We start from the raw sequence: 56,457 nt of genomic DNA, 5'->3' as shown, positions 1-56,457 counted from the left end.
CTAAAGTTTCAACGTCTCCGTATATGTTCAATGTTTTACGTGCGCTTTATGCGCTATATAAGTGTTAAGAATAAAGTGACGTCTTCGCCACAGAAGGATTCTGTGTCTCCTCCTTCGCGCAGCACCGATCATCACAGTACTACTCTGACCTTACAGGGAAGACCTCATTTACGAATAAACACTAAATGCTGTGGTTTTCATTCAAACATGATTTTTTATTTGCCTTTAAAACAGAACCAGAGAGACAGAGAGAGACAGAGAGAATCAGCCAAGACAAGATGGTCTTTATTTTTGTCTTATTTTGTCGTGGAGATGCCAAAGAACAAGAGTGCAAGAATAACACATCTTGAACATCCCAAAATGAAGATTTCATATTTATTCAGAATATGTAGAACTTGTGTAAGTCCATGTAGATAGATAGATAGATAGATAGATAGATAGATAGATAGATAGATAGATAGATAGATAGATAGATAGATAGATAGATAGATAGATAGATCGATCTTTATTGATCCCTTTGGGAGGTTTCCCTCAGGGAAATTAAGATTCCAGCAGCATCATGACAGTAATAGAAGATAGAGATTAAAGAGATTAAGCTAGTACTAATAATAATAAATACTAAAAAACAATAGGATATAAAGAGCCAAATATTGCACATAATTATTGCACTGATTAAAATGTTATTGCACTGGGGTGAATTTCCCAAAATGTTCTTAGCGCTAAGTACTTTGTAACCTTGTACGTAACCTACGAGGTTAATAACCTGAAATAAAATAATCAACCAATCAGAATATTTCACACCGCTGTTTCTAGGTAAAAGAGAGAAAGGCCCTCCCCCAGGAACTTCTGTTTATCTGTCGCATACCCTTGACTTTTACATTGAGAGCTTTTATTATAGATTGGCAGTTTTATCAACCAATCATATTATCGAATTAGAATCGTGGGGGCGTGCTCCAATGGTCTCTCATTTTAATTTGAAACAAATCCAAAATGTTGCCAATCTGTAGCTGTTGTGTTTTTCTTTGAAACCAGCTCGCTAGACGCACAACTAACACTCAATCGTCATTGTGGCTTTTTCCCCTCTGTATGATCATCATACTGCCCAATCCTAGTAGGTGCAATGTTTAGCTTAGATTAGCTTAAAATAAATATATATTATATCTGTTCATTGCAAATGCACTTTTGAAATAATAATGTTGAAGTAGGCAAATTGCCCTGATTTGCACTGGTGGTAGTTGTTGTTTTTTTATTCTGGGACTCAGAAGTTTAAATTTCTGCCCAAATTGAATTTTTCACCATCAATATTTTTTACTCAGTAACGTGAGGGCGTTCAAATGTAGTGAAGTAAAACTACTTAGGTCAAAATTTACTCAAGTAAAAGTAAAAATTACATATTTTAAAAACTCAGAAAATTACAAATTACTCATAAAAGTACTCAATTACAGTAATGTGAGTCAATGTAATTAGTTACTTTCAGTGGTGTAGTCCTAATAAAATAAGTGGGGGGGTCGCACCTGGACTATAGGCCGAGCAGGGGGGGGTGTCTGGTATGTGCTCTGTTGGAATATGTCTAACTAAAAGTGAAAAAGTGACACCTCAGTAGTTGTGCATGATATTGTGTGTGTCCTTTAATTTCTTACTTTTCCCACACATCCTCTTTCCAAAAAAGAGCCCAAGACAATGTCAGGGATTAAAAAAAAGCAGATGTAAAGATTCTTGAACCTCAACCCGAAACACAACAGTAAATCCTGAAGTCCTAGAACCCTGAAATATGGTAGAACAAAGGGGGGCTGTTAACTACAGTGGCTTTCTCATTGAATAGTTATAGAAATTGCCACAATGGATCTGCAATTACGTCCTTTGATGCAACAACCCGTGTTTGCGTGTCAGTGGCAGACCGATGATTCTGCAGCCACAGTTTGGCATACTTTGTCGGATTCCATAATTTCAACAGAGGACCATGCAGCTTAATGAACAGCAGTGACGACACGTTTGAGATGAGCAGTTTACTGCGTGTGTCACTACTAATTATGTTCATGTGGCTAAAGCCACACTCACATTCAGCTGTGCTGCATGGAATGATGTGTGTGCAATTCACCAATGGCTGCAAGTCAGATGGAATTCTGCGTCCACCAGCATCAACATAGTCCCAGAATGCATTCACAAAGAAGACATGTGGCCCTGGCATCTTAAACCTGGTACACATCTTTGTAACTTCATCTTCACCAAAACCAGTAGGTATCTCTGAAGGCCATGTTGTTTCATCCAGCACACCAAACTGTTGGATTAAATCTTCATACTGTTGCTGACATGCATTAGCTTCAGATCTCCTGTCTGTTCGACTACTGATGTTTGATGATTGTGTTGTAAACAGCCTGCATGTTGTTCATCAGACTTTTGTAAAACTGCTTTTCGGGTATGGTGATCAATTTATCATTTTTCACAAGAGGTATACCATGAAACACAAGTTCTGCAGCAGCATTCTTAGCCTCTTGAGTCTTGCTTCCACTTTTCTCTGTCATTGTATCCAGAACTCGAATGCTGCGACAAATCAGTTTGTCAGCATAAGCTATTGACATGCCACGTTCCTGCAGCAGAAGTGATGAACTGGATAACTCATATAATGCATCGTACATAAGTCCAAGGTCTACAAGAAATTGTGGTGAGCGAATCCTTTTCAGTATGCCAAGAAAGGATGATATCTCTGTTGATGACCTGCTGTTGTCACAGGAAACCTTCTCAAAATGTGTACACAATGACTGATTTCCACACAGCTGATACAGTGCGATAAGAACTGGCAACCCATCACACATCAAATATTCGTCCAATTTTCCTCAGTTGTTGACCCAATTCCTCAGCACAGCTGTCTAGTTCATGCTGGTTCTTGGGTGAATGGCTATAGAGTGAATACAGTTTGTCAAAAAATGCCTGGAAATGGTTCACTGCTGAAACTTCCTTGATAGCTGCTGACACTGCTAGCTCTATGCGATGATTTAAGCAATGCCAAATTATGATTTTGGGATATTTTTCAAGAAGCAAAGCAGCAACTCCAGAATTTCTACCAAGCATCACGCTGGCCCCATCACTTGCACATGCAATTAGATTATTATCGCAATATATATATTATAGCAATTATAATTGCTGTCAAAACCATAAAAGGCAAGGCATTTGAGAAGAGACTCAAATATTGTTGCAACAGACTGGTCTGCTAGTTCAATGAGGTCCAGAAACATGTAGTGAGGTTCCCCATTTTGCAAAACCTGACATTTCAGATACACAATAAGTGCAGATTGATTACCAAGAGTAGTTGATTCATCATTCAGGATGGATATCTTGTCTTCCACCTTCTGTATTTGATTGCAAGCAGATTTGCGCAACAAAAGGGGGGACTAAATTCGTATGGTCGTCCGACGCAGACCGGGCGTTCGAAGGGTTGAAGCGCTGCTTGTGCGACACCCCGGTCCTGGTGTTCCCCGACTTCTCGTTGCCGTTTATTGTAGATTCGGACGCGAGTGACCACGGGATAGGCGGCGTGCTGTCCCAGCTTCACGACGGCACAGAAAAAGTAGTAGCCTACTTTAGCAGGCGGCTCTCCAAGGCAGAGAGAAATTACGGTGTAACGCGTCGTGAACTCCTGGCAGTCGTGGAGTTTTTGGAGCATTTTCGGCCCTATGTATATGGCGTGAGGTTCGAGCTGCGCTCGGATCACGCATCATTGCAATGGCTGATGAACTTCAGGGAACCCGAAGGTCAGTTGGCATGCTGGCTGTCGCAACTCCAAGAGTTCGAATTCGCTATCAGACACCGGCCCGGACGTGCTCATGGTAATGCAGATGCTCTATCCCGCAGACCGTGTGCCGCCCATGGGTGTAAATACTGTGGCAGGGCGGACACAAATGGTGCCGAATCTCCGACGTGTGCTGCGGTGACCAGCTCGGCCGAGAACAACGACTACATCGACTCGCTCTCAAACGAACAGTTAAGGGCTGCTCAGCGGGAGGATCGCGAACTGGGTTGGACGATACCACTAGTCGAGGCGGGCAAGTACCCTAGTTGGGATGTCGTGGCAGGCCTGGGCACGGTGGCAAAGGCGCTACGCTCCAACTGGGGCAGTCTGAGCGTTCGGGGTGGCATCCTCATACGTAAATGGTCCGAGCCGGCAAACTGTCATGAACTCACCCAAATTGTCATTCCGGCGTCGCTCAGGAACATCATGCTGCGGGGAGTCCATGGCACACCGGGTGCGAGTCACTTTGGTGTGACCAAAACACTGCGCAGGCTACGACAGGCTTTCTACTGGCCTGGGTGCAACACGGACACCGAGCTTTACGTACACTGTTGCGACCACTGTGCCGCCAAAAAGGTACTTCAGACGTGCTCCCATGCGCCACTACAGCCTCTGTCTTCGGGTCGGCCCATGGAGTGGGTTGGGGTGGATGTGCTAGGGCCCTTCCCGACATTGTCCTCCGGCAATCGTTTCGTCCTGGTGGCTATGGACTATTTCACCAAGTGGCCCGAGGCGTTCACCGTACCTGACCAAAGCGCAGTAACGACCGCTGTACTGGTCTCACCAGCGGTTGGGCTACCCAGACAGCTAAACACAGTATTCAATAAATTCCACTGAAGCTGAGGCTTGTACTTGGACTCTTTACTGAACCACAGTGTGAAACTACAACAAACTACAACTACAATATCATAAACATAAATGTTACAGACACAAGAAATAAGGAGCGGATCTAGCATATTCTAGATAATACACACAAGTAAGTGTATGAATTTGCTATTATAAGTAAACATCATGGCATACAGGGGGAGCATACCACCTAATTATAAACACACAACTTATGGTAACAGGTCACAAATAATGTACTGTAAGCATCAATATTAACATTATAAACATATATACTTACAGACATTGCGTCTTAATAGACATGCATGAAAGGATGGAGAAGGATGTGTAGCACAGAAAAACACTGTCACTGAATTTCCTGAATACTAACTACTTCCTGTCTAAACCAGAAATGAGGTAAGTATTTAAAAAGATAACTTCACAAATGGCCTCAAGGGGGCTCCAAACCAACAAACAAACATGGAAGTTTCTGGGTCCATAACAACCGCAGTGACCTTGGTCAACAAGTTCTTCTGTCGCTTTGGGGTACCAGAGTCACTCCATAGTGACCAAGGGCGGAACTTTGAGTCGGAGGTGCTGAAGGAGGTGTGCCGCTTGCTTGGCATCAAAAAGACCCGCACCGGGGGCTCGTGGAGCGCTTTAATCGGACCCTGGCGAACCAATTGGCGATTATCTCCTATAAACGCCAGACGGACTGGGACGACCACCTGCCGGTGGTGCTCTTGGCGTACAGATCGGCAGTACAGGAGTCGTCGAGTTTTACACCCGCCATGCTAATGCTGGGGCGAGAACTCCGGATGCCGGTGAACCTGGCGTTCGGGGATCCTGACCCCGCTCACGACACCTCCCTGTCTATGTGAATAAGTTGAAGGACACTCTTGCTGACATACATGCGCTAACCCATGACAATCTCTCTGTCTCTTGCAGCAAACAAAAGAGGGCGTATGATGAACGGTGTTTTGGTGAGGCGTTTGCAGTGGGCATGGAGGTGTGGCTCTACAACCCGGCAAGGAAAAGGGGGCTGTGCCCAAAGTTGCAGTCGGCCTGGGTAGGCCCGTGTACGGTGCTGATGAGATTGAGGGAGGTGGTGTACCAGATAAGGTGGAACAGGCGCAGGTTGGTGGTACACCGAGACCGTCTAGCGCCGTACCGGCCCAAACTGGCAGGTAAACGTCAGCAGGTCGGCCAGACATTGCAGCCACCCCTCCATGCCGCACACGACGCTGCTGTTTCTGTCTGTGACCCGGTTGATGTTTTGTGTGATGACAATGTTGTAAATAGTCCTGCGAAATTGATTGTTAATGATGTTCCTGTTGATGATGTTCTCTCACCTACCACCTTTAATGTTGTTGAGCCGACCCGTGATGTTCCGTGCGCTGGCTCTGATGTTGATGCTCTTCCCCAGGTCAGGCCCACTAGGCTTAGGAGACCGCCGGGCTACCTGAGAGACTTTGTGGGTGGGGGCTGGGGGTCGCCAGGACGTCTGACCTCTAAGGGGGGGGCTGTGTAGCGAGGCTCCGCTACAGAGAGCCGCCATATCACCCATAATCCCTTGCGTGTCATTCCTCGTGTACAACATGTAATGTCTCATGTTTATAAAATGTTTGTCAAGTTGTGATACCGTGAACGTGTACTATAAGGTGTAAGCTTTTGTCTGATGTATTTATGTCTGTTAGAAATGTTGTTTATGGTGCCCACCATCCCTGTGTGTCGTAGCAATGTCATATACCACTCCCATGCTGTGTGAATGTGAGGCTTCTGCTCACATTCAAAAACTCTCTGGAGAATAAAAGAGCATTTTCCCTTGCTGAAGAGCTTTTCCCAAATAGAGAGAGTTGAAATGAACAGAATGACCAGTTCCTGCTTCCACCCCTCCGGGGCACACGCCACAATATTGAAAATGGAACTTCAAAGTTCCATACAAGTGCTTGAATTTCACCTTGTAAAAGGTGGAGAAACCTGACTTTGTTCACTGCGCTGAAGCGCGGCACGCGCAAAGTTACAAAAAATAGAGAGGTGCACGACCTCGCGACGAAGACACCGCGATTGCGTCATTTTTGCCGCACGGACCCTCGCGCCGGTTGCGACGAGTCAAATATAAACCTAGCTACCAGGCTTAAACCAGGCTTTAGACATAACAGTCTCAGCAAGAGCAACATCCAGGGGGTCGCGTCCCCCCTGTTAAAATAAGTGGGGGGACGGCGTCCCCCCCACTACACCCCTGGTTACTTTCCACCCCTGGCTATGAGTGCGGGATATTTCTGAACAGGCATCTCAACACAAGCCTTAAAAAAGTAAGCGCCTGACAAGTTGCTAACAACAAACACAGCGCGTGAATTGCGAACGCTGCCAAACCGCGCTTTTAGAACAAAAGTTTTTAAACAGTTTCCACTTTTTCTGTGGTTTAAATTTTGGGTGGAACAAATCTACTAGTGATGTGTCGTTCGCGAACGATCTGGCTCTGTGAAGTGAACGATTGGAACCGGCTCCACAATGGGAGCCGTTTTAGGATCCTATTTGGGAGCCGCTTTTTCCTTCAGTATTGCGCTTGTGCTCTGCAAGTGCCACAATTATTTTACAACGTTTTTATTTGTCCTTCGGTGCCTCGCTGTCTCTCCCTCTCCTTGCGCGTATTGCTCTGCTTCTGCCAGTGGTAGAGAGCGGAGAGTTTATTCCCTCAGTCGCGTCGCGACCAGCGCAAGGGTCCGTGCGCCAAAAATGACGCAATCGCGGTGGCTCCGCCCCTGCGTGAGGACCCACGTGCGAAGCAAGGTCGTGCACATTTTCAGCGCAATGAACAAAGTTATGTATGCCGGGTTCATACACATTTACAAGGTGGAATTCAAGCACTTGTACGTCACTTTTCAAGATTGAAAAAGACCATTTTCAATATTTCCCAGCACCTTAAACTTAAATATTTATACTTATACTCGAAATTATTCGAAACAATTCGCTTTTTTATCACATCGATTCAGTCAGACATCTATTTGCTGTGAAACAAAATACAGTTACATTTTCAAGTACTTTAGCCTACTTTAGCACTTTTCAAACCTGGAACACAATGCAACGTTAATTTTCGTCAGGTAAATGTTCCTTCTCCTGTTTTTGAGGGGTGTTCCTTTATACTACCACATATCGTTTCGGACAACACTGCAAAGAATGTCTCCACTGCCCGCATGTCAAGCGTGTGCTCCACACATCTGACCAATCACACACAGCTTTCAGTTAATAATGTGGTGGGAAAACACTGAAAAAAAAAGTCTCCAATTTTTTTGTGGAAACGGCAGGCAATTGGCCAAGCTGTATTGCGTTCTATTTTGTGATAATTTAATAATTGGTTATAATAAAAGATTTATTTATAAAGCATTGTTATGCAGCATTTTTACTCATCACAAGTGCTTAACAATGTCAATAATGAAACAAAATGTTATAAAATTAGGTTTAATTAATAATGTAAAAAATATATATGGGGAGCCGTTTGGGAGCCGCAAAGAGCTGGCTCTCCCCAGTAAGAAGAGCCATTAGAGCCGCATCTCAAAATAGAGCCGAAAATCCCATCTCTAAAATCTACCTGTTTGGGTGGGACACGTCTGCCCCACCCCCGGATCCTACGCCAACGCTTTTACAAAAACCCGCATAATGCAAATTAGGCGATGACGCCATTTTGTGACTTTTAGGACAGCCAATAGCGACTTTCCTTACTGAGGAGTTGGCAGCGCTGTACTTACAGACAGAGAAGAGACTTTGATGAATCCACGTACACAGCACGTTAGTGCGTGCGGAAGAGTAAAAAAGATTGAGTATTAATCTTTTTACACGAGTAATGCTCAAAATCAATACCAGCGTTGGTATCGATATTTGGATCGATCCGCCCACCTCTACCTACCATCACCATCGGACATTGCAGACCACAGGTTTCCTTATTCTCAATATCAGCATCGGGCGTTTAGTGGAGTTGCGCCTATTGTCTCCTGTTTGGAAGTGTTGGACTACTATCTGTAAGTACTTAACTTAGTAATACGTAACAATAACACCTTTTAACCAAATCTTAACAAGACTATTTTGTTCGTTCCGTTATCTCACGGTTGCATTTCGTGTCTTGACTAAATTGGTGGAAAATTCAATGTGTTAAGCTGTTTTCATAATGGTTGTTCTAGCGTTAACTAACCCAGCCAGATAACGTAGCTACTTATTTACTACTATACGAATATAATTATATTTGGTTATTTTGTTTAGTAGCTCAGTGGTTCCTGTTACAAAGATAAAAGCTTATATGCTAGTTATATTGTGCGGTTTTATTACAGTATTTTAAAAGTACGATTTAATTTATTTTATGCTGCGCATGTTAAAAGTGAATGACTTAGTTGACTTCAAGTATAATAACAAGATTATCACTGATGGTATGAAACAAAATATATAATAGAGATTCTTCCAAGAAACATCCTAATACAAATCATAAAACCACAATGGCTTGTCAAATGGCCCATATATTCTAAAGTAAAAGAGACTCATTTCAAAATACTAAATACGATATGTCCTGTAGCCATGTTTCTTGAAAGAAGATTTCAACTTGATGTGGATTCATGTGCCTTTTGAAAATCAGAAGATGAATTACAGAAGCATTTGTTTTTTCATGTCAATATTCAAAAAAGTTATTGTATGGACACTAGAAAGTGGATTAATCTCAAACTTAACATTCTTTCTTTTGATACCATTTTACTTTATGCGGAAAAATTCGGATTTCTGTGATGCCATAAATGTAGTCATACTTTTAGCAAAATATCACATTCACTACAGTAAGTGGAGTGGTTAAAAGTCTTCTTTTCTCTTTATGAATGAAGTAAATTCATATTACTCTTCATTAAGTAGATTTAAAAACTTGGAAAATGCAAGAATAATCTCACACCAGATTTCTCTAGAAATCTATAGTTCTAATCTCATTAGCTTATATAGCTTTGCTCCTCTGTTTTGTATGTAGTCTACTGTATGTGTATATGCATATGTGTATTTTTGTTATTATTATTATTTGTTTACTTTCAACGTATCATTATTTTGCCAGCACAAGTTCATTTAAAATTACAATGATTTTACTTTGCAAAAGTTTGGTCGTTCTCCTGTAGAGAATTTTGTTTGTTTGTTCAGCACCGAAAGCTAGTGTTTCCTGTATGTAGTTAACGTACGTGTAGCCACTTTACGTGAATGTCACCTTCTCACAGTTGCATTGCTAAATTGCCAGTCATGTTGAGTGTGAGTGAAGTTTTCGTTGAATCAGCGCTTAATATCACGCACAGAAAATTTCAGGAAGCATGGTTTGAAATGACTTTCAGTCTTTTGAATTTGCATTGTATTAACATCGTTTTTTGATAACATATTCAGGGGTAACACTAGGTAAATGCTGCCGTCCTTGAATTTGAGGAAGTTGGCCCTGGAAAGTCATTTAAAGGTCCTTGAATTTGATGTTAACCAAGGTGTGGGAACCCTGGTTTAGGTGAAATCATATAGATAGATATACAGGTGTACTTTTCCTAAGCACAGTAACATTTGGAAGAAGCTTGAAATGTAAAATGTAAATGTGCCGTATTTTGTCAATTGTAATTTTTACACCGCAATCAAAATTTGTCCTCCGCTTTTAACCCATCTGTGCAGTTAGAACACAGACACACACACTAGTGATTACTAGGGGAATCAAACTAGTGGTTGATGCCCCCCAGGAACTCCTTTTGAAAATGTTTACTGTGTATTGTCTCCCCAACCCTGCATTGAAATGCAATTTACGCCATTGATTTCAGATTATTTTCCCATTGTTAATCGGTTTCTCTCTTTGTAAATATCCATTGCATGATAGACAATGATCTCTAAAGGAATCTAGTCTTGTGTAGCACTCCTAAACCAGGTGTTGGTGATTATTTTTGTAAATAGTTACCCTGCAAGATCCCTTGTCTTTTTCAAATCAGTATTCTTACCGTTTATCTATGTTTCAGAGTAAACAAAATAAATGATGGGAATAATGTATTATTTGAAGCTTGCATGTTAATGTTGTCACCCTGAGTGCATGTAGTCTTGGTAAAGGTTGTAGTGATCTGTGAGTTTTTAACCCATCTGTCATATTCTCCAGTTGTTTGTACATTGTATATTTGATCTCAGTGACAGCCAATATGAGATCAAATATACATTTTACTAAAACGTTATGTTGGTGTTTATAGGAAGCTATGCTTTAGTGCAGGCATGTCCAAAATCCAGACCGGGGGACAATATGCGGCCTGCTAGCACAGTATAAAATGCCCTTGTACAAAAAAGCTATTTTATCTCTCCTACACTGTAGATTTCGAACACTTTTTACAGCTTTTACAACATGACATGGCATTTAATAAGATATGGCATGGACAGGGTTGTCAACTTTTAAAATCACTTGGAGTCAGATTTGATTGAGGGGGGGGTGTCAAATGGACACATTAATTATTATATGTTTATATGTTTCCTCTCTGCTGCGCCTAAAGCGATCGATCACCAGTGGTTGGCGCCAGAGTGAACTAGTAACTCATTGAATCATAGATGTAGATCAGAGATAAAATAAACTAGATGTTTTCAGCGTGAGAAATCGGATGAATGGCGTGTGAAGACAGTCATATGCGTGTGTCTCACGCTCATTGCATGAGAGTTGGCAACCCTGCACGGGGATCTATGTTGAGGAACAGTTTGAATAAAGTAGATGTGTTAGAGCTACATCACATGCATGTTTTATTTTTTTATATCATTTTTAATAGAAGTGTTGAAATGTAAAATTATTTTATTCTAATAATTTTCAGTCCAACATAAATGCTGAAGAAGTTGTCTTAACAGTGAGACATTTGAGATCTTCTGAAAAGGTGAGTTGTATTTTAAATCTGCGACTGATAAATGTCTCAGTATAATCCAGATAAATAAGCAACAGTTTAAAGCACACACACAGCCTACAGGTAGCCTGTAGGCCCAATTGTACCTTTTGGATTTGGATACCTAATGTGGCCTTCGTTGTTGTTGGGTCTTTGAACAGGCTCCTAATCTCATTGCACACACAGGCTGGGTTATACATCCTTTTACACAGTATTAACACAGTATCTCCCAATCTCATTATACCCACATATACAGAGTTATAGACCCTTCTGAACAGGACAGTAACTCTGCTATGGAGTATAATACAGTGAGTCTCCCCTTAATGATGGGGTTAGAGACTGAAAAGTCAGTCGTAAAGCAGTTTTCGTCGTTAAGCGTGACCCTAGATTTAGATACGATTTGATTGTAAATACAGTATAGAAAAAACCAACAACGTTCTCGTGTGTGTGTACAGTGTGAGAAAGAGCGATCGCGTTGCTGATATGGGCTGCGGTGGAGGCTGCACTGCCTCAGCTTATCGTACACAACACTGTGCTGCTGCTACTCGAAATAAAAAAAAGTCGGTCGTTAACCAGACCCGTCGTTAAGCTGGGACTCACTGTACTGCCAAACGGTGTAAACAAACAACATATTCCACAATTATACTATTTGCAAGCCAACATAACATGATTTTCAATTTAAAAACGCAGCTTACAAATTCAAAATGCTTTAGTTGTGATTATCAAATGAAAACCGCAACTTAAAAGTACAAAATGTGATATTTGTTAATTCATATGTGACTTTCAAGCAAATGCACAGCAACTTTCTAATATATCACACTACACGTACAAATACGTAAGTCAGTGGGGAACCGTCAGGGCCCTCTACGCCCTCTCAGAGGGCCTAAAATATTCTTAAAACATAAAAAAATATATATAAATATCCAATTTTATTTTATCTAATTACAGTTTGACAATCGACATCTAAACAATTACAAAAATATAAGCAAATAAATTATTCAACCGTGTCTATTCAATCTGTGTTGGAAGGTGAGGGGTTAAGTTAAGTGGAAGCCTGTGAGCCTTTCTCTCCCCCTATCAGGACTGTGTTGGTAATGTTGGTAATTGGTGGGCCCGCTGTTCGTTTACAGAGGGCCAAGCAGTTATAATTCAGCGCAATACCAGTTTCAAATGACAGTAAAATTGACCAATCATATCTTTCCTCTTAGTGGGCGGGCTTAACTGTATGATAATTTCCACCCACTGTGGCGACGCAGAAGCTGTACTGCTGGGATTGCTTGCTGTTTGGGGTTGAGAGCGGGTCTTGGGCTAAAGATGGATTTAGCAATTTGGGAAGTTTATCAGCCCAAGTCAGCCCATCGCCACCAAAATGCTTCGAATCATCTAAAAGCTACTATTCGGCTTAAAACATTCGGGGGAACCAGGATAGAGCTACAGCTGGATGAACAACAACGCCGGGAGGTCGTTGCTCATAACGAAAAGGTTAGGAAGTACCGGAGCATTGTGAAACACCTTTGTTGGAGCCATATTTGTGAATTGTACATAATGTGGATGGTAACTTATAAAACACATAAATTAGTGGTATACTTACCTGACACGTTTGCATTTTTATACATATTTGTCTGTCTATGTCTATTATGAGCTTGTTTGTTGTGAACGTGACCTGCACCTGAAAGACTTTCCTGTTCACTTGCGGACCGACCCCAGACACGCCCCCTTCGATGCGCAGGTGCGCGAAACCAGTATTTAATTGTGGTTAGCTCATTGTCTGGGCATGGGGATGGCCGTGAGTAGGAAAAAGTTTTCAGACCGCACAATATTGCTGATGTTTTGTAGAAAGAAAACCGGACTAAGGAATTAAATTTATCTATTTTTATTTCTCTGTCTGTGAGTGCTTACTGGACTGCGTGTCGGGAACAACTTACCACCATCCTCATTGGCGTTAGACAGAAATCGCCACTACAAAGTCTGAAAACTTCCTAACCTGACGGTAAGAAGGATTACTCTCGGATACGTTGGATGTTTTCCTGTGGATGCGCAAACAAAAAGGACGAAATGGAAGCGTAAATTAGAAAGGAAAGCAAGCAAGCAAGCAGAGTGTGTGAAAACCGATACCCGAAGGACTTTAAAGGTTGAAAGACCGTAGTGATGGTGGACTGCGTTTAAATCAAATCACAATGTCGGAATGCGAGATGGTACAAGACCCGGCTGAGTTAGTAAAGATCAAGATTGCCTCCCGCCGCGGCAAGTTAAGTGTCTGCACGAAACAAATCAATGAAATTCGGACTTTGTTGGTGCAAAACGGAGAAACGGAACAAGTTGAAGAAAAGGTGACGGCACTGTTGCTAAGTATTCAGTCGTTTAAAACATCACACGGAGAAGTGCAATCATTACTGTTGGAGGATGAAACCGAAAGTGACACGGACTGGTTCAATGGAAAATTGCAGGACATTGAGGATTTCCTTGAAAAAGTGAACATTTGGAGAATGGAACAAAACAAACTGCAGTCAACCGTACAGCCACAGGACAGCGTTTCTAACGTTTCCAGGACTTCTAGGTCTTCGAGGGCCTCGTCTGCAGCGAAGATGGCACTGGCCGAGAAGGCTGCTCTGGAGGCACGGAGTAAAGCACTGCCAGCGCTTCAGGCGCTGCAGATGGAGGAGGCAGAGCTCAAGATAAAGCGTGAGATGGAGGAAATGTCACTGAGATTAAAGCGCGACATGGAAGAAATGGCATTAAAATCCAAACGCGAGAATCTGGAACTACAAGCTCAATTAGACGAGGCAAATGCCAAACTCAAAGCATTGAGCGACGCTGAAGAGCAAGGTAACGCTATGAATGAGTATTATGACTCCCGTATGGAGGAGTCGAGTAAGCCTGCCCTCTCTCCCCTCGACTTTGCACCTGTGGCGGCTGTTCCTAAAACACCACTCCAGCGAGCGGTGCGACATCTACAAAGCAGCACCAGGTGTATCGCGCCGTCCACCACAAACCAGCAGCAACGATGTGGCGGAATCAACACCACTCCAGCCACCGACACAGAGCTGAACAGGCAGAGAGACCTTACAGAAATAATGGTGAGACAGCTAAATCTTTCCGTTTTACCAAAAAGAGATGTGCCTACATTTAGTGGTAATCCCTTGTCATTCCAGCCGTTTATGCTTGCCTTTGAGCATTCTATTGAAAAAAATACTGATGATTATAAAGACAGATTGTACTTTTTAGAACAGTTCACTGATGGCCCAGCAAAGAATATCGTCAAAAGTTGCATGCATATGGATGCCCTCCAAGGTTATGCCAAGGCAAAAGAGCTCTTGAAAACTCATTTTGGAAATGAAACGAAAATTGCAAATGCATACTTAGACAAGGCTTTTAACTGGGCAACACTAAAGCTTGATGATGGAAAGGCTCTCCTTGAATATGCACTATATTTAAGAGAATGTCTTACTGCCATGCAAAATCTGGACCATTTGGATGAACTGAATGTAACATCTAATCTTAAACTGCTCATCTCCAAATTACCCTACAAACTCCGTGAACGCTGGCGAACCACAGTGTATGAAAAATCCCAACAAAACAACACGCGGATTAAGTTTGTTCATCTTGTGGAGTTCATAGAACGCCAGTCTACCATCTTACTCCATCCAGTGTTTGGTGACATCAGAGATAACCCAATCAGCAAGCCCATCTCTAGAGCCAAGCCTAGTGCAAAGTCTCAAAAGAGTGGAAGCCGCTTCGTGACCTCTGTCACCTTGTCTAACCCTCCGTTAACAGCACAAACAGCTAAGACGCAGCAAACCAACAAGTACGTTCCAGCGTCAATGACATGCAGTTGCTGTTCAGATAGGCACGACATCACTGACTGTAAAACATTTAAATCACAGACACATGATGAGAAGGTAGAATATCTGAGAAGAAATGGCTACTGTTTTGGGTGTCTAAAAAGGGACATCTTAGCAGGAACTGCCTCAATAGGGCCATTTGTGAGCTGTGCAAGCGTAAACATCATACCTTACTGCACATTAACTGTGAGGATACTGTTAAAACTCAGGCGCCTGTTAATAGCGCACTCATCTCAGCAAGTCATGTCACAGGGGCCAGTCACTGTGCATTGGCCATTGTGCCAGTCATCATTGAGTCACCCAAAAGCTCCAGATCCATAATGACCTACGCATTCCTCGACCCGGGCAGCTCAGCAACTTTCTGCTCTGACAAGCTCATGCACCAGCTTAACGTCAGCGGACGCAGGACTGAGGTGGCCCTGAGAACGATGGGACAGGAGCAAATGGTGAGATGCTATGAGCTCAAAGGTCTTAAAGTTGGCAACATTGATGGCAGTGTGTTCCTTCAGTTACCCACTGTATACACACAAGCCAAAATCCCAGTGTCAAAGGATCACTTGGTTACAGCAAATGACATCAAAAGATGGCCGTACCTCAGTGGCATAACCCTGGACAGCATTGATGCTGACATAGAGCTACTGATCGGCATGGACGTACCGAAGGCGATGGAACCATGGGATGTCTTAAATAGCCAAAATGATGGACCATATGCAGTCAGGACATTACTTGGATGGGTGGTCAATGGTCCACTCAATTCCTGCTCTGCTATGGATGACAAGGGACCTGCAACAGTCAACCGAATCACATTGGAGAACATAAGAGAGACGCTTATTAGACAATACAACCATGATTTCCCTGAAAAGGAATGTGAAGAGGAAACTGAGATGTCCGTTGAGGATAAAAAATTCATGGATGTGACGACAAGGTCAGTCGTGCTTAGAAATGGTCGCTATCACTTACCTTTACCTTTTCGCAATGAAGCTGTAAATATGCCAGACAACCAGCAGATGGCAGTACAACGTACAGTGGGTCTAGCTAGAAAATTTAAGAAAGATTCTGCTTTCGCTAGTGAGTACACCACATTTATGGAAGACGTGCTCAGCAAGGGCTATGCAGAAAAGGTGCCTACATGCCAGCTGCAAAGGAATGATGGAATGGTCTGGTATATACCTCATCACGCAGTCTACCACAAGCAGAAAGGTAAGTTGAGAGTTGTATTCGACTGCTATGCATCTTATAAGGGCAAATCACTGAACACAGAACTTCTCCAGGGTCCGGACCTGGCGAATCCACTGTTGGGTGTTCTTCTGAGATTTAGAGAAGAAAGGATTGCTGTAATGGCCGACATCGAGGCGATGTACTATCAAGTATGTGTTCATGAATATCACCGTGACTTCCTCCGATTCCTCTGGTGGCCACATGGGGATACGTGCAAGCCATTGGAAACGTACAGGATGAAGGTTCATCTTTTCGGTGCTGTGTCATCTCCAAGCATCGCCAATTATGCCCTGAAACAAACAGGAGTTGACAACTCAGAGCAGTTTAGTGCAACAACTCTTGACACCATCAAACATAGTTTTTATGTAGATGACTGCCTTCGGTCTGTGGCTTCTGTGACGGAGGCTATCCAGCTTACGCACGACCTTGGGGAAGCATGCGCCCAAGGAGGATTTACCCTAAACAAGTGGGTAAGTAACAGCTGTGAGGTCCTTGCTACAATACCCGAAAGTCACAGAGCCACGCTTGTGAAACAACTCGACCTGGACAGAGAAAAACCACCCCTTGAGAGGGCCTTAGGAATCCAGTGGAATATCCAGAAAGACACACTCACCTTCAAGGTTGCCGACAAGAGCACATCACTCACTAGGCGAGCCATCCTTTCAGTCGTGAGTTCCATCTATGACCCATTGGGTTTCCTATGCCCTTTCATTCTCAAGGCCAAGCAAATCCTGCAAAAACTGTGCATTGATAATCATGGATGGGATGAACACATTCCAAAAGAACTCTACAAGCCATGGCAAAGATGGATGACAGAACTGAAACAGCTGGACAGATTTGAAGTGGACAGGTGCATAAAACCTGAGGGTTTCGGCCCGGTGAAGATTGTTCGGCTGCATCATTTCTGTGATGCCAGTGAATCCGGCTATGGAACGGTGACCTACCTTAGTCTTAAGAACAGCAGTGGAGACATTCACATTGCCTTTATTATGGCAAAATCAAGAGTAGCACCTCTGAAGCAGATGACTATTCCCAGGTTGGAGCTTGCTGCTGCCACACTGGCTGTGAAAGTCGACAAAATGCTCCAGAAAGAGCTACACATGGATCTTCAGAAGTCCACTTTCTGGACAGACAGCACAACTGTGCTGAAATACATTCACAACGAAACCCAAAGGTTCCGCACCTATGTTGCTAACCGCATTGCAATAATCCACGGCCTCTCGCAAGCACACCAGTGGAGGTATATCTGCTCGAAAGACAATCCGGCAGATGATGCCTCACGTGGACTCTATATTGAACCACTCTTGGCATCCAACAGATGGCTCCACGGTCCTCCCTTGCTTAAAAGAGGGGAATCGGATTGGCCTGATATGCCAGAAGATCTGAACTACATACCCAGCTGTGATGTAGAGGTAAAACATGCCATTACTGTCAATTGTGTGAAGATGGAGATTAATGCAACTTCATCCCTGATTCAGTACTTCTCCTCTTGGAGGAAACTACTTAGAGCTGTTGCCTGGTTGCTGAAGCTCAAACGCATCCTTCTGCATCGAAGTCGAAAGGACAGAGACAAAGTGACATCCACATGCCAAGGTGAGCAAGAGCAAAAATGCTTAACTGTGGATGATTTGGACGAAGCAGAAAAGGCAATCATTTGTTATGAACAGCACTGCCACCTGGATTCAGAATTGAAATTGATGAAAATGAACAAACCAGTGAAATCTGATAGCCTTGTATTCAGACTGGATCCATTCATTGACGACGGCATCATGAGGGTTGGAGGACGGATAGGTAAAGCACCAGTATCCGTAAACACAAAGAATCCAATCATACTCCCCAAGTCATCACATATATCTAAGTTGATCCTGAGGGATATTCATCAGCAAAATGGACATTCAGGAAGAAATCACATGCTATCAAAACTTAGACAAAAATTCTGGCTCCCTTCGGCTAACTCTTGTGCTAGACACATTGTTAGATCTTGTGTGTTTTGCAGACGGATGCAGGCCAGACCTGGAATGCAGAAAATGGCGGAATTACCACAGGATCGGGTTACTCCCAATTTGCCACCATTTTCCCATGTGGGGATTGACTTCTTTGGTCCAGTGGAGGCCAAGAGTGGTCGCTCACGGGTAAAGCGCTGGGGAGTACTCTTCACCTGTCTGGTAAGCCGGGCAATCCATCTAGAAGTAGCATGGAGTCTGGATACCAGTGCTTGCATCAATGCCATCCGGCGGTTCCTGTGTCGGAGAGGTCAGGTGCTTACCATCAGAACAGACTGTGGCACCAACTTCACCTCCGCACAGAAGGAACTGGAAATGGCGTGGAATCAGCTAGATAAAGAAAAGATTCAGGAATTCCTGCTAAACAACCATGTCAAGTGGCTGTTCAATCCACCATATGCAGCTCATTTCGGAGGAGCATGGGAAAGACTTATCCGCCTGGTTAAGAAGACACTTCTCTCGATTGTACGACAACAAACACTGGACGACAAAATGCTGCAAACAGCCTTTTGTGAGATTGAATGCATTCTCAATGACCGACCGCTTACTACAACCTCTAGTGACCCAAATGATCTCGCACCCTTGACACCAAACCACCTACTGCAGTTGAAGAGTGAACCGTTGCCACCTCCTGGTCTCTTTAGCAAAAATGATGCGTACAGCAGGAAACGGTGGAAATACAGTTGTGATCAAATTTATTCAACCCCCACTGAAATAAAGTGTTTTGGCCAGTTTGACATTGATTTTGATCATTTCAGTCATCTTATTTACAATTATATCAAAGAGGCACTTATAAATTAGACAAACATAACATAATATTTATGATGGAATAACCACAAATGTCTTTACTGTGCTCACATCATTATCAGTTTTATTCAACCCCCTAGTGACATTATTTTTTAGTACTTAGTACAACATCCTTTTCCAGTTATGACAGCTTTCAAGCGTGAAGCATAGCTTGACACAAGTGTCTTGCAGCGACCTATGGGTATCTTAGCCCATTCTTCATGGGCAAAAGCCTCCAGTTCAGTCACATTCTTAGGCTTGCGCACTGCAACTGCCTTCTTTAGGTCCCACCAGAGGTTCTCAATTGGATTTAAGTCTGGTGATTGCGATGGCCACTCTAGAATGTTCCAGCCTTTCATGTTCAACCATGCTCTAGTGGACTTGGATGTGTGCTTCGGATCATTGTCCTGTTGGAAGGTCCTACGTCTCCCAAGCCGCAGGTTTGTGACTGACTCCATCACATTTTCCTCCAAGATCTCCTGGTACTGAAGGGAATTCATGGTACCCTGCACACGTTGAAGCTTTCCTGTACCATTAGAAGCAAAACAGCCCCAAAGCATAATTGACCCCCCGCCATGCTTCACAGTAGGCAAGGTGTTCTTTTGTTCATAAGCCTGGTTCTTCCTTCTCCAAACATAGCGCTGGTCCATTGTCCCAAACAGTTCTAATTTAGTTTCATCTGACCACAGTTCACTGTCCCAAAACCTTTGTGGCTTGTCCACATGACTTTTGGCATACTGCAGTCGACTTTTCTTGTTCTTTGGAGTCAGCAAGGGGGTGCGTCTGGGCGTTCTGGCATGGAGGTCTTCGTTATGCAGTGCGCGCCTTATTGTCTGAGCTGAAACTTCAGTGCCCACATCTGACAGGTCTTTTTTCAGTTCCTTAGCAGTCACGCGGGGATTTTTCTCCACATTACGCTTCAGGTAGCGCACAGCAGTCGCAGTCAGGATCTTCTTTCTGCCACGACCAGGTAACGTTTCCACTGTGCCCTTTAACTTGAACTTGCGAATGATACTTCTGATAGTGTCTCTTGGAATATTTAACAACTTCGCAATCTTTTTATATCCATTGCCATTCTTGTGAAGAGCAATAACTTCTTCTCTTGTCTTCTGGGACCATTCTCTTGCCTTCACCATGCTTGGAAACACACCAGTAGATGTCTAGAAGGAGCTGAGTATCACAGTCCTTTTAAATCTGCCTAATTGGTGCTTATCATGCTTGATTGCTGCTCGTTGACATCCACAGATGTTTTCAATACCTGATGGAAAACACTGGAATGAACCTCTGTTCTTAGGAGTGGTAGTCGTAAAGGGGTTGAATAATTGTGTCAATGAAGAAATCACAAAAAGGCCATTTAATACTTTATGACAAAAAAAATTGATGCTATCTTAGTTGCATTTAGTTCTTTAACAAGTCCTTGTAAGATTTCATTATGAACACAATTACAAATGTGCACTGAATTCCATAAAACCCTTCGCAGCATTGGGGGTTGAATAAATTTGATCACAACTGTATGTCCAATACCTAGCAGATCAGTTCTGGCAAAGGTGGACTATGGAATACCTTCCACTAATGCAAGAACGACAGAAGTGGCTCCACACTGAAAGGAATTTCAAAATCAATGACATTGTGGTGCTTGTAGATCCAGCAGCACCTAGGAATTCTTGGCCCCTGGGTAGGGTGGTTAAGACCCTGCCTGGCCCCAAAGGTCTTGTGCGAAGCGTGTTGGTGCAAACAAAGACCAATGTGCTGCAGAGACCTATCAGTAAGCTTTGCTTGCTTCTTGAAGGCGATGAAGCACCTTCAGAGAAGCTCTGATTGCACACTTACAGTACTGACAAATCCATATATTCCTGTGCGTGCTCTCACACCAGTCCATACACTTACACGGACTTTTACAGGTGGCGCTACATGTTCATTGGACTTGATCAGTTACCTTTTTTTCAGTATTAACTGCATGTTGTTCTTGGGGAAACAGGAGTTGCTGGATTTAGTGTCAGAATAATGGCGCATTTCCACTAGGGCCTGCTTGGCGCGGTACGGTTCGGTACGGGTCGGTTTGTGAGTGTTTCCATTAGTACCAGGCCCCTGTGAGCCGGCCCCTTTGGGTACTTTTTTCGTACCGCCTCGCTTGAGGTTCTAACCGTTCCGAAGCGGTACAGTTCTGTGACGTGGAGGAACAGCATGACACTGATTGGCCAGGGAGTGTCGTCACAGGTTGCGTCAGGAGAGCGACTCCTCCGCTATCCACTATCGACTCCTCAGCCATTTTTAAAACCCGAGGAGAGAAGAATGGAGGACCACAAGAATGTTCCCTGGTCGAACGCCGAGGTACAAACCTTTCTGCAAATAATAGGCGACCAAAAAATCCAGGGCGAACTGGACGGGGCCACTAGAAACATAAAAGTTTTTAGTGAGGTTTCCGCGCTAATGGCCACTCATGGCTACCAGCGGTCCGTTTTACAGTGTCGGTCCAAGCTTAAAAAGCTCAAAAGTGACTACCGGGCGGTGAAGGATCACAATGCACGCAGCGGTGCAAACCGCAAAGATTGGAAGTGGTACCAGCAGATGGATGCTATATACGGTCACCGGCCAGCCAGCAATGGCAGAGAAAACGTGCTGGACACTGCGATGTCGGTGCTGGAGGCCACGGAGAATGGTGAGTGTATTGTGATTTCACAGTTTTACTACTAGGCTCACAAAAGATGTAATATGAATGTAATATGAACGTAATATGAACGCATCTATTGTGAACGCAGGAATTTAGAGCTGTGTTTGTAGTTAATGTTACCACCACAGTCACTACTGTACAATAGTTAGCTCTTAGCCATAGCGTGGAGCCTAGCTAGTTGCTAGTTAGCTGTAGCCATTAACAAAGCATGAGCAGCGATGACGTGCTACACATTTTGTGCAGTTACGCTATATTGTTGTTGCTTTCACGGGAATGCTTGTGTTTGATATTTGTTATTTTTTACGTTCAAGATTCCCCTTCCACTGACGGGGCGAGCACCCCTTTGGAACCTCCCGCCTCGCCCGCATCATACACGGAACCAGCGGTCTCTACACCGTCTGGATCACAAACGCCTGTCCGTCGGCCCAACACAGGTGAGGAGCACAAAAAAAACATGTGAAGCACCGGAGTAGCATGAGTACCGAGTGCATTTCAGTTTTACTAATCAACTCCCATTACCCTTTTTTTTTGTCTAGGCAAGCGAAAAAGGAGCCAGACTGACCTAGACATCTGTGCACATCTCCAGGAGATGCAGGCGCAGGATGTGCGGATGCATGAACAGATACATGAGCAGCGCGAGGAGCACATCCAGCTGCTGCTCCGTGATTCTCGCGAGGCTCGTGAACAAGAAGCCGAGCTGAGGAGAGCGGAGTTGGCAGAAAATGCATCATTCAACCGGGCTTTCCTAGGGGTGTTTGGTGAACTTGTAAAAACATTGCGAGACCGACACCAATGAAAATATTTTAACAGTTTTTTTTTGGGTAATTTTCTTTTTTGCACTTTTCAAAACTTTTTTTCTTACTATATTTACATATTTTGTAAATATCAACATTTATATATTTCTTAATAAAGTTTGATTTCATTTGATTGTATGACTGATGCTTTTTATGCCGGGTGTGTTCATTGTCTTTACAAACAATCCGCAGCAGATAATGAGTTTGACAATCACAGCTTTATTGCTTTGTGTACATCAAACAGGCAAGGGCAACAATTTAACTGTTATGACAGATATATTGCATCAGTGCATTGCGAGCATCTCTACCATCACACCCCTCCACACCCTCAGCCATTGCTGCCACTGGCTGCTGTGCAGCAGTAGCTGGTACATTCCATGTAGTGTCATATGTCTCTCCATAACTTTCACACAAATTATGCAGAGCACAGCATACCAACACCATTGATTTAACAAGTTGAATGTCACAGTCATTCCTTTTCAGAAGGCAGCGCCATCTACCCTTAAGTCTGCCAAAAGCATTCTCAACAACAACACGTGTGCGACTGATATGTTGATTGAAGATCTGCTGCTCTTTTGTGAGGTTTCCGGTGTCCTGAAATGGCTTCAAAAGCCACTTTTGTAAGGGGTAGGCAGAGTCTCCAAGGATGTAATAGCCAGCGGGCATGGCACTGGTTGTCCTAACACCTGCTGGAAATAGATTTCCCCGGGTGGCCAACTCCCACAGCATGGACAGTCTCAGCACTCGAGCATCATGCATACTCCCGGGCATTCCAGCCATTACATTCCAGAAGAGACCCTTTCCGTCGACTACACCTTGGAGGATTATTGAGTGCCAGCCTTTGCGGTTGAAGTAGTCGGTGTGACACAGTCGTGGGGCAATGATGGGTATGTGGGAGCCATCAATAGCACCCACGCAATGTGGGAGTCCCCATCTAGTCTGTATGTACTCCGCCATATCCCTGAATCGCCGTTCGTCTGGATAACGAATCTGCTCAGGTACCAGTAGTGTCTCTGCTGCAGCACAGAAATCCTGCACACACCTGCACGCAGTTGTAGTGCTGACTCCAAACAGATGGCCTATGCTTCTGTACTCCGAGCCCGTAGCAAGCTTCCACAGTGCTATTGCCACTCTTTTGTGTACGGGCACACACTCTCGAAAAGTTGTGTCTTGTCGCTCCAGGGCTGGACGCAATTTGTTGCTGAGGGAGTCAAACGCGTCTCGGGACATCCTGAAGTTCTGTAGCCACTGTGTGCACGTGAACTCAGGAACAATAACGTCCCACCACTGAGACGCTCGTCGGAATGTCCACACTGAGCGTTTGCGACGGCTATTAGCCAACAACAAAGCCATCTGAAACGCACACACACAGAATTTTTACTGCGTTAGCTTTAAACACTTTACACATTTATTTCGGGGAGAAAGACCGATGTTAACTAGCGTTAGCTTAGCTTACCAGCCTACGTCTTTTTCTCCTTCTCCTGTTGTCCTCGGCCTGATACTGCTGTATGGTCACAAGAAGTCTCCGCTCCTTTTCTTGTGTTGTGCGTCTCGCTAACTGAAACCTTCTCTTGCTCGCTTCATTTGCACGTTTCCGGAATAAAAGCCATAGCCCTAGCACAAGGTACACGAGTCCTTCTATCGCCATCTCGTCCATCGTTGTACGGTGTTGTGGTCGCATACAAATGATGTCACGACACTACAACCCGCGCGCCAACAGCGACTCCACCCACATTGGGGTGGTCCACCATTGTAATGGAAACACAACGCGACCGTACCGTTCCGTTGCGAATCGACCCGTACCGAACCGTACCGTGCCAAGCAGGCCCTAGTGGAAATGCGCCATAAGACAGCGCCACATCAACGGTGTTCAGCGGCACATCATCGAAAATCCAGAATGACCTGATCAGCCCTGTTACTGGAGTCCTAACCGATGAAGGAGGAGGTGAGGAAGGCTCCTTTTGTGGCTGTTATGTTGGATGAAACAACAGATATTAGCAACGTGGCCCAGATGTCACATGTGCTTCGTTATGTCACTGAGAATGGAGTAAAAGAGTGTTTTTTCAAGTTTGAAGATGTGACTGAGGACAGGGAAGCAGAGGCCATAGCTACGCGACTGCTGGACTTTTTGCAGAATTATGGCTGTGTTGACAAAGTGCTCGCTCAGTGTTACAATGGAACAGCTGTGATGGCATCTGGTTTGAACGGGGTGCAAGCGAAAGTGAAAGAAACAATTCCACAAGCCCTCTTTGTTCACTGCTATGCCCACGTTCTAAATCTTGTGATGGCACAAGGAGCCTCCAAGATAAGAGAGTGCAAGATCTTTTTTCACATCTCTCTGGATTGGCATCTTTTTTCAGCCGCTCATCAAAGCGCACCAAACGTTTGGATGATATTTGCAGGCGAAGACTTCCATGAGTAGCTCCTACTCGCTGGCAATTCAATTCTCGTCTGGTCTGTACAGTGGCAGAGAAGGCAAGGGAATTACGAGAGGTAGAATAATAATAATAATAATAATGATAATATGCAAAATAATAATAATACTATTATAACATTATTATTATATATTGAATGAAATGACATTTATAAAACATGTAAAGTACAGAGGATAGCATTGATATTAAAGACAAAAACAAATGCAAATAAAAGTATGTTTTTTCCCGTAAGATAAAAGCTGTATAACTCTCCTAGGTATTTGAGCACATCATAGACCAGCACGCAGAGTTTGATAATGACGCTGTCCATTGCGCCGATGGATTCCTCACCCTCCTTGCCAGCTTTGATTTAAATTTTTAGTTGAAAACCTTCCATGCCATCTTCTAGTACTCGGATGTTGTGTTTGGAATTCTCCAGAGCAAAGGTTTCGATATCCAGTTCTGTCTGGCCAGAGTGGATGAGCTATACACAACAATTAAAAGGGAGAAAGAGACGTTCGACACAGTCTACACGGAAGACCGAGACTTTGGTTGGCCCTCCATGTGGCCGTGGTGCTCAAAGAGACATTTGCGCGCGGTACAGGGAGTTCCACAGCAGTGTAATTGACAGCCTCCTAGCGCAGATTTCCAACCGCTTTAGTGACCACAAAAAGCGTTCCTGGCACTTCTGGATCCACAACAGTTTGGGCATTATAGCGACCGGTTTCCCAATGCTGCACTTTCGAGTTTGATGGAGAGCTACGATGAGTATTTTGACCAGCACCGACTTCACACGGAACTCAGTGTTATGTACGGCATGTTTGACTTTGCGGGTAAAAAGCCCGACTGACATTCACCAGTTTCTTCTTCAGAAAGAACTGAAAGACAGCCTGGCACAGGTGTACACCCTCACCTGCCTCATCCTGACCATCCCTGTGTCCACTGCCTCTGTGGAGAGATCATTCTCTGCACTCAAGCGCATTAAAACCTTCACGTGGAACACGACTGGACAGACCCGTCTGTCAAATTTGGCATTGATTTCAATTGAGAAAGAACTGTTAATGGGTTTAAAAGCAAAGGATCAGTTGTATGACCCTGCCATCAACCACTTCATCCAAAAGGACAGAAGAATGGACTTCGTTTTCAAGTAATTCCCTGATTATGAGAGGGTGAGTTTATTGTTTGTCATTATTTAGGCTGCCGTGCCAGTTGGTTTGATTGTGTCTGCGCTGCTGATACTGTTTGAGTAATATGAATGTGCATTTAATAAAACGATATTATGAACCATTACTGGTCTACTTTTCTGATTGATGTGTATGTTGCTAGTGACTATTTTTGTTTTATAGAATTTTGTTGGTTTTGTGTGGTTTGAGGTCTCGATTCATTTGTTTGATGCCCTCGTGCGCGTCGTTAATAAATTCCGCTTCCGAGGAACACGGACCCGTGGAACCTTATTTTGCTTAAGAAGTTGTCTAGTACTAGTTATCTAGTAGTACTGTTATAGTTTATTGCGTTTCTAAAGCTGTACTGTTGTCTCAGTATTTTCTTTATTGCAGTTAATTAGGGCCCAGATTTAAGTCACTGTTCTCTAACAACGTACGTACAAAAAATGTCCTTTGTGGATCATGTGACTTTGCACACTTTTAGCAGGAGCGCTTTCTAAAGAGGCCAACATCCTTTTTACTTTCAGTCTACCTGGAAACATGGCACAAAGTTGATGAGCCCTACTAAATAAAAGTTCCTATAGACTGGCACATAGAGTGGCACTGAACCAAACAGAGAGAGACTCGCATCACAACATAGACAGCTGTTTTCATTTTAGTGCAGTAATGAAGCCTAGCACTGTCTTCTGATGGTCTTCAGCATGAATGTCTTTAGAATATGGGTTAAAGTTCTCCATCACCACGACGGATTTTTGTTATTTGACTTATTTGGAGAAAAAATTTATCAAATCATAATAATAAACCACATGTGTGTGCTTGCTATCTGTTTTGAGGCCGAACTGTGATCCTCTCACTTGCGCTCATCAGCACTGGATGGATGACGGCGGTGTAATTTGATTGACTTGCGGGGCATCCCGCCTTCTGATTTTCGGACATTACGTACACTGTAAAAAAGAAAAAGTTGAGAAAACTCAAAATTTCAAGGCAACTTGCTGCACTCGATTTTTGAGTTTTGATCCCAACTCAAACTCTTAAGTTTTTAAGAAATTCACTCAATTTCTTGAAGAAAAAAAACATGCTCAATAAAATGTAGGCTACTCGTGTTCAACGGTTTATTCAGTTAAACATGAATTTGTAAGCCTACATACTGTACATTAAAAGAGGTTGATAACATGTTTATTCAGCTAAACATGATTTGAAATGTAAGCTAACATTTAGTACATTTAACCTCACGGACGTAATTTGGGGGGGACTTTTTCAAAAACCGGTTTTGGTCCTCTGCAGTTTTAACGGTTAAAAAGAAATATTTAAATAGCGAAGAATCTAGCGCTACGACCATGTTAGTCTTTGATAGTGAGGGGGACAGTCCTAGATTGTAGAGTTTGGCCACCAGCTTATGAGGGATTATTGTGTTGAACGCGGAGCTATAGTCGATGAATGACATCCTGACATGTGTGTCAGGTTGCTCCAGGTGAGACAAGCCCGTGTGGAGTGCAATGGAGATGGCATCCTCTGTGGAACGATTACCCCTGTAGGCAAACTGGTGTTTGTCCAAGCTGAGTGGAATACTGTCCCCAATATGTCTCAGGATGAGTCTCTCAAAACATTTTGCGATCACAGGGGTCAGAGCAACTGGTGGGTAGTCATTGAGACAGGTTATTGCTGACTTTTTAGGCACAGGTACAATAACAGATGATTTAAGGCAGAAGGGGACTACAGCCTGCTGTAAGGAGATGTTAAAAATGTCCAGAAATACACCTGCTAATTGGTCCGCACATAATTTTTGTGCTTTGCCTGAAACCTTGTCCGGCCCCGCAGCCTTGGAAGTATCTATCTTCCTCAGAGTGGATCTCACCTGATGGTATGCGACGCATAGGGGCGCTGCACTAGAGGGGGCGCCAAATCGATGTCAGAAAATTATTTGCCGAGTTGGTGGGGGGTGGGGGGTGGAGTGCAGGGGGCGCCGATAGTATGTTTGCATACACCTCAGAAAGTATGTAGTTGCAACCCTGTCTGTTGGTATTTAAAGGCTCTCTTCAGTGGTGTGATTTAAATTGCCATTTTTGGACTTTAAATTTTTTTTCTATTTTAAATCTTTTTATTTTTATTTTAAATCTTACTGCTTATGTTTTTGCGATAGTAAATCTGATAAAAACAAGAGAGCTTCATACCTTTTAAAACTCACCAGGATTCACTAAATTTGAAGAGGACCCCCAGATAACTCCATTATCTAAACATTTATGTACATTTATTGCTCGGGTGTTGCATTTTGTCGCTTCATTGTTTCTCTCGTCTCCTTACACTGTTTAGATTAGGCTGTTTAGATTAATATACTTTATAAATGTGTTTTTTGTGTAGAATTTTGCAAAACAGGCTGTGTCCCAACTACACCACATTTTCAGTAATTGCTGTGTGGGGGTGCCATGGGGGTAGATATAACAACGATATACACTCTGAAGAGACCAGGGATCTCCCCGAAAAGATCAGGCTTGACTCCAAGAGTAGACTTCACCCATGATTTTTAATTAGTGCAGCATACACGTGTACATAGTCCCTCAGATCAGATAAAACATCAGTAAAACCGTGTAGTAAAAGTTCTAGCATTATGTCGGGGCACACTCGCTACCCCCGGGAAGTTCTCTTGATAGATCCTATGCTCGGCTTTTAAACGAGTAGCCCCGCCCCCAACCTTGTTACGCTCTACCAACTCCATTGGAGCGGGACTACATACATCGCCTGTTGAAACATATACAATATACACAAACATGATTGTACGCTATTGTTTGCTATATATCACATTTCAGCAAGATTATAACTTCCTGTCTTTCCCTGTCCTCCTCCTACAGATTCAGTAGGACCTTTCTGCTGATGACCGTGGGCTCTACCGGCCAGCACCAGGGAAGCCCTGGAAGATAGCCCTCCTCCCCTGAGGACATAGGACATCCAGTGAGTTATTCCCTCTACACATATATACATACTCATACACGCAGTCCAGGTGATGGATCAGGTCTCTGACCCCATCACATGGTGGCATTGTCTTTTGCCAGAAAAAATTCAGTCAAATCAAAATTTCTTGCTTTAACCCATGCTTTAGAATGAATGTCTCACAATGAATTTGCAATGTCTTTTCCTCTAGGAATGAATGCTGTCCACTTTCCTAAACACGTAAACTTTACCTACATAAACACATTTATCTGTGAGGAGTATGTCAGACTGCTGAAATCAGTAAACATGGAAAAGGAGAAAAGCTACCACTGCTTAGAGTGTGGAAAGAGTTTTGCTGAACAGAGTAGTCTCAAAAAACACCAGCGCATTCACACAGGAGAGAAGCCATATCACTGCTCAGAGTGTGGGAAGAGTTTTACTCAACTGGGTAATCTTCGACGGCACCAGCGCATTCACACAGGAGAGAAGCCGTATCACTGCTCAGAGTGTGGGAAGAGTTTTACTTCACACCGTCATCTCCAGAACCACCAGCGCATTCACACAGGAGAGAAGCCATATCACTGCTCAGAGTGTGGGAAGAGTTTTACTGAAAATAGTAGTCTTAAACAGCACCAGCGCATTCACACAGGAGAGAAGCCATATCACTGCTCAGAGTGTGGGAAGAGTTTTACTCAGCAAGGTAATCTTCAACTGCACCAGCGCATTCACACAGGAGAGAAGCCATATCACTGCTCAGAGTGTGGGAAGAGTTTTACTACACACAGTCATCTTCAACAGCACCAGCGCATTCACACAGGAGATAAGCCATATCACTGCTCAGAGTGTGGGAAGAGTTTTACTGAACAGAGTAGTCTCAAAAAACACCAGCGCATTCACACAGGAGAGAAGCCATATCACTGCTCAGAGTGTGGGAGGAGTTTTTCTCGACTGAGTAATCTTCAACTGCACCAGCGCATTCACACAGGAGAGAAGCCATATCACTGCTCAGAGTGTGGGAAGAGTTTTACTACACAGAGTAGTCTCAAAAAACACCAGCACATTCACACAGGAGAGAAGCCATATCACTGCTCAGAGTGTGGGAAGAGTTTTTCTCGACTGAGTAATCTTCAACTGCACCAGCGCATTCACACAGGAGAGAAGCCATATCACTGCTCAGAGTGTGGGAAGAGTTTTACTCAACGGAGTAGTTTAAAAAAACACCAGCGCATTCACACAGGACAGAAGCCATAGGCCTATCCTTGCTCGGAGTAGGGAAGTCCGATGCTTCTATAGTTCTACCTAACTGTACATTTTCTGTATTGCACTAATACTGCACTGTATTAGTACAGAATGATGCAGGCTGGTATTCACATACATAAGTGTCCCTGCTTGGTTAAGAATGAGATTAGTTTGTTAGTGTAAATATGGATCGGCACATAAGAGATAGTAGTTGGTAATTGGAACATGACAAACGTTACCGGATAATAATACAGAGGTGAATATACGAAAAACCACAAATATGCCCCATACCCCCAAGAATGTTTTGGTACCTCTGGGGATTCTAGGGGTGCCTCCAGGGGCACGTGAGCTGGAACAGGTCCTATTGAGCACTGTACTGCTGTAGACCAGGTATCATCAAATGGCGGACCGCGGTCCGGATCCGGACCCGAACACCGTCCTGTCCGGACCCAATCACATTCCTGATTAACTGGATACGGACCCAAATGCCAAAAAAAATTTTAACGGGAGACTATATTTTAAACCGGAGAATTTATTTTCAGACGAGTGTTACGTTCACCACCCATTTGAGTGTTACGCCGCCGCCCCCCGCTCAACAACTTTCGTTTGGCAACGAAATGAACTACCTCGGGAGCAGAGAATGCACCAAATTCAAAACCAACCGTGGGTCCACTCTTGCCAAATCATGCTCTAAGAAGTTAAAAAAAACCCATAGAGGGTGTTCATTTCCTCTCTCGGCTGAGACAAGCCCAAATTCAAAAAATCTGTATGCTCTGGAGAATGAACCCCTCCAAATTATCCTCCTCATTGAACTCGTGGGACGGACAAATCGAGGAGGGTAGCTCAAACGGTTCACCATCCTTAACCTGTTTAATCAAGTCCTCAGACAAGAGACGCATTGGAAGATAACTGTAATCGTTCTCACCTCATAAGGCTCCTTCACTGTCCTTTAATGGTGGATTATTCTGTGACGTAGCAAGTATAGCACAATCAGGAAGCGGACACAGTCTCTGATGGGATTGGTTAAAAAAGAAACTGGTTTTACTTTGAACATACGGGGTTCCACACAAATTGACAGTAGACACGAACAGCACGAGCACAATGAGAGATGATAACACTAACGGAACTAACAGGCTAACACAGATATGACCAACTAATCATTAGACCTAAAGACAACAGACTTAACCAGCAACCTGACATATAACAGAACACTAAAACGTGGATAACAAACTACACAAATGGACAACTACAGACACGAGAAGCCATGATCAAAACAGAAATATAGAAAGATTAACCAAATCTGACTTCCAATACACAACAGACTGCACAAGACCACAAACGATCACCATCATTTTTACTTTCACAATATGTTTCACTATAATATGCACCATCACCATACAATAACCCACAAAGACTGAACACCAAAGATTAAATACCAGAACTAAATTACAAATGAGACACAGCTGAAGGGGAAGTAACACGGTGCATGACTGAACAGACTAAAAAGTGATACATGATTGACAGGGAGGCGGAGCTAGACATGACACCCTAGTTAAAATCAGCATCACCTCTATTCCGTGACAGAAAGCATGGACCACTTGCTTGCAAAGTGAACATACAAGTTACGGTGTGTTTTGGATTCCTGTAAAAATATTAGGCCTGAAATTTCAATGTGTTTCAATAGTTTAATTAGTTTTTAATATGTGACTAAAGCTGATGTGAAATGTGCATAAATGTTTTAACTGGGACTCCATGGAAACCATGCTGGTGTTTTTGACTCTTCTGAAAGTCTGTAAATGCTCTAGAGACAGATTAAAAGCAATGCTACAAAAACAGACCTTTTAGTGTTTTTGTCTTTAGTTTGTTACACTCACATCACTCTTGGAAGTCTTGAACATATAACAATCGAAACATTACTTGGTAGTAACTAATATACTGAAAATAAATACCACTTTGTATTTATACAGTATGAATTACACTGTATTGTGATTGCATTATGATACTCCCCCTGGTACGTTTAATAATATCTGTCTCCAATAGCCTACATTGACTTTGATCCATTCAAAGAAACTGGTCAAATGTTGGAGTACAGATCAGCACACCAGGACGATATACTTTACACCGCATTCTAAATTATTATGCAAATTATATTTTTCCATGATTTTTCTAAATGGTCGATGCAAATGAGCCAGTACAATAAGTCATCACCCGTTAGACTATAAATTGAATTTTTTTGCACAAACTTCCCAATTATAACAGTATATTCTTCAAAAATAAAAAAAGCTCAAAAGGGGAAGATGGTGCACACCTCATGAGTTTCTCTCCTTTTATGCCCATAGCAGCCAATAACACAGGGGTATACCTTGCAGCAAGAGATGGTGGATTGTCATGCACGAAGATGATTTTGCTCTGGAAGGCATGGTCCTTCTTTTTGTACCATGGAAAAAAATGGTCAGTCAGAAACTCTATGTACTTTGCCGAGGTCATTTTCACACCTTCAGGGACCCTTAAAGGAGCCTACCAGCTCTCTCCCCAAAACATGACTCAGCCACCTCCTTGCTGATGTCGCAGCCTTGTTGGGACCTGGTGCCCATCCACCAACCATCCACTACTCCATCCATCTGGACCATCCAGGGTTGCACGTCAGTAAACAAGACTGTTTGGAAATTAGTCTTCATTAGGCCTGTGTTGAAAAAATCGATTTTCCGATTCAGAATCGATTCGCATATGATGATCTGATTATCGATTCGTACGTCCAAAGATCGATTTTTTAGTGAACTTTTACCCCCGCCTCGTCACTGAATTCACGCAGGCGTGCTCGGTCTAACTAACTGTAAAACGACTTGGCGTCGGACAGTGCCGGTAACGACGATAGTCAAATCGGAAATCTAAAAACAGAAGGACAGTTTATCCAGTGTCAGTGACTATTTACAGTTAGTCTGTGTCACTGACAGTTTACCCAGTGTTTTTACAGTTTTAAAAAAGTTTAAAATGTTGTTGTAACGTTGGGCGCAAGGCGATGGACGAGACAGAATCCTTTGCACTTTCCAAATCGTTACGTTTATTACATTTACCGAAGCGCAGACAGCGCACATAAAACACGTTTACATAGAACGTGTGACTCAAACAACGACGAGCACAGGACGCTGCGCGCGCGCAAATTAAATAGACAAACCACATCAACCCCACGTGATTACGAGACGACCCACAGGTGAGGACTATCACAAGACGCACCCGCACCCACGGAGATACACCGACGTAGACGATTAGACGCAGACGACGTTAACACGCCCAAAACGGAGGGGTCGGGGACCGTAACGTGAGAGTTCTGTTCTTATATTCTCACTTTAAAGAAAAATACACGTGTACATTTTATACTTTCAGTTTATTAAGTGTGAGCACTTTTAAAATAAAAATGCATTTGGTAGCAACAGCTTTTGGGTGAATTCTTAATTATTTCAATCATAATAATAAACGCACTGGTTAGTGTCCCAGTAGGAGCCCACTGTTGCAGATATAGACACCTCAAAGATGTCCTCTGTTTATTGTCCTGGATTACCTTTCTTGAAGGTAGATTTATGATGACCCTCTTCACCAGTCTTCCAGCAATCAGTAACTACCAACTACCAGTAACTATTTGCTGATTAATATCTATATAATACTAGTTTTAACATGTTGCTTCTGTACACAGTCAGGAAACAGCTCAAATACATTTTAAATAACACTAAACCCCGAATTGGATCGGATCGAATCGATTAAATCGGATTAAATCGAAAAAAATCGATTCTTAATCTTCAGAATCGGAATCGGATCGATTCTTGGAATTTGAATCAATACCCAGCCCTAGTCTTCATGTATGTCTGGGCCCACTGCAATCATTTCTGCTTGTGAGCACTGGTAGGTTTACGCAGCCTTTGAAGGATCCAACACCTTGAGTTTCGCCGGACACCAGATGCACGATCAGCTTCAAATACATTTCAGCAGCTGCTCTCTTAATCCAATGAACTTGCCTGGCAGAAACCTTCCTCATTCTGCCTTTATGTGCATGAACCCGTCTGTGCTCTGAATCAGCCACACATCTCTTCACAGTGCGGTGATCACGCTTAAGTCTTCATGAAACATCTAATGTTTTCATACCTTGCATTGCACTATTTAACGCTTTTCGGCAGCAGAGAGATATTTTCTTTCCCATGTTACTTGAAACCTGTGGCCTGCTTAGTAATGTGGAACATCATTCTAAAGTGGTTTTCCTTTAATTAGGCTCACTTGGCAAACTAATTATCACAGGTGTCTGAGATTGATTTCAGTGATCCAAATAGCCCTAAACACAATACCATCCGTGAGTTTAATTGAGAAACAAAAAAATCTTCTATCCAATTTGCATAATAATTTGGAATGTGATGTGTTGTTTTTCTGAGTGAGAATAATGCTGCAAACCTGAGGGGTATTCCAAGAAGCGGGTTAAGCGAGAAAACCGGGTAAGTTAACTCAAGAGTTCACAGAAACTCAAGGTTTTCCGTTCCAGAAACCGAGCTTAGAGAGAACCTGAGTCAGTTACAATAGCAACTTATGCTCTGAAGCTAACCTGCTCGCTGGCAGGTTAACTTGGACCTGAACCAGAGTTACAAACACGTCATCATCATTGAAGCTCAGTTTATTCGCCGAGCTCTTCGTCGGGAACGCCTTATAAAACCCCAAATAGACATAGGCCTACTATCGTTTTTGGATTATTTTTTAATGAACGTTATCGTTTTTCAGCACAATCCATTACTTACATCAATAATTTATTAGGCGTCACATTTCAAATATTACACATCGCGGATCAGCCCTAAATTCTCTCCAGATTTTTATACATCGCTCTTCGTTTTTTGCTAGTGGAAGTTTTTTTATAGTGTAGGAGATGCGGAATCTGTCAGCAAAGCTACTGTATGTCGGTCTGTCCGAAAACTATGCCTGGCATTAAAATGACTAGTGCCCAGTTTTGTGGTGTTTCCTGGGCATAAGCCAGTTATGGACATCAAAGAGGAATTCCACAGCATCGTTGGTTTGTCTTTAATTCACACGGACAATAAAGAAATTAAGCAAAGGAGAAGCAGTATATAACAAACTTCATTCCATTTACATTTTAAGGATTTCCTAGAGTGATTGGCTGCATTGATGGAACCTACATATGCTACCTATTCCAGCACCATTAGAACATGAAGGCGATTACATAAACAGAAAATCCATCCATAGCATTAATGTACAGGTACTAACCTTTATAATACTTAATGAATAATGTACTTATCTTTAATGGTAACAAAAATAACGTAGCTATTGTAACTGACCGTTCTCCCCATCAAGATCATATGTGATGCTTCCCACCTCATCACAAATGTTGAAGCCAGATGGCCAGGATCCGTGTATGATTCCACACTGTACAACAAATCTGAACAGAGTAGGCCTGTGGTAGTTTCGTTTTGCTAGTTGTTCACATGCAGTGTAATAGTTAAATCATAGCAAACCCTAGTGCAATTATAAGACACTATGACGGCCTCCTTCATGGAGACAGAGGGTATCCCTGCCTGTCCTATAGGCCTACCTTATGACTCCCTATTCAGATCCTGCACCTGGACCACAGTCCTACTACAATCAGGCCCACAGCAAAACCAGGGCAAGAATTTAAATGACCCTAGGAATCCTCGAGGCCAGGTTCCAGTGCCTGAAGGGGCTCAGAGTAACCCCTGATAGGGTGTGCCACATAATAATGGCATATATGATATTACACAACATTGCAACCATCCAGGAAGAGCAACAGCCTACCATCTCTGACATGCCCACAGATGAGGAACCTTACATGCATGTGGGTGACAACAGAGATGGTGGAGTTGTCAGAGACTCCATCTGCAATCACTGCTTTCCACATTAAATCATGCACCACCAGTCACCACCCACCCCACCATCTACTCTGTAACCTTTTAATATACATTACAGTCAAATTCACTGTTATGTTTCATTATTTCATTTTTCCTGTAAATAAATATATTTTAGAATATATTTTAAGAATAAGATATAGTTATGTACAGCCATACCACTTTGTACAATATTCTTATACTTCATTTTTATCTGATGCCATGTGCGTTTCACACCACTCAGATTAGACCTGGAATTAGTAAGTGTTCAATTAAAACATATTTAAAAACTCAATACAGTATTATAAAGGTGGAGAAAATAATAATATAATCGCACCCTTCTGCTAAATATAAAAATATAATTTTCACTCACGCATTAACTCTGTTGGCAATTTTTTGACATGCTGACTGCCTTTCTCTAGCAGCTACCGCAGTATTACATTTACGTTTAATAATACCTAAATATTCTGCATACGCAGTCATTAATACTTCAAGCTACAGTGGTGTGAAATACGGTGCTCGGCTGATTTTTGCGTTTAAGTCCATGATAAATCCTATTTATCTGCGTTCCATTAAGAATGCCTTTTATAGTTACGCGTGAACGCGCTTCTTGTCTGGGTCAACCTACTCAGAGTTGAGCGACCCTGATTACTTTAACTCCGATCAGCCGTTTTGGAACCGAAAACTCTATGTCAGATCGGGGTAAGACAACTCAGAGTTCAGAGTTAAGTTTAGAGTTTGTTAAACCCGCTTTCTGGAATACCCCCCTGATGGCAGTGATGGCAAACCGAGGCTTTCTGAATCACAGAAGCCTTTTTCCTAACTGTATTGAAAAAAGATTCATTACTCAGAGCTTCATAACACAGTGGATATTAGCGGCATCTGGTGGCCAACACCTTTGTGTATTTAGTGGACGAGGGGCTTAAAAAAATGAATTACAGCTCTTAATACTGTTCCAGTGCATTAACATGACATTTGAGGTTTAAATAAATAAAAAAAAACAACTGATAAACAAATGGACAAATGGCAGGATACTTTGATGTCTGGATAATTTAATGTAATATATTAAAATATATTATAATGTAATATATTTTGAATTAATATATAACTCAGAATATATCTTGATAAGGCACACTGGAGAAACTACACTTATAACCAATTGCACATATTATTCACTTATAAAACTATATTATTCACTATTATTCACATCCTACCAAGCTGGGCTTGTATCACTAGTCCATTGTGTATTAAACATTTTTTCTGTGATACCAAGGACTGAGGATATCTTGAGATTCTGGGCAATAGTGGATCACTGAGGTACCTCTGAACCTCAACAGTGGCATCTGCAGTGGCATTTCTCACTCTCCTGGTTCACATGGCTGTCCAATAAATCCCACAGCCCTTCACCTGAAAGAATTAAGAAGCATAATAGACAAATATTTCTTAAAACATTTTGCACTACATATAGCCATTTTCACGACAAAGTTATAACTTATAAGTGACAACAAAGTGTCACAGGTAGTACCTGTGCTAGATGTAGTACTGGATGAGGCAACAGTCTACCTGTGGCTGACTGGTGCCAGTGGAAGTAGATGCCGTTTCACAGCAGCTTGAGCATTAGACTGGCTACAGAATCCGTTTTATATCGTGGGTCTAAAAGAGTGGCCAGTGTCATGATGCTCATTGTTTCATAGGAAGACCCTTTCATTTAGCAGTCTCAACAGGTTGCTGCACAATTTTACTGCCTTTTCATTCTGTGCTTGTGACTGCCTTGTATTTAAGGTAGGGGTGGGCGATATGGGAAAAAAATTGTATTACGTTTTTTTTTTTTTTTTGCATAAAATCATGATTTAGATTTTTTATCACGATCTTCCATCCAAAAATAATAATAATACATTTTGGGGCTATGAAGCTTTCTTTCTAAGCAGATTTTAATGAATGATATTGCAATTTTCCATGTGCAAACAGTGTAAACAAAAAATGTGAACAACACACGTGACATTGATAAAGTGCATTTTTTTTTTCATAAGTTGTTTGTTTTACCGCAAAATATGAAAACTTCAAAACGGCGAATTTCGCCGCAAGGTGACAGATGCCTGCATCCAGTTCACTAAAATTTTAAAAAGCTCGCGCTGGTGAAGTGTGCTAAATATTAACCGCCATGCTTAATGTAGTTATTATACAGTGTACATTTGCAATATCTACAGACCATTTAGCAATTAATTATAACCTTTGTATAAACTTTTATGGTAAAACTCAGTTTACATGCTACTGTGAAATTGAACCCCCGTGTTCCGCCATGTTTGAAAACGCTGGGAGGCTGGTGGGGTGGGCGTGGCTTAGTCCCAGAGGCGGTCTCAGAGCTCTGTGTCAGTCCGGAATCAGTGACCAATGGAGATTGCAGAGGAACGCCTTCATCTAAGACCCTCCCTCACGTGAAATGTGTTCCAAAAGTCAGAAGCAAAAAACGAACCAGAAGCAAAGAGAGATTCCAGAAGCAAAAGACCTTACTGGGAAAATCCAAAAAAACAAAAACAATGGAACCAAAAATTTGTCAAAATGCAAACGAAAATAAGTTTCAAATAACCAATTATATTTAAAAAATATACTTTTGATATATTTTTTTCTGTTTTGCATTCATAACATATACTTTATGCTCTTGGATTTACTTTTGCTTTTGTGGAACTATTGAAACAAAAATCACTCCATAGGTTTGCCTTATCAGGGTTAATTAGTGGAAGCTCATTGAGGGAATGCCAAGAGTGTGCAACTTTTGGCCTGTGTGTGTGTGTGTGTGTGTGCTGGTTGCACTAACTGTTTTGAGAAATGCACTGGTTGTGATGCCAATGTAAATCATGTGAGAAATGTACCAAATCGACTGAGAAAAACTGTAAAACCACTGCAATGATATGATAGATATGATTAATGGGATTTATATGTTTCACTGTAGACATAATCTTTAACCCCACCAAAGATTATTGTTTGTGCTTTACTTTGAAATAGTAATGAATTCATGTTAATGAAATTCAGTTAATTTTTTTTCAATCAATATCTGAAATCAATATCAGAAGTACAGTATGATGTCATAAACCCCCTTTTTTAAATGAATCCATTTGTTCACATTCTAGAACACTGTGGGTCCCTAAATCCTAATGGAATTTTCTGATGTGTCATAAACGAATCACTAGTCAAATCAAATCAAAGTTTATTTGTATAGCGCTTTTAACAACTCAAGTTGTCGCAAAGCAGCTTTACAGGGTTTACAAGGTTAACAATACTATGGGTCCAGAACCCTAATGAGCAAGCCAAGGGCGACAGTGGCGAGGAAAAACTCCCTATGATGGTGGGGAATAGGAAGAAACCTCGGGAGAACCAAGACTCAAAAGGGAACCCATCCTCCATTGGGCGGCCCGTTAACACACAAATACACAAGTCACACATAATTCACACAATCAGACTAGGTAAAAGGTAGAATTGAAAGTTCTGGGTTTTGATATTGTCACTGTAAATGTCTGTTGATGAATGCCAGGCTTTCATTCCGTGTCGGAGCAGTGATGCTGGTATTGTAGGCTCCGACTGCAGTGTTACTCCCCAGGTGAACCCCGGTATCAGCACATCCACCGGCAAACACTAGTGTGTGTTTGTGTGTGAATTCCAATTGCACAGATGGATAAATGCGGAGGACAAATTTTGATTGCGAATATACAAATATGGCACATTTCATTTCATTCTTTGATTGGGAAATAATGGGAATATGGATACAAATTAATACAAACCATCCAGTCCATAGTCTCTGCTCTCTCAGGCTCTCTGAAACACAGATAAGAACTTTTTCAGCCACTGGCATAACAGACTTAGAACAGTGGTTTAACATCATTAAAAAAGTATGGTTGTACAAAAGGCTGAAATGGCATTTAAAGTGAAATAAATTAAACATGCATTTAGTGAACTTTAAAAAGATTTCATCACACTTATAAGAAAAAGTAGAAGGTAGTTAGAGCTGACAACCACATGAATACCAATTACAATTAATCTTCAGAGTCGCAAAACCACACAAACAGAAAACACCACATGACTACAAATATGATCTAAATTAAATACAAGATGGATTTACACCAGCTAGGCATTAGAAATAAACTAACAAACAAAGGCGGTTGGTGGTTGGGTGAGTAAGGAGGGGTGGTGGACCTGAAGAAGGGTCAGGCAGCCCTCCTGAAGAACAGTAACAAACTACTGGTGCTTGTAAAGACGTACTGTCCCAGCCCCGATGGGATAATTGTGTGAGTAGAGTGCACACACACCAGGCAGCTTCCACACCAGCACCAGCGTAAACGAGCAATGAAGAACAAAGACTTTTTTTTTTTATTTAATTACTGGAACATTTTGAGGATGAGCTGTATAAATGTGTGATGTGAATGTAAACATGAATGTGAATATGAATGTAAATATGAAACCCTGTGGCCAATTTTGCTGTACCTTTTCAATTTCAGGCAGCTAATTTTAGTTTATAAATCTAAGGCAGAGTAGAGGAGAATAACCTTCCACTAACACATCCATCAAATCCCCTTAAATCACATTCTTAAAAAACAGCTGCAAGAAACAATCCTATTAAAACGGTGTTCATTGTGTTGTAAAAGGGTGTACAGAGGTTTTGGAAGGTCTATACATGTCTTACACATGTTGATTTACCAGTGGAGCAGTAATTGCTACCTGAAGCGCCTACATGTGTGCATAAATGAATGAATGAATGCATGGACAAGACTGATAAAGCCCAACTGTTTAGTGTCCACTGGCGGTCAAAATGTCTCTTGCATTCCATATTTTTAGGCAACCTATAAGTGAGGTGAATGGTTTGTAGTTGTACCCTTGTCCTGGAGGGAGGGCTCCTGCACATACTACCAGGTAGTTTCCTCAACAACAGAGTGGAAATTGGCCAAAAATACAAGTTTCTTTGTGAAGGGGTATGAAGCAGCTAACTAATGCATTCTGCATGCATCCATAAGTGTAAGAAAATGAACATGCAGAATTAGTTTGATTCTGAAATCTTTGATCACAGCACTCATTCTGCAGTAGTCCCTTATGCCAGGTGTCTTTAATTTTAAACAGTTTAGCCAACAATGGGGACATATTACAACGGAGAAACAGACACAGTAGGATACATTTTGTCATTAAAAAAGGTTTGTGAATTACTAATGTAAAAGACAATCATTAAAATATAAAGGACCATTATAACTAAATCACGGCAGAGTTTTGTTGACCGAGCAAAACATCATAAGGAAGCAATGAACTTGTCTGAGAAGCTTCAGGCTTGATAACACAAAACCAAGCAGATTTCTTCAGATTAATCAATATCAAAAACAACTGAAACTATACTATGCATTTTTTTAGGATTTAAAAAAAAGAAAAATATTACTATGATAAATCAAGAGGTATGAAGCTCTTCACACAGCCCTTTCAAAGTCTAGGTGTTGTACAGTTGCAGTATCCAGGATTCCATTCTTCTAAAATTGTGTAACACCAAGATTTTGACATGAGGATACTATATACAGATTTTTCAGAGTACATTCAACAATCTCAAATTATCATAGCAATAGCAACATTGGTAAAAGTTCAAAGAATTACATAATACATCTTTACAATTAAAGGTTAGTTCATACAAATTTGTTAAACAAGTAATTTCAATAGAAAAAGATGAATTTCAGTTTCTCGTTTCCATAGCCACAAGTCTATAATTTATGCTCCTGCTCATGTTTCTCAATCACCATTATTAAAAATTACAACAGTTTGCAACTCTTTAAATAAACCTTTTCCTTTTTTGGGAGGGGCATTGTTCAGGCATTCTCTCTTATTACAAATGTCATAATGTTTAGAACTGGATAACAAAATTTGAGGGAACGCCATTGTGGGACTACAGAAAATTAAAACATTTTCTAATGTATCAGGCCAATGCTTCTCATAAAACACCAATTCTATTCAGATAAATTACCTTCTGGCATCACACATTTTCCTAAAAAATTATGTAAAAACAATAACCCACTCTTGATGTTCATAAAAAGACAACAAAAATATCTGGATAAAAGCCAATGCAAAGCATTTCACTTTAAGTGAGCTTTGTTCAGGTTCGTGATCCTAAGATGTGTATAATATATTGTTTTGATTATCTTATACATTGTGGCCTGAATCATATACCATGTCACCAGTAATAAACATCTCAGGATGAAATGAGGAAGCCACATGTGGCTTATTGGGTTTCAAGTTCCACAAATCTGACCCCTACAACTCTGTTTTGACGCACTAGAGCAATCTCAGCCCAATATATCAACCCTGCCAATCAATCACTTCAACCCATTCCCTTGTCATTCCATTAACCCTGCGTCAAAAAATCGTGAAAAGCTAAACTCTAAATATTGAGCCCTGTGCATATCCTATGGTAAATTATCTCTTCCCACGGCCGGCTGGCTTTTCCTCCTCTTTATCGTGGGTCTGTTGGTGGGCCTTCAGGTTGCTCTCTCTGCCGAAGCTCTTGCCGCAGGTTGTACAGGAGTATCGGCCAGCCGTGTGGACCCTAGCCACGTGGGCCTCCAACTGCTCGGGGCGGTTGAAACTCTCTTCGCACTCCCCGCACGGGTGAGGTTTGCGCTGGGTGTGCTTCTCTTTCTTATGAACTCGCAGCTGAGCCAGGCCTGGAAAACGGAGGTCACATTCTGGGCACTGGACCTGACGAGACGCCGGAGGGGCAGGTTTGGCCTTCTTGTCCTCCGCCGCATTCTCCTCCTCGACTTTGGGCTCTTGCGACGATTTTGGCGGTCGCCCTCGCCTGGCTCCTGTCTTGGCTTTCGCTTCGGTCGCGACTGGTGTTGGCGAGGTTTCTTCTGCATGGTTGCTCGCCCCGGGCTCTTCTGCCACCGCTTCCATTTCTTCCGTCTTGGGTCGCTTGGGTTGTTTTTTTTCTGCAGCCGCAGCAGTCTCGGCTTTTGGAGGCCTCCCACGCCTCTTAACTGGGGTGCTGCCGTTACAGTGCTGGTCACCCGCGTGGTTTTCCTGGTGCTGCAGGAGCTCAGCCTCCTCTTCAAAGCCCTTGCCGCATTTGCCACATCGGTGGGTCTTGGCGGGATCGTCGACGTCGTCTCCTTCCTGGCGCACAGGGTGCTGGGCCAAACGGTGGTTGCGTAGAAGTGCCGGGCTTCGGAACGTCTCGTTGCATTCTTTGCACACAAACTGACGCTCAGGACATACCTGCCGTCGGTGCGTCGTCAACTACAGAAACAGAGAAGCAAAGCAGTTTCACAATGATTTATTGACAATACTCTTAAAAGTAATTCAGCCCTGTCCATTGAACTGAAAAGTGAGTGGTACAGACAGCTATAGGCCATACCAGTTCTCTCATGATTATAGCCTTACATTCTTAATGAATAGTGAATAAGCATCTCAAACCTTTCCATCTCAAAGGCATAGCAAATAATAGGCTAAAGAAATATTTCCAATAGGAAATGTGTAAAAGCATACAAATCTCAGAGTAATTCACCTTCACTAGCACTAACTTACATGAACAATGACGTAACCAATTACATCATATACAGCTTTAAAGCGATTCACGCACTGACCTCAGAGAACGTGCGGAAGCTCTCTTGGCAATGTGCACATTTGAAGGGCTTGTCTTCCTTGTTGTGGGTGGACTGATGGTGTGTTAATTCCTCAGAAGACGGGAAAGTACGATCACACACGTAGCAGGTGAAGAGTGTGTCGCACTATACATGTATAAAAATAATTACTTTTAATTATGTTATAGAAATTTCACAGAGCAAGATCATTAGTATGAAAAATCATAATGTAGTACACAAAGAGCAATGAATATACCACTAATTGAACTGCACAAAACATAAAATATGACTTTACTATTAATTCCATAACTTCTATATGAAGCATAATGGGAAAACTTACAAATTATGTATTAAGTCTGAATTTTTAGATTTAGATAAAAGCATCCCATAGTCAAGGGAAATGAAAGTAAACAGCACATACAAGTATTGTCATGCAAGTTCTTTAAACTGATATGAATAAGATATAAATCTAACATGTAATACACAGCTTACAATGTCTGTGTTGCTCTCAAGGTCTGTGTTGGTGATAAATGTAGTTTTAATGTTACTTTATCAGATAAATTTACCTATTTAGATTAATCAAATGATGCCAAATTAAATCCACAAATTTAATGAGATGAAATTGTAAAGCTCTTAACATTTACATTTATGGCATTGGCAGATGCTCTTATCCAGTGTGATTTGGCTATTTATCAGACTTACACTACATCATGTGCTCCCTGGGAACTAAACACGCAACACTGATAGAGCAAGTGTGCACTGAAGGGCTGTTCTGTTAGGGAAGCGCTTAGTGAAAATTAGTTGTTTACAGTTTTACAGACTAAATTCCTCTTTGAGATCAAAATATCCAGATATAACTGTGGATTATAATTTTTAGGTTATTTCAGATTGAAACCAACAACTCTACACAATAAGAACAATCTGAAAAATCTCCTTGCTAAGTGAATTGTAAGTTTGTTGTGCGGACGTTGAGGGGGGAGACTGTGTTGACCTGCTGTAGCTGCTGTTTGTACTCCTCACGATGACTCTTCTTCATGTGGCGCTCCTTTGCTTTAGCATTACAGAAAGTGATGAAGCACTGGAAACACTGCAGGCTCTCATGCTGGTCTGTGAATCGAGAGGAAAAGTCAAATTAAATTAACAGTATGAATGCCTGCATGAGTAACACTGTACAACTACTGTTGGTCATTTATAAACGTTAAATTATAAAACTATTAAGATATCACTAGTTTTAACTGGTATTAATTACAGCTTTCTAAATATGTAGTTTCATTGTAATATACAAATCAATAAAAACCACCATAGTTAATGTGAACTATAGAACTAATTTCAAAACAAACACCAACAAGATTAACACCGGTTTTACTTGTTTTTCTTTCAAGACTACATTGTAGTTAAGAAAAACAAGTTTGCTGAAGCTACTTAAATATCATTCCATCATTGTTAAACAAATACATGTTTTAACACCCTACATCCAGTCTGGTACCATAACTTCAGATACTAACATTTTGTGTACAAACTAAAAAGCTCATCAAATCAGTTCACCATCTGGTATATTGATCTTTTTGTGTTTAATATGTAGCAATGTACACCTTTATGAAGCCAGTAATCGCATTACCTGTACCTGTGCTGACTCTAAAGCAAACTTGGGTTCTTGAAAGGCGCTATATAAATCTAACTTTCATTCATTGCCCAATGCTTTCACATAAATGTATTTGATATACATATATCTCATTATGATGTATATTTTTCCAACTACTAGGTAACCCAGCAATTCATCATGGGCCATATCATCTTAGACACCCATCCCATTAAACCTTTTCTACATAATTCTACCACAGCTCTTATTTTAAACAAGTAGCTAACCATTTTACTGTTTCATGGGCTTTACGGTTAAGTGTAATCTCGTACATGACTGAATGCCTGGAGTTGGTGTGGGATTTTGAATGATTATTGTGGTGAATGGCTCTTCTTTCTCGTGATCCACTTCAGCAGGGGTAGCAGTCTCTTCACTTCCCATCACTATTTCCTCTATCTTCAGTATATCAGAGTCCATTTTGAAGACTTGGGATATTTACACTGTTTCTGTGAGAAAGTGAATAGAGATACTTCGCTGATATACATATAAAAACATACACACACAGCTGGTTTCAAAACTTATAAGTTCTGCTAATATGGTACTTCTGCTTCCAAACTGTCAATGTTAGCTAGCTAACGAGTTAGCAATGTTTAAAAAATGATTCAAAAATCATTCTGTAATTTTGTATTTAGCTATAGGGCGAAATTAGTAATATTAATAAACTCATCACCACATTCATATGTCCTGTATTTGAGGGTTTAATGTTTACCTAGCCAGTAGTTTAACCAAGTTTACCTAGCAGCTAGGTTAGCAAAGTCCGATAATCCCGCTAGCACAGCTAACATTCAAATAAGCTAGCTAGTAACCGACAGCTACTTAGCAATCTAAGCTAACAAAAACAGAGGGCGCGCAAAGAAGCTGGCGCGCGCTGCTGGAAGCCACGCACGAGGCCGTCGTGGAAAACAAAACGGCGGGTTAAAAGGGAACGAGCCCGCGAATCGAGTTACTCTCGACATATGTGGTAGTGCAATGTCGCCTGGCAACAAACATCGGCTAGGCTAGTTAGCGTTAGCCAACGACCAGAGGGGCGCCCAGCTAACGTGGCCTCCGCTCGGCCACAACACAGCCACTCAGCACCGGAGGAACAATAAAACAAAAATCACCAAACCAGAATTAGGCTGTAATTATCTGGTTAAGCAGACGGTGTGCGAAATGTTAAACTAGATACGAATCTAATCGTGCGAGTGCGCTCTCGTCAAAGCAAACGACCGTCTCTAGCCTCGTTAGCTCACGTTAGCGGGTTAGCTCGCTAGCTCGCACTGGTCGGTTAAACTCTCGGTCGACGGTCGGTTAGCCCGCACGTAAGCCTCGAGTTTGACCAAAACGTGTCCTACACGCCTATATGCAGATATTTGCGGTTCTGTAATTACGAAAACGTCCGACACGAACCAAATGAACCGTACACGTTCCTCCTTACCTGATATAGCTGCACTTTCATGGAGGGAAAACACCACCAGCGTCATGTAAATTAAAGTACCCTTACACTGGGGGGGCGCCAGTGGGCTGCCGACGTTTGCCCAGCCGCAGGCGCGAAGGTGACGGCTGTGTGTGAATGAACGGAGGGCAACTGTGCACGGACACGCACGAACAGCTGCGCGCTTCCTTTTGTTTGATTTTCTACGACGCTCACCCGCCTCTCCAAACTTTCACGTTCAATTCAGAGGTGTCAGTAAAACAAAAAATAAAAATCCAATATTTTCATAAGGCTACATGTATATCAAATGGGATAACATTATGGAGTAGGAGACTGAACACTGTTGTGAATGATGTAGTTAAGAGTCTATAAAGCCTAAATGAACATAAAAACATTGATAAAGCCTAAAACATTTTTTAATGTTTTAAAATTAAAATTAAATTTAACTTTAAAATTAAAATTTTATATCCAAATGATAAATCACTTTGACGTTAGCCCTATTGATATCAATATCTCAAGTAACTAAATATAGGCAGTATAACAGTATTAGGTGCACTGCATGCTGAAATAGAAAATGAATTCTGTTTTATGAATTGTGTCTGAATTGGGATTAACCACATGACTGCAATGTGCATAGCACCTGCTCTGTGGTGAATCATCAGAATGAACATGGAGCTCACACTCAGTTCTGCCTCTACCCATTTACACATATTAATAGATGGGCCTTCGGGGTATTCCACAATAGTCATACATTACAATTAACAAAGAAATGAAGGCTCACAATATTTCAGATAGATCTAAAGCTATGTGGACTTTATGACGGGTATGAAAAAAAGTGGCTTAATGTATTTCACAATGTGCTAATGATAAATAAACTGTAAAATAACAGCACAATTGTCATTAACAAACCCTTGGATAACTACACACTTTTTAGTCCTATTTTCTTTTCAAATAATTTTAACAGATTTGACAAACTATCAAAGTTAGGATTCAACAACAGGCTAAGCCTAATCAGAACGAATAGGCAGAATGATATGTGATGTCTACAATAACTTTCGTTCTCAGAGAACTCGGAGTACACATCAAATTTCTGTACTTTTGTACAAGTTATATCACATTTGTACCTACTAATTTGACTATGGTTTCTACATCTCCAAAAGCAATTTAAAGCAAAAAACAATTATGCACATAATTTATTAAGCAATTAAAAGTAATTACAAAAATAAAAAGTACAGAAGACATTTTGTACAGAAGACATCATGACAAGTAACTCAATTGCAACTGTGAACAATTCATCACTGGCAGACATCACAGATAAATCACAGTATAACTTAAATTTGTTCACAAAATAATGAAGTTACATCCATAATCTTGGACAATTATCCACATATGGTGGACATATATAGACACATTGGCACAGTACTCCTACTGCTCAAAAGACAGGAATCAGTTATTTAAATAATACAACATTTTTTGTTGCATAAATAGGCTTCTAACATATTGTATATACTTTCATAGGTTTCAAACTGATTTAACCAAGTTGCTAAAACTAAAAGAGATTTTGTGTGTTCAGAATAATAATTCTGCAATAATTACTGGAAATATAAGATGATTTCTCATATTTGTAAAGCAGGGGAAATTATAAATGTTCTACAAGTTACAAATAATAGATATTTATCATTTAATAATTTCTGATTATTTCCTAAATTCTGAATGATGTATCTGAAATGACATTTTCTTTATTTAGATCTATAGTATTTAAGATACAATATGATTAAATTAACAAAATAACAGAACGAATAACACAACAAACTAATTATTTGTCATGTTATTCCAAACTTTTGAGCAGTAACACTTGTTTAGTAAAGCTAGAGAGATCAGTGATGCTAGACAGTCCTCATATGTCAAGCCACAATGTAATTAATAGTATAAACAGGCATACAAACAATAGGTTTAATAGGGTATGACCAGGCTAAGTAAATTCATGCAGACCCCTGACTATGAAATTTCAGGAAACAGTTGTGATTGCGAGAAATGCAAAGGAAGACACAGCATTTGCGACATCGCACTCGGGATGTTCGCTCACAACCTCCGAACCTACATCGGGCTTCTTCTCCTTCAGCGAGCTGCTCCGGCCAGTGGCCTAAGCCATCATAGCGTGTGGCTGCATCAGGAAAAGAGTCATCAAAGGCATCGCTGGTGCCTGCGGTTGTATTAGGGGCAGAATGTTTGGGAACTGGGGGGTAGGGGGGTGATGAGTCTTGTGCATCAATACTGCTAGAAAGGATTAAAGCTTTGGAAACTTCCAAACGGAATGCCATAAGTGACAGTGGCTCTGAATCGTGGTTTTGATCTTGCTTGTATTGTAGCCAGGAGTTAACTAATGCCAGATCAACAAGATCCCAAAGAACCGACTGTGGCCAGGTGCTGCGCGACGAACTTGTACATGGTGTGCGATAAAGGGTCCTTAAGTCTCTGTTAAGATTGGCTGCTTTGATTGCTCGCTCAAAACCACTGACAAACGACGTGGATCGAGATCTTTATCCTCTCTACGGCAACGAAGGAAAGCCATGGTGGCATCTGAATAGCTTTAGCTTTCCATCAGAGGTCACAAACTCATCACCAACTTGACCCCTTGCCCCCCCCACCTTGCCCGCGCTGTCTCCAGGAGGTGCTCCAGCATGGAAAGTGTGGATAGTTCTGGTTTGCAGAGAAACACCATTCCTTGGTTATCATCTTTTTCTTTAGAAACCATTTTTGCAACCACCTCCTCTCTATTACAGTAATTTACAGACAAATTAAAATCCATGACCAATCCGGTAACATTTATCACAACAGTATAAATGTGATGTAACAAATGAGATGGATGCTTATCATGTTTATTTAGCTAAACATGAGATTTGAAATGTAAGCCAACATTTAGTACATTTAACCTGATTTCGGCAGCGGCGACTCTTCCCCTGGGCTGCATCAGTGCTTGACCCAGCGTCAGCAGCATTAGCAAATGGGTGCTTTGCATTTAAATGGTATTTAAGACTGGTAGAACTCCTACAATAAACTAATTCCGCGTTGCATAAGGTGCAAACAACTTTAGTCTTGTCAATGTCTCCATTAGGAAGCTTCTTAAAAATTAATTTTCCATGAAGCAAACCTGGCGGCTAACCTGTGAAATCGCACATGTGCTTAGTTATGGGTTAGTCTTTGTAATTCACAGGTTTGAAAACTCGTTCTCGCCCCCTATTGTGCAATTTGGTTAGGAATACACCTGAGCTAAACTATAAAGGGGAAAGTCATCATAGTTTGCTTACCTATTTTGACCCAGCTCCCAACCCATCTTTAAGAATAGAAATAGATTAATGGCGATATGATAAGAGTATCACATTATCGAACACGCCATTAACGCCGATAACAGCCCACCACTTATATATATATATATATATATAATATATATATATCATACTGATATATATACTGATATATATATATCAGTACTACTATTTAAAGTCCTGAGTTTGTATATATATATATATATATATATATATATATATATATATATATATATATATATATATATATATATATATATATATATATATATATATATATATATATGTTAGTATTGTATAATATATTCATCAGTATAAATCACTGTCACTGTGTTTAGAATACAACTGAAATACTGACGTCCTTGTCTGCTGTCTCTCTTGACCTCTTTTTACTCCTAAGTTTCCGAGTATGAAGCTGTACTGGGAGGACCTGACCCGAGTGCCCCTAATCGCTGATGCCATGTCCGCTTCCAAATTCTCTGAGCTCACTTGCAATCTTAAGTTGGCGAGTTCTAGACGTGATCCCAGGCAGGCAGATGGAGATGAGGAGGAAGAGTGTGACCAAAGGGGCACAGCTCAGCTGAGTGACGGTGACGAGGCACACAGACAAGTTCCCTCTCCAGGTGATAAATCTGGAGTGTTTACATCGCCCCCATTGTGCAGGCACCAGGACACTTTAGGGGCAGTCATGACCTGGTGGTAGGGAACTGGTTTTGTGACCGGAGGGTCGTGGGTTCGATTCCAAAACCTGAGGCCATGACTGAGGTGCCCTTGAGCAAGGCACCTACCCCCAACTGCTCCCCGGGCGCCGGGCTAGGGCTGCCCCCTGCTCTGGGCATGTGTGATCCACAGCCCCCTAGTAATTCACTAGTGTTCGTGTGTGTGTGTGTGTGTGTGTGTTCTAACTCCACAGATGGGTTAAAAGCGGAGGACAAATTTCAATTGCGGTGAAAAAATCACAAGTGACAAAAATGGCACATTTACAAAAACAGATCCTCTGTGGAAAGTTCAGGCCATTGTGAAGAGTTCAAGAAGGTTGTCAAGGTCTTAAAAGCAGCAGAAACCAGGCAGTTGACCAGTACCCCCTTCCCTTTCTTAACAACCCCTTTTAATGTACAGTATGTAGGCTTACAAATTCATGTTTGACTGAATATGCCCTCTTAAAGTATGTAGGCTTACGGTACTATTTTCATGTTTAACTGAATAAACACGAGTAGCCATTTTATTGAGCATATTTTTTTTCTTCACGTTTTTTTCCTAGTGTATAAAACTAAGCATCTAGGCTTGCAGACTGTTTTTACAAACATTTGTGAAAGAATGAGTCGCTCTCAGGAGCTCAGTACAGACATGCTAATGATTAGCTCAAGAACAGTGCGCAGAGAGCCTCATGGAATTTGTTTCCATGTTCGAGCAGCTGCATCCAAGCCATACATCACCAAGTGCAATGTAAAGTGTTGGATGCAGTGGTGTAAAGCACACCGCCACTGGACTCTAGAGCAGTGGATGCTCGTTCTCTGGAGTGATGAATCACACTTTTCTGTCTGGAAATCTGATGGACGATTCTGGGTTTAGCGGATGCCAGGAGAACGGTACTTGTCTGACTGCATTGTGCCAAGTGTAAAGTTTGGTGGAGGGGGGATTACGGTGTGGGGTTGTTTTTCAGGAGCTGGGCTTGGACCCTTATAGTTCCAGTGAAAGGAACTCTGAATTATTCAGCATACCAACACATTTTGGACAATTCCATGCTCCCAATTTTGTGGTAACAGTTTGGAGCTGACCCCTTCCTCTTCCAACATTACTGTGCACCAGTGCACAAAGCAAGGTCCATAAAGACATGGATGGCAGAGTCTGGTGTGGATGAACTTGACCTGATTGAACACCTTTGGGATGAATTAGAGCGGAGACTGAGAGCCAGGCCTTATCGTCCAACATCAGTATGTGACCTCACAAATGCGCTTCTGGAAGAATGGTCAAAAATCCCCATAAACACACTCCTAAACCTTGTGGACAGCCTTCCAAAAAGAGTTGAAGCTGTTCTAGCTGCAAAGGGTGGACCAATGTCACATTGAACCCTATGGATTAGGAATGGGATGTCACTTAAGCCATATATTGCCAATACTTTTGGCAATATAGTGTATATACTGTATGTGCACTTTGTAATATGAAGCTTTTTTAGCACAACACATCAATACATCAGCACTTTGCAATGGGAACCCTTAAGGTAGGTAAAACATTACAGCATTTGGGAATATTGCAATGTGAATTCCTGCAATCTGGGCCACCTCTTTTTCGGTAATGGGTGTTGGCAGTTTTGATCCTTGCCCTGTCCAGACCGCAATTTCTTTCCACATGTCCCAGCTGAAGTACTGAATGAAGTAGTCAATGGGTTTCCAACACTCTTTTTGTAGCTGAACCTTGCTGTTTTGCTTGGGAATAATCTGAATTTCTATGGAAATTTAAAAAAGGGGGAAAGGCAAAGCACATCTAAGGAAAACACAAATTGGACAACTTTACCTGATATTATGTTTATGGAATCACAGTTTACCTTGAATCTCTACCACTCTCCTCATTGCATGAAGCTTCTTGTTGTTTCATTGTTTCACTGGTGTGGATACAGTGGTAACAGGACAAAATGAGAGTTTCAGCTTCTGGCTCAGACTGAAGGCTGTAGCGAATACACTGGTTATTTATGGATTATGAACGGGGCACCATCCTGATTGCTCAGGAACCAAAATTGTGATAATGGAGATAGGTGGAATATGGGTTAATCAGTCTCATTAACAAAGGGTTAAATTCTAATTCTGTGCAGTGACCTAATACCATCAAACAAAATATGTATTTACCACCGTGACCAGATTATTGAACAAATATCCAAATTTATTAAATGGTTAATATGACAATTAATATAAAGAATAGCATATGGAATGATTTGGCTCAAAATGAAACTAAACCTATACGTAAATCTACTAATCTAACCAGATGTATAATAGTAAACAACAAAGAATAGAACATTAAACAACAACAGTGAATAATCAGCAATTATCGACTGCCATGGGATTTAAATATATTATAGATGTCTTAGAAAGAAAAAAAAAAAAACTCAAATAATAATAATGATATTTCACAGAGAGTCAGAAACGTAATGTTAAAAAAATAGCAGCGTTAACATATTTTCTTAGAAACTCAAAAATGTACTGCACAAACTAAGAGATTATTGATAAGTCAACTTGGCTGAGTATCTTAAACTAATATTTTGTTGCAAAACCACGGTTTCTGATAACTGCTTCACATCTGTGGTGCATGGAGTCAACCAATTTCTGGCAACGGTCAACAGGTATTGCAGCCCAGGCCAATTGTACTATATTCCACAATTCCCCTGCGTTTCTTGGTTTTGCCTCATGCACTGCAGTTTTTATGTCAGCCCACAAGTGTTCTATGGGATTAAGGTCCGGGGATTGTGCTGGCCACTCCATCAGTTGAATCATGTTTGTCTGGAACCATGCTTTTGCTCGTTTGCTGGTATGTTTTGGGTCATTATCTTGTTGAAAGGTCCACCTCAAAGGCATTTCCTCTTCAGCATATGGCAGCATGACTTCTTCCAATATCCTGATGTACTCAAATTGATCCATGATCCATGGTATGCGGACCAACACCGTAGTAGGAGAAACATCCCCATATCATGATGCTTCCACCACCATGCTTAACCGTCTTCACCGAGTACTGTAGCTTGTATTCCGTGTTTGCAGGACATCTGACATACTGTCTGCGACCCTTGGAGCCAAAAAGAACCTTGCTTTCATCAGTCCACAAAATGTTACACCATTTCTTCTCAGGCCACTCAATGTGTTCTTTAGCAAATTCTAACCGCTTCTGCACATGTCTTTTATTTAACAGTGGGACTTTGCTGGGGCTTCTTGCTGGTAGGTTAATTTCAACAAGACGTCTTCTGATTGTACCAGTACTCAACGTCAACTGAAGGTCTTCCTTGATCCTCTTGGAGCCAATCATTGGCTGAGCCTTTACCAGTTTGGCTATTTTCCTATCCATTCAAGGAGTTTTTTCTTATTCTTCCGTGTTTTTCTGGTTTTTCTTCCCATTTCAATGCATTGGAGATCATTTTAGCTGAACAGCCAATCACTTTCTGTACTTTTTTATAGGTTTTCCCCTCTTTTATTAGTTTCTTGATGAAAAAACACCCGTCTTTAGAACAGTGTCTTGAACGACCAATTTTTCTTGTTTTTTCAGGACAAATGCACACCCAGCATGTCAGTTGTAGTGATGTGTCGGTCGCAAACGAACCGGTTCAAAGAGCCGGCTCTTTTAAGTGAACGACGAGAGCTGGTTCCCCTCTAACTGTGTGTTCACTTTCATTCATTTTCAATGAGAGTGAGCGACACCCAGCGACGCAAACAAGTTGAGCTCGGCTCAACTTTATGCAATGAGCAGTAACGCGCGGCGGCAAATACCAATCAGAAAGTATGTTTGCAACCTCCTCCGAACCCGCACCTCTGACTTTGATTCCTACTGATTATTTGTTCTGATTGCAAAATGGAGAAGAGATTGATAGTGGCTGTCTCTGGATGTCCCGCACTTTACAATGTGTCCCTGTTATTGGTTATGATTTTTAAAATTCCTGTTTGATCTTCGAGTCTGGGGTAAAAAGTTTAAAATTTACATAAACATTTTAGGTTTATATACTATATGTGTTTTATACACACACTATGTTTTATACACGCACTCCTTTATAATCGTGTGTCCTGTCATCAATAGATTAAAATAAATAAATACTGCGTCCTGCTTTAAAAAACGTGATTTGCATATCTGTCACATGCTGCATGCCGGCGATGTTGGACACGCCCCCACGCGACGCGATGCTGGAGACTCGGCGACGGAGAGCGATTTTATCACTTTTGGTGTTCGCAACCCCCCTCCACCGTCAACAAATTACGTTCGCCACCCCCCCAAAAAAGGAGCCATTTGGGAGCCGAAAGAGCCGACTCTTTATGAGGAGCTGAGCCAAAAGATCCGGCTCCCTAAAAAGAGCCGAAATTCCCATCACTAGTCAGTTGCCTTGCTCCTTAAATAAGGATCACCTGTTATCACCCCTTTCCCCAGAATGCCCTCCCTAAGTGATGGCCTCCCTAATTGAACTCACCACTGCAATTTATTTGAACACACCCTTTTCAGTTAATCATTCAATTTCACAGATAGTATCTATAGTATGCATGGGTCGCCTGTTGGGTTTGTTGGTTTTCTATACCCTTATTATACCCTCCAAAAACTTACTTGTGGTGTGGTGTAGAGGTTGATTTTTTTTTTACAAAAACATTGATTTATCTTGCTGCTATTGGGGCACTGCTATTACTTTGAGCACTACTGTAAGTATTCATTTGATTCTACCAATGTCACGACCTCCAGCCCTGGGAACTCCACTTCCCAGTATGCACCACCACGAATGCAGAGATCCGCCTCCCCTGAGTATTAGACACCTGTATCTCGTTAACTAGAGCTATATAAGACATGGGTTAAAGCAAGAAATTTTCATTTGACTGAAAATTTTTCCTGGCAAAAGACAATGCCAGCAATTACTGAAAATGTGGTGTAGCCTCTTTTGTCTAATTCTACACAATAAACACATTTATAAAGTATATTTATCTAAACAGCCTGTGTAATGAGAGAAGAGAGAATCTATGAAGCGACAAAATGCAACACCTGAGCTATAAATGTACATAAATGTTTTTATAATGGAGTTATCTGGGGGTCCTCTTCCAGAACATTGTTTAAAGATCAAGTCAAATTTAGTGAATCCTGGTGAGTTTTAAAATGGTATGAAGCTCTCTTGTTTTTATCAGATTCACTATCGCAAAAACATAAGCAGTAAGATTACCTGGATTATCTTACAAAAACATTTAATGTCCAAAAATGGCAAATTAAATCGCACCACTGGATGGAGCTTTTAAATACAAACAGAACAACACCATCCATGTTAAACTGGCTTAGAAATAAAAAAGTTGACATTTCAAATGGAA

The 56,457-nt window shown here is 41.7% G+C and overlaps 2 protein-coding genes across 3 annotated transcripts; one reads left to right on the top strand and one right to left on the bottom strand.

Moving 5' to 3' along the window:
• The first annotated feature begins 8,345 nt into the window (after positions 1-8,345).
• LOC143473282 (uncharacterized) lies at positions 8,346-32,394 on the top strand. The gene is made up of 4 exons (XM_076970183.1): positions 8,346-8,628; positions 11,437-11,496; positions 29,240-29,339; positions 29,530-32,394. The coding sequence occupies exon 4, from the start codon at positions 29,532-29,534 to the stop codon at positions 30,567-30,569; it is 1,038 nt and encodes a 345-aa protein (XP_076826298.1). The 5' UTR covers positions 8,346-8,628; positions 11,437-11,496; positions 29,240-29,339; positions 29,530-29,531; the 3' UTR covers positions 30,570-32,394.
• Positions 32,395-41,510: 9,116 nt separating this feature from the next.
• On the bottom strand, positions 41,511-47,286 carry znf576.2 (zinc finger protein 576, tandem duplicate 2). Of its 2 annotated transcripts, none has more exons than XM_076970181.1 (5): positions 47,106-47,286; positions 45,961-46,134; positions 45,041-45,156; positions 44,053-44,196; positions 41,511-43,705 (listed from the first exon to the last, which is right to left on the bottom strand). In XM_076970181.1, the coding sequence occupies exons 2-5, from the start codon at positions 46,103-46,105 to the stop codon at positions 42,884-42,886; spliced, it is 1,227 nt and encodes a 408-aa protein (XP_076826296.1). In that variant the 5' UTR covers positions 46,106-46,134; positions 47,106-47,286; the 3' UTR covers positions 41,511-42,883. The 2 variants fall into 2 exon arrangements, with proteins under 2 accessions (XP_076826296.1, XP_076826297.1); XM_076970182.1 differs by lacking the exon at positions 47,106-47,286 and adding an exon at positions 46,398-47,054.
• Positions 47,287-56,457: the final 9,171 nt, after the last annotated feature.

This window comes from Brachyhypopomus gauderio, chromosome 13 (genome assembly GCF_052324685.1).
Source record: "Brachyhypopomus gauderio isolate BG-103 chromosome 13, BGAUD_0.2, whole genome shotgun sequence".
Taxonomy (NCBI): Eukaryota; Metazoa; Chordata; class Actinopteri; order Gymnotiformes; family Hypopomidae; genus Brachyhypopomus; species Brachyhypopomus gauderio.
The sequence above is the reverse complement of the archived record's forward strand: the minus strand, read 5'-3'. Positions and strand labels throughout refer to the sequence as shown.

Bases quoted from the DNA above. Each gene is read 5' to 3' on its own strand.
- LOC143473282 (XM_076970183.1), top strand. From the start codon at position 29,532: ATGAATGCTGTCCACTTTCCTAAACACGTAAACTTTACCTACATAAAC.
- znf576.2 (XM_076970181.1), bottom strand. From the start codon at position 46,105: ATGGACTCTGATATACTGAAGATAGAGGAAATAGTGATGGGAAGTGAA. The intron at 44,197-45,040 runs GTCAACACAGTC...ATACATGTATAG, and splicing joins ACAAACAGCAGCTACAGCAG to TGCGACACACTCTTCACCTG. The intron at 43,706-44,052 runs GTCAGTGCGTGA...CTGTTTCTGTAG, and splicing joins GCTTCCGCACGTTCTCTGAG to TTGACGACGCACCGACGGCA.